The sequence below is a fragment of the Haliaeetus leucocephalus genome, unplaced genomic scaffold (assembly GCF_000737465.1).
Source record: "Haliaeetus leucocephalus isolate CR32 unplaced genomic scaffold, Haliaeetus_leucocephalus-4.0 Scaffold317, whole genome shotgun sequence".
In the NCBI taxonomy this organism is placed as follows: domain Eukaryota; kingdom Metazoa; phylum Chordata; class Aves; order Accipitriformes; family Accipitridae; genus Haliaeetus; species Haliaeetus leucocephalus.
In genome coordinates this window covers 1,931,742-1,984,233 of record NW_010972753.1, presented here as the reverse complement: position 1 = coordinate 1,984,233, position 52,492 = coordinate 1,931,742, and the positions used below count along the sequence as shown (strand labels likewise).

Sequence of the window (52,492 nt, the reverse complement as noted above, 5' to 3'; positions counted from 1 at the left end):
GAGCGCTTCACCGTGGCCCACGCAGCTTCCTTCCAGCTGTAGTCACTGAGCAGGCACTTACCTTTGTAATAAGATGTAACAGTATTCCTTCTGCACGTGGATTTAAAACCATGGTGCTGATTTTGCTTGTAGTGAAAATAAAATGAAGTAATAGGTCTTGCATTTCTTTTTAAAGAACATAGCAAACAAGATCAACAGCCAGGAAGTTCCCATCACATGAAATGGGTGCTGTCCATGTACTATTTAAAACAAACCGCTCGTGAGAGAACATATCTAAAACTTGAGTAGCATTCTCATCATTTTTAACAATTTCTGAAAACAGAACAAAATCAGTCCATTTACCTGAAATGAACTGGGAGAGTTAAATTACTATCATAAATAAAATTTTGTTTAAAAGTTTTGAAGGTATGAATGGCAACATGTAATTGAAAACACCCCCCAGCCCCCAAAAGCTACATGCAGGGTATCAACACAGATAAAGCTCTTCATTTCCATTAGACCAAAGTGGCATGTCGTTTCTTCCGGATCACCTTTTAGCTGCTCCCCAAAATTCAAACTATTTGAAACTTCTGGATGACTGAAATCATAATGTTGTAGAACATCTCAAGTTGGAAGGGACCCATAATGATTCAGTAGATGGGATTAGAGAAAAAAAACAAGAAAAAAAACCACCAAAGGGTAACTACCTTAACAGTTCTTCCCCTGTATTTCTAAAGCAGGGATAAACTATGATGCTACGGCCTTCACTTGGAACGTTTCCCTTATCCCACACCTTCCTCTGACCTGCGTCCCCCACTGCCAGTTCCCATGCCCACACACCACTCGGGTCTGCCAGCATGTCTGGCAACACGATGAACCACACAGGTCCCTTTTAAACATAGACTGCTTTTTTTATCCATTCATTGCAGCAGTGCAGCTGAAGCGAGAGCAGTTCCCCATCTCTCTTTAATGTCTCTCCTTGCTCGTTTTTAACCTAATCGGTTTGCCCCATGGCCGCAGGAGAGCTAGCTGCAACTCTCACAGCAGAGGAGCTAATGCAGGGTGAGAACGAAGAAGTGGGAGTGTAGAGGAGATGGCTGGGACCATTTACATGGCACAGCTACCAGAAGAAATGCCTTCACAGCAACCCCTTCACACAAGCTGTAGTGTTGAGGGAACTGGGTTGAATAGATTTTTGAAAACACTCCATTCAATCAAGAAAGTCTGAAATATTTTTGATCTTTGAGAAGTTATGGCTAATTACATTTTCATACGTCTCTGCATGTTCATGTGCATTTGCAGCACATCTAGAAATAGAAGTTGAGGAGAGAGACAGGGACAAGGGGGACTATACCTTCTAGTCTCAGCAAACCCAGTAGTTAGGTCCGTCTTAGAGCAAGCTCTTAAAATAGTTCTAGCATGACCCACAGACTAAAGATACATGCTACATAAGAAAGGCTTTGGCAGCCGTTCAACTCTTTAGATTTAGCCCAAGAGAACCACCAATCTCATTACTAGGCATAAAACTTCCAAAAGTTGTCAATGTTTTCATGCATCCAGGCTAAGCAGTCGGCAACTTCAAAAAGGCTGGGACTTTTCAGTTTTAATGAGGCCGTCTCTTTCTCCACTTCACTGGAAGAGCACTAAATTCCTCTCCTACCTTGTTTATTGTCTTCCCAGTCACTCACATTTAAAGTATCACCATTTATTTTTACTTCTTTTTTAGGCTGAAGGTGTTCCAGGAAGGCATTCCTGCAGCTTGCACATGGTCCTCCAGAAGAATCCAGGTGACCAGTGTCCCCTGTCTCACCCATCCCCTACCAGCAGGGAAGCCACAGACAGGCTGTGGGCTGCGGAATTCCCTTGGGACTTTGGTCTACCCACAGCCGCCGATCTCATTTTTGTCCTTCTCCCTGTCCCGCAGCTTTGTCTCCCGTGTCTGTGCGATTCACCTGGCACTCCTAGAAGGAGGGCTCCTGGGTGAGCGCTGCACCTCACATCCATGTCTGCCCAGTATATCCAGTGCTTCCAGTCTGCTCTGGCCTTACTGCCCGGCTACAAAGAGCTCCCACAGCAAGCCTGCCACACAACGCAGCAAAAGGGCCGAAGGGACGCCCGTAAGTTCGGACAGACGGGCACAGCAACTTCCCATTCTACACCCTGATGGCTTTAGATTGTACTCAGAAGGAAGCTCTCCACATCTCACATACGGTCTGGGCTCTACACCAGCTGTAAGGCACCTCTACGTTAAGGGAAGCGAATTTTTCTCAGATCATCAAGGGGGAGGTGCTGGGATGTCACACTACCATCTGGTGATGGTTTGCGCTATTAGGCATGCAAGTGACAGCCTGGAGAGTTTGATCCAAAAGTCAGTGTATGTGACAGGACGAGCAAGCGGTTTGGTATCTCTAAGTCTGCTGCATCCAGGACCTGCCAGCCCCATCTCCCACGCACTGTAAGGTTTTGGGCTAGCTTGGGTCAGCTTTCTGCTTTGAGGTACCTCCAGCAGTTCCTAGCTCACACCCCATAGTGTCTGGGACAACAAAAAATGTGTGTAATGAAAACACAGCATGCCACCTATCTCATCATGCTTCCAGTTATGACAAGCATTTCACCCTCTTCTCTCCTTCCTCTCTACTTTCTCCATTTCTACCTCTGAAGCTCTACTTTACCTCTATAAACTTCTTCACATCCTTCCACCATTCCCACTCCACATGTCTAACCCCTTGCTTCCTAAAACAGCCCACATTTTAAAAAGGCACTTCTATGTTACTCAACGCCATTATTGATTACTCCTGCACTCCTTCGCTACTTCTCTCACTTTTTCCTTCAGCATCTCCTTTAATGATTCCAACTACTCCTCTTTTCTCTGTGGGCAAGCTTTGTCAACTTCCTCTTACTACCCTCAGGCAACATCATCCGCAGGCTCCTATTCCTAAATTAACATATGAAATTGAATACTCTACTTCTCACTTGTCCCCTTGCCTTGGTCCCTCCAGCAAGCTGTCAACACCTCAAACTCTGAACAGAAAAAATAAAGCAGCAAGAGATACTTATCTTCCCTGTCATGTATGTAGGCAACTCTAAAATTGCTCTTTATCCTATCCTCAAAGTCTGTGAGACTTCCCCCCCCCTCAAAAAGTTAAGCCTTCCCCCTTCTTCCCAACTCCCAAGTCCATTGCTACCACTGTACTAATTAGGACAGATGTAAATACTTCTTTCCAGTTAGCTGGAATTTATGTAAATCTCTCTACAATCTCTTTTCAGAAGTCACATCCTTCTTTCATTGTCTGATGTTATTAATCTTTCTGAATCACACCCCAGAGTAACTTCTTCAATGTACCTGTCCTGTTCATGCCCTTCTCCCTCTTCCTTAAACTTCCATGCCAAAGCTTGCATCATTCTTAATGTCTCACTTATTTCTCCGAAGCCTGTCTTCTCTATGCCACGCAATGAGTCACATTGCCACCCAAAGCCAACTTGCCACTTCAGCACAAAAACTAAAACTTACACTTACAGACCTCCAAAGAATTCACATCATACTCTACAGAAAATTAACTCTTTTGAAGCAAAGATCACTGAAGCTTCAAGTGATCCTCCCCATCACAAACAACAGTGTGCTGTTCCATACTACAGAGTATCTTATCTGAGCATGTGTTATATGGAAATTAACTGAATTTATTAATCTGAGATAGAAAATATTCTCACTAAAAGGACCATTAAGTACCATTATGTTTGTTAGATGACAAGAAAAAAAAAAGGTACAATGGTAAGCATCATACCCATCAATTCTGTCATTTTAACACTGAATCCACAATGTATTTAACAATTCAGAGACACAAGTTATAATAGTGTACCTTTATTTTAACACGTGCACTGCACTGATGCAGTAGATACAACACCAGCAGTCTTCTCTTTGCACAAACTACTATCAATCAAGTTTTTAGATACTTAGATCACATTTCTAGGTGGAAGCAGCATTTAGTGCAAAGAATAATTAAGAAAACCCTAATGTTAACCATATCTTGGGAACTGTTTGCATACTTGGTGCAGCAATCATAGGTTATTTCCCAACTGGCTTTAAACACAGAAAACTGATCAGCTATAGAATTTTCAAATGCAACAGCTAACAGAAACAAACTTGTTTTCCTTTTAAAAAAAATCTACACTACAGCAACAAATAAATAAAGACTGACAGTATGTATATATTTGCTCAGAATCAATTCAGCAACTTAAAAAAATATAATGTTCAGTGTTTGCTGAATTGTTTTATACTGCATCTATCACTTTAAAAAAACTACATTAAAAAAAAGTTTAAAGAAAAAATAATTCCTCCAACTCTCTTTATACTTTATCAGTTGAAAAAGGAAAGATTTGCAAGCACCGCTGCCTCTCACCTATCAGTATGTAATTCAGGTCCCCTGGTTATTCCAGGAACTGATTACAGAGAATCCCTGCACACCAACATCTCTGTACTCAGGCAGCCTTGTGCAGCGATGCTAAAGAAAAGTGCTAGCCATGGTACAGCAAGCCAGCAAGCATATTAAGTCATCTTCCAGTTCAAAAGTTTCTTTGCTAAAAAAAACAACCACCCCCACTTGTTGTGACTGATTTCTACATCTATCAAGCTCATTCGGGAACATATATGCTGTAAGCCCCGTCCCAGTGAATGCCTGTGTGCTTAATTTCACCTATATGAGTAATCACACTAAGAATCAATGGGAATATTCATGCTTGCAAAGTTAAGAATACACATAACTGTTTACAGGACGTCTGCATTCATTTGCAGCTATACAATATACTGATTGCAGTCCTGTATCATAAATGAAGGGTCACTACCAGGTTATAGGCAATAATATCAAGGTCTTTTCTGGGTTGTATACAACAGAGCTAAAACACTCAGGGAAATGCAAGACACTTTTTTCTCCTACTGTTTAGAGGGAGGCTCTGCTCTTTGGGAATATTTAGGGATGCACAAGCTGCAGGCCATGGAAGAACTGTGCCCCATGTATATTAAAGAATTAACATGTAACTGCAATAATTTAAAGTAAGACTGAAGAATACTTCTATTGGCTCTCCAAACTGAAAGCATTTTAACAGCACAACTGTACAATACAAAAATAATTATACACCAAATCAAGAGCAAATTTTTTGCAAGTTCTCCAGTATCACTCTGGAATTCTACACAGGCTACTCAGATTTCATGAACAGTTTATGTATGTGGGACACAGCAAAATTCTTCTTTATGTACGATTTAAGAATACAGTTCTTAGGAGTGCTTTTTTGTTTTGTTTTCATTAACAGTATCTTGGCAGGGGGGACCAACTCCCTCCAATAAAACTAAGAAAGTGTTGATACTAGGTATTGAAGGAAAAAAACATCATTATGGTTCAGGATTAGAGCGTTTAGGGAAATAGTGCACTTTTTATTCTATCTTGGAAATGTACAGAAATGCACAGAATGGTTATAATCCTTCCTACCTCCTTTCAAGTGGGATCTTTTAAACACTGAAAGCAAAGTTTTAGTCAATACATAGCACATTCTTACAAAAATATAACTTTTCAGACATGAGAAACAGTTAAAGAAAAATGCTTTATCTTTCAGAACAAAACTACAATGCAACCTAGCTTCCACTGATTTTTACACTTCAAGTCAATCTAATTCAGCAAGAGCCCCACACAACATGGTCTATCCACAGCAATGCAACCAGGACTTACCCTACTGAAATATACATACTTGCCTCAAAACATTCCATACTGGTGCACATGAATCTAGATACAGCCACATTTCTTCGCCCTCTAAAGTGACCTTTCCTTCTTTAAGAACCTAGTGCTTCCCATAAGGTTGAGGAGTGTATGCCCACAAGAACCTCATTACATGCAGTTTCTTACACTGTGGTGGGATGGAAAACCAGCTTTAATTTTCATGCTGATAGAGTTCAAAGTGCCTCTATAACCCACTGCTAAATCTGTATCAAAATCCAAATAATCAATGGGGCAGCAGCTAAAGAATCCCATTAGGTGAAAGGTCAAAGATTCTTCTCTTGCAGAGAAGATTACAGCAATGATGAATGAAACTACAGTAAATAAAATTTAAGACTAGTTTTCTTCCCTTCGCAATGAAGGATTTGGGGTATCCTTTCAGAAGATTTTTTTTTTCTTTCTTAACTTATGCTTTTTTCTATATGGAAGCACTGTGGTGTTCATCAAAAAAAAAATCAAACAAGAACCCTCCATCCTTAAAAAGCACCATAGATAAAAACTGGTGGAAAACCAAAAAAAAAAAAGAACCCAAACAAACTCCATGGACCACCCTTTAGGGATGAAATGCTAAAGATGTCTTTTTTAATCAATCAGTTTGTGAAGATCTACAAAAAAATAAAAAGGATCACATTCTAAAGGTTCAGTGCATTCAGCAGCTATACAGTTTTGCTGCTTATTCATTTTAAGTTGACTTTCAAAAATAACACCCTAGCTCATCAAAATATACATTTTCCATTTGCTTTTAAATTAAAATAATAATAAAAAACATTTAAAGAATTCACAATCAATAGCATGACTAAGCTTCAGGATCATCTACAGCATATAATTTAAAGGTTCAAGATGCCAATATGCAGCATGTGGCAGGCCTCTATGCTCCATGCAGCATGTACATGTAGGATAATCTCATATAATCTTGATGTTCAGATGTCATTTTGTTTCTTCCAAATAGTGTAGAATACCCATCTGGAGAAAATAAGCAGTTAAGGAAAAAAAACAGATTGCAAAGTTTGTAGTACCTCATTAAAATGGAAGTAGTTCTTTTCACTTATATTTCAATTCTGAAAACTTCTGATAGCTCATAAAGATGGGGTAGGTAAAAAACTCAAAAGTGAAATCTCCCTGAATCCTCTTTTTGACTCAGCACTTTAAAAGAGAATCCCATTTCCACTAAAACTGAAATCCTTTGCAAACCCATGTTTTCTAATTCCTGCTGCAGACTTTCAGGTGGTGCATTTATTTGCACTGCAACCACTGAACAAACTACAGAAGTACTTTGGGCAGAGTGACCAAAACTTCAATCATGAGTTCACCAGGTTGGGACCCCTCTTGCTCATCTTCTCAATTGTAAAGTAGCAAGTTTGAATAGGAAAGAGACATCCAGCTACCTAATTTGTGAATCCCTAACACAGATACAATCAGACACAGAATTAATACTGAGACATTCAGTAGCTGAACGCTAGGTGTCCAGGTATCTTACTAGGCAAAGATTTAAATGCCTACTGCCTCTTAGCTGCCTCAGCAGGGGTTCTGTTGAACACTCACTTAACAGATGCATCTAAATTTTGCCTGGGTTTTCTCTAATAGCTTCTGCAGTGTTTGCCTTAGGAATCCAGTCACTTTTCAGAAAGCAGACCTTTATGTCGCCCAGACTGAACTAGAAACAAAACACAGAACAACTGGCAGCTCTATCAGTGCTCTTTTTGCTGTTCCTCTGGGGGAGATGGACCCAGCTTCAGCAGAGTCACACAGAAGCTATGCTCAAACCACAGCTCTCCGAGGTACTCCTGGCAGGACAGACAACTGATCCTCAAGAGCCCTCTTGCCATGCAGGGCACATGAGAGAGGTCAGAGCTATGTAATTCCACCTGCTTCCAGAGAAGCAGATGGGAGGATGAGACATGAACATCACCTGTAGAGCTACAGCAACAGCTGCAGAGTAAGGCATAGACTTCTGGGATTTATAACTTAGAAAAACCACATAAAGATATATGCTCTTCTGTTTATACAGCAAGGTCACACATGCTCCAGATGGGAGCCTCTGTGTTCACCATAAGGTCCTGGTGGAGACCTCAGAGATACATATGCTTTCCTTAAAGCAGAGAGCTGGCTTTTATGTCAACAGCTACTTGAATTTCAGATGGCCCCCACAGCAACACTGGTAAACACCACAATTTCAAGTAACAATTACACACAGTAACAATTCTTGAAGTAGGCAAAACAAGTAACAAGTGATAAGCCAGCTTAGTACTTTGGCTGCATTCAGGTACCCACATGGGTAACTTTTGGTCAGACTACAAAAACGAACATTTGCGTAAGTGAAGATTTGTTCAATGGCTCGAGATTTCAGGCACTTAAACGAGTATCAAAGTGTGTCACATTCTTCAGAAAGAAATAAAATCCTAATTTTTGATTACTTGTCACAATTCTACTGTAAACTAATCACCTCGCTCAGTCATCTGTGAAACAGCATTTAGGTATAGCCTTCCATTCCGATACATACTCCTACTTGGAAATCTTTTAAGTTTCAAGAAAGGCAATAACCTGTACCTTGAATGCAAGTAGAGGGCTATCAGAAGTCCAAGGCCAAATTAAAAGTTAGAGTCATCAAGATGACTTCTCCACTAACATTTCTGTATCTGTACCACTATATCATTGTTAATTCATTCAGAAAAAGCAAACTAATAAAGCCTGCCCCATTTCTCTAAGAATTGTTCTCTTTCAAGCGTTACCTGTATTTAATGGCCAGTTTTAATAAATTTATTGCTGAATATATTTCACATATGTTAGCTTACCAGAAACATTTAAATGTATTTTTTAAAGGAATAAAGTAGCATTTGCTACTCATGTCCTGGTTTCAGCTGGGATGTAGTTAACTGTCTTCCTAGTAGCTGGTACAGTGCTATGTTTTGAGTTCAGTATGTGAAGAATGTTGATAACACTGAAGTTTTCAGCTGTTGCTCAGTAGTGTTTAGACTATAGTCAAGGATTTTTCAGCTTCTCATGCCCAGCCAGGGCACCTGACCCAAACTGGCCAACAGTGTATTCCATACCATGGGACGTCCCATCTAGTTTAGGAACTGGGAAGTGGGGGGCAGGGATTCGCCGCTCGGGGACTGGCTGGGTGTCAGTCGGCGGGTGATGAGCAATTGCCCTGCGCATCATTTGTACATTTCAATCTTTTTATTACTACTCTTGTCATTTTATTAGTGTTATCATTATCATTATTAGTTTCTTCTTTTCTGTTCTATTAAATCGTTCTTATCTCAACCCAGGAGTTTTACTTCTTTTCCTGATTTTCTCCCCCATCCCACTGGATGGGGGGGAAGTGAGTGAGCGGCTGCGTGGTGCTTAGTTGCTGGCTGGGGTTAAACCACGACAACTCAATTCATTTAGAAAAATTTCGGACACTTCCAAATAAATAATGCAGTAGGTATTCAGAAGACTTTCTGAGGATGCATACTTCAAATCACATACATGTTGCATTAAGGCCTGGCAGTTGTAAAGTCAAAAATAACCAGTTTCTCTGAAATTGTAAGCTACAAGGGCAAATATCTTCATATCCTCTTTCTCTCTTTTTTGTCTTGAAAATGTTAAGATCAAATCTGAGTTTCACTGGAGAGCTGACAACAATGAGAAACAGGAGGAGCTTGTTACAGTCAGTATGGAGTCCAGAACTGCAGACTACAGCACTAAACAATATCAGGATTAGAGACACAGAAGGGAGGCAAAATGAACACACAGAACAGAAGAAAGGCTGTGGCAGAGTTTCACATGCTTAACACACTATGAATAAGCAGATCCTGGAAAGATCTCTCCTGTCAAGAGGGACACAGCCACAGCAAATATTACCCTACAGAAACATTTCCTGGGAGATGACACAAAAGTGGTAAACACTCAAGGCACACGCAGCCAGGAGAACCACCCTATAGCAGATCAAAATGCCCCTCTAGAGCTAATGGCTTGAAGCTGAAACTTCAAGCTCCTTGTATAAGTTGCTTGCCACCCTCAAAATGAAGATATTCTGAAGGATTATTTTTAGGAATGGGATGTTGCTGAGAAACGTGTATACCCCTCCACTTGGAATATTTTTTCAGTAACACTAACATGTAACGATTGTTAGGAATCACTTTTTTTCCATTAAAAATCCAGTCTGAGCTATATGTTCAAGAATAGATCTGTGAGAGAATATTTAAAGATCTAGATCATGCTAATTTGTATGAAGTCAGTTTGGGACTTTTTGTGAAAGAAAAAAAAAAAAGAAAAAAGATACAGCCTTGCCAGAACTCCCAGGCAGCATTACCCTCATCATACAGTTTATCCTACATCACAAACAATAGTTGGAAACACTCAAAAACTAACAAAAACATAGCCTGATCTTGAAAGGTGCTGAGCATTTCACCAGCTGTTAATTTATGGCGCTTTTAAAAAATAATTCCTGCAATTATCCTCAAAATAAAACTGCAGTAGTTCATTTACTATGTAAAAACATTAACAGTGTTTAAATTAGAACTGCCTTCTTGCACTTGAGTTCACTACCTCCAAGCAATCTAGGCTTGCCTGATTTATTAATACACACTCCCCACTCTTTCTCAGTCTTTAAGGATACAATTCCATGTAGGAGGGAACGCACACAGTTTCTTTTGAAAACTCCACAGGACAATAAAGCCTGCTAAGCTGTTCTTCATACAGAGTCAAGGCGTCGGTCAGATTGATACAGTTTCCCTGAAGGAAAAAAGAAAAGTTCCAGTTACAATCAAACAAATAAGCAAAACTGCAGATGAATATACACATTTTGACATTAATGCAAGGCTCCCACATACTTCAGAACCAGATACATGGTTTCTTAATATTTAATATTTACAAGGCAAATACTGAACAGCTTGTCTTCATTCTGCCTACAGCAAACAATTTGTACCTTTTCAAGAAAGGGTAAGTATGGGGGGATTATCTATCTTCTCATTAGCAGAAGCAACCATTACATTAGGGCTTCCAGTTAAAACAGACCACCATGTGTTGTTTACCTATAACATCTACTCAATAACCATTTTCTTTATGATTGCTTAAATATATTAGTAAACAGTATTACAACATCCAGATTTTCTCAATTATTTAACATTGCCTAGGTCTTCCAACATTTAAATGCACTATAAAAAATCCTATAACATTCATTTTAAACAGATTCTTCCACAGAGCAATATGATAAAATAAATCAGATTATACAGAAGTTCTGTGGCTGCAGGCTACATTGTCTTGAGTTTGTGTATAATGCTTCTGAAAAAGTGATTCCTACGATACTTTTTCTTGGACTTGTGTCTTATCTAAGAATATTAGTAGTATCCTTTTCTGAACAAAATAAAAATCAGTGCTTAGATTATTTTTCTCTAACAGTGCAACTAGGAAATATCAGACATTGAATTCACAGCATTCCTTCCCAAACAAGTATTACCCAAACAAATCATTCTTGGAATACAAACACATCTCAAGGATTATAAATGGTGAGGAATTAAAAAAAAAAAACCAAACAAAACACGACAACTCCTAATTACAAGCACAACCTTGTCCACAGCTAAGTATTAACAAGCAGAAGTTACTGCAACATATATCTGGGATGCCCATATAGAGAAAGCTCTAATTAGAAAAGTGACTATCCATATTTGTAATGGGTTTGAAGATTTAGTGATAACAGTTGAGCGCCCAGAACACCAGACTGAACAACACAAACTACCCAAAACAATAAAAGTCAGTTGTCAAGTTTAATAAAAAAAACCTTCTTGACAAGTTTCTTGCCTTTCTTGCTTACCTGAGTAGGCTAGCTGATACTTTACAACCTTAAACATTAAATACAGTGATCTTAAGAGTAAGGCAAATACAAGTTATTTGGATGCTAATTTAAAATGGAGCGAAGTTGAATATAATCACCACTGCATGGTCTACAAATTACTCAGCTTTTGTTTGCCAGGTATGAAACACTGAATAAAGACCCACCAAATATGAATGTACTGTTGCTGTGGCACAGCACAGAGACAGGACATTCTGCGATTCTGGTCAAGGGGGAGATGATGTTAATGGTCCTTGGCATGCTGACAGCCAGATGAGTTCATTTGTGACCTTCTACCTCTACTGCTTTCATGAGGAACCTTCAGCTCCACCTATAGAGGCCCCAGTCATGATGCCCAACCATACTGCACACTACACACGAACAGCAAGTTACACCATGACGATGAATCTACCCTGACCACACAGCATGTGTGATTCTGGTCATACGTGGGGCAGGACAAGACATCTTCAGGAGATGCGTGTCCCCATCCTTCCCTAATGGCTGGATTTACTAGCTTATAGTATAAATGCCTTTAATGTTGACCTAGCACAAAGCCTACTTTCTTTTTCTGATTTCTAATCAGTAGAAACAGAAGCATTAACTAGCATTTCTCCACAGTTACTTTCAACGTAAAAATCATCAGCTTTACCGCACATTTTACCACTTCTAGTGGAGGAACGTTCACCACAGAAGACAAAAGACAACAACAAAGGGAACTCTCATGTTAATGAATACACAGTTCCTAATAACCTAGCATACAAGCCAAAGCCCCACAAAATGATGGCAAAAGACCCGAGGCACAGAAGTTTGCTATTTATCTCTGGTCACAGGAACATCAGTCTCTATGACAGGAAGATATGCATTAGACAGAAAAAGCTCTAGTTAAATAAAAAAAGCCAACAGAAGAATCAGTCGTTTACTAATACAGCCAGCTTCTTGGTTTCTACATGACTTTCTGTTCACAACTGGACAGGCCAAAAGCCTTCCAGCATAAGCACTTCCGAGCAGAGTACTGCTTTTCATCTTTAAAGGCCCTGAAATTTGCAAGAAAGAGACAAGAACAAGAGAGCCTAAAGCAAGGGACTCCACCTATGGAATGGCAGTATCTTCCCTCTGTTCTAAATGACTTCTGGAAATGTTTGTGCACACACACACACACATAATTTGGGCTTTTGTTGTTGTTAGTTTGGGTTTTTTGTTGGGTTTTTTTTTTCCAATTACTGAATGAGTTATCTTGCCCCTTCCTGCCCTTAGATAATGTGTGTAACATCTGACTGTGAAAGAATGCAGATGGTTCAACTAAGAAAAAAGAGCTAGATCTAATTAAAAACTATAGCTCTTTTACAGTCACAGCTTATTCAATATTGTAAGACCTCTAACTTGAAACAAAGGTCAAGTTCTATCAGAGCCCAGGAACAAAGGATTTATTCAGCACTTCCAAAATGTCTGCACTACCTATGTTTCACACATGTGCGTTGCTCTGCAAGCATTGTGAAGCTTTGCACTCCAACAGAACGGTCTTTAAGAAAGCTGAGTTTTACTGTTTAACTTCTGCTTTCCAGTGCTCCCAGATTTTTTAAAAAAGCATTAAAATAATTAAGTGCACACAGATGCAACTGAAAGTTAATTTTCACAAAGCAAGGAACTAAGATGAGTTTGACCAACAAATAATACCTGTGCTCTTAAAACCAATGTACAACAGGCAGAGGCTGAAACAAGCAGAGATCTTATTTGAAATCAGTATGTCTAAACAGCTCCATCTACATTACTTTTTCCATGTAACAACATCAGATGACAACTAGAAACAAAGTCTATAATGCACATTCTGACTTTGGGATTTAAACTTTTTTTTCTACCTTTTATTGGTAGGGTTTTTTTCCACAACGTATTTAAAACTTTTTATTTCCAGAGGAAGTGAAGAGATACTTCATCCTACTGTTCTTCCTCTGAATTTTTTGAGGCATGCTCAATGATTTTTTTCCATTGTGCTCAAGTTATCACAAGTGGAAAAGAAAACCTCAACTTAAAAAAATCTATACACAGCATCTTTTAGAAAAAATCATATACTTGAAAGCTCTTTCAAAAGAACTTGCTTAAAACATGTGTTTGATTATCATTTTGATCATATTCCATCATATCATTTTGATCTTATACTTGTTTATTTGGTAAAGGAAGATGGCATGCTTTATATTGAATGTATCATATTTGATTTGAGGTATTGGAAAACAAAAGAGGCTTGTAAAAAGGTAAGTGACAAACACTAACTGAGCACAACTGCACAAAGCACAACAATGAACAGACTACTGTAGTACTTGTTTAGTAACCTGTTATTATCCAGGGGACTGTAGCAGTTATTTGGTTCAGCCACCCTTTACCAAACATTTAATTTTGTTTCAACATCAGACTGAATCCAAAAGAAAACTAAAAAACAACCTATGTGTAATTTGAGTCATAAATAGAAAACACTGCTAGGTAATTTATGGAGCACACCACTATTACAGAGGAAGTTTAATAGGATACACAATGAGATGAAAGTATCCAGTTTCCCAGCCTGTCACTTCAGTATTTCATCCTTTCTCCAGCAACAGACAAATCACTGCAGACAGTGTGGAAAACAAATTACAGGAACAACGAGACATGCCAATAACCAATTTTTACTTTTCAAACTCACAACTCCCCGATCTCCAAATCAAGACATTATCTAAAGGTTCACATCCCACCTGGCTGTTCTATTAACCTCTGCTTCTGGAGACCACCACAGGATTTTATTGTTCTGCACAGTTACAGGGGTTTTGTAATTATTTGGCTTTACTCAACAAAAAGCTAAGAATTCCAAAAAAATCTAATCTACAAAACTTAGATGAACTTACTTCAATAAAGAGAAAAGTTCTTGAAAAAATCACTAACACCCTTCTGTAAGTGACTAGCTTTATCAACCAGAGACAACAGTGTTGATAACAATGTCAATCACACTTAAGTGTTCTTGTATTGCTAAAATGTGACACAGGGAACCAAGCCCAGAATGCAATACAGTGATCAGCCTAATAACCTGTGTTCATCTAACTCCCCCCTGCCTAATGAAAATAGTTATGTGGTAGAGCAATGCATTTTTTGTTCTGAACAGCCACTATATACTCAAACAATAACCAATACGGAACAGTGTTTAATAATGTTTAAAGCTGATGACTCACCAATTATAATTTTTCAAAAGGGAAATAAGCAAAATCAGACTTTTTTCTCCCCCACTGTTCAGTCAACTTTCAACACATACAAAAACCCTACTAAACTCCTCTGCCCGCCCCCCCTTACTTAATCTTTGTTCCATGTCAAACAATTTGACAGATGAGAAATGGGGGAAATGCTAAAAATTTTTTTCTCTCCTTAACAAGCATCTCTCTGACACAAAAGTATTTGAGGTAGTTTTAAACTTTGAAATTAACAGATCTATATTTATAAGACCTTGTTTAAGAGTGACAACTCCTGAAATGTTTCACAGCCTTTGCATTCTGAGTCTGCTCAGTGCTTGCACACACTTTGACAGCTCATGCCCGTCTCCCAACACCAATTCTTCTGGGCTTTTGTAAGGCATACACTCTGTAGTACCACAGGGTTTGGTTTTCAGGTTTCTAGAGCACAATGCACAACAAATTTAAACAACAGATACAGTGCCAGGCAGACAAAAAACCCCATTCCTTAAATTAAGTAGCAAAAAAAGAATTTAAGTTAACCCTGTAAGTTCCAGTTAACTTTACCTACCTATAAAGGGGATGTGTCCATCAACTGGTTATAGGCTGAGTTTAGGCCACTATGCTTCCTCCAACCTTAGAAAGTGAACTAGTGACCTGAAAGCAGATGGAAGGGTCTCTTTCCATACTTGCCCATTTCTTACATGTCATTCTTGCATGTCTTACACTACATGTCATTGCTACTGGACATCCTTGTCTGACACAGTATACTAGAGAAGTTTAATTTTTATTTTAAATTTAACATGGTTTTCTATTTTTGTTTTGTAATAACAAGTACTGGAGTTGAACATAGCCAAGGTTGGGTTTTTTTTTTTCCTCCCTCACTTCAGAGTGACTAAGAAACAACGAGATACATAGAGCATGAAACACCTAGCATCAGAGCTAGGTTTGAGTTGTGGGTGACAGGGATGGCTTTTGAGGAGATAATGGAGGCAAACCTGACTGAAGGTATCTCCACTGACCAAACCATCAATTAATTTAAAACTGAATTCAGTAACACAAGAAAATGAAATGTCTGCCCTTAAAGACTCACAGACTGCCAAGAAATCACACAGGCTCACATAGGGACATGCATCCATTCTTCCAGACTCCCTTCACATTCACAGTCAAGGAGAACCCTGCTCTGTCTTTGGAAGTGCTAATTAGAAAACCCACACAGCAGCCAAAAAAAGGAGGGTAACTATGGAGCAACATCACGGTGGTCTGGACATTTAGACGGCAGGACCACAAGCGTGTGTGGGAGACATCTGATCCCTTCCACCAGTGGTTACTGCTGTTTACTGGAACCCAAACCTGTGAGTGGTCCGAGACTGTTTCTATCCTGCCTGCGTTGGATGATCCAGACTAGGAAGGAGTAAATTCCTGTTCAGAGGTATTTTTAAAGGTTCCACTTCACAAACAGGCTGAAAATGATAGCCTGCTCAACCTCAAAGGATTAGATCAGCAGAGCAAAAATTTAGCACAGAAAAAAGGCATTTTCATAGCTACATATAATCCACTGACACAGAGACAACCTTACAATCAGTCTCTGCATCTTACAGAGCACAGTTTCACAGCTATTGCGACAATCCTCACGTGCTACTTGGAAGGCACAGGATAGTGATGGTTCAGACAAACAACCACAAACGTATCACAGTAGTATCTACAAGTACACGAACTCCAATAAAGTTGAAAAAAGTCACTTGGGCAATCTAAAAATCATACTGGCTATTAGAAGGTCCAATAGCATAAAAACAGTTAACATGTTCAGAAACAAGTCACTGGGAAGGTCCCTTAGAGATGAAACCAGACCTTGGGTTTGCCAAGTTCTCGCGTCCTCACTGACTCCCACTTCTCTCCCCTGTGGTGGCTGGGAACCTGCCCCTGTAACTGGCTACCCCTGGAGAAGGCAACACCAAGCACCTCACAGACCTGGACCCATATTGCATCACTAAACTCTTCAAAGCACCAGCTTCAGGAGAAGGAAGAACAGAAATATAGCAAGCCATATGACCCTTAAGCCTCAGAATAGTGGGATACATTCAACAGTAAGTTTTCACAAACAAGCTTCAAGTCTTAAGCTTACAGACAGGGCTGCAAGTTCGGTAGGCTAAGGGCCCTAAAGCTCACCTCTCTGTCCAGGTCCTACGTAGCCTGCAAGATTCTCCATATGGATGATGCAGCTGAAAAAGCAAGGACATGAAAAGCAAGGCTACTACTCATGCAAGTAAGCTTTTATTCTGATTGCAGTTACTATTTGTAGAGGCATAGAGCAAATATGGAGGCATTTTTCCCCCCCAATACACTCAAGCACAGACTTACAGCAGCAGAGAATGAGATCCATAAACTGCCCTTTCTATCTTTCCAGAGTTGAAATAAGCAAAAAGTCCCTCCTTCATCCTAAAATTGGCCACATCATTTCTTGCATTCCCTGGGAATACAAATAAGTAGTCTGAAAAACCTTTTAGAGGCAGAATCTCTCTAGAAATGTTAATAAACTGCTAGACAATATTAGTTACCAGTCTCCACCAAGTGGTGAAAGGATATTCTGCATTAGCATTTGGAGACTACTTTGAGGATCACCACTGCATCCTGAGGGAACAGCCAGGTGTGTTAGGGTAGCATGCAAAAAAAATTCTTTTGATAGTCTCAGATAAATTACATCTATCTAGAGTTAGACAGCTCTAGACCCTGCCTGCTGACAATTCATATGCTGAAAAGAACATTTTCCAGAACTTGTGCAGAGCTCAGTGAAGAGGTGATGGGCATTTCCATTTATTTTTCCCAGCAGTGGCATTTAGAGAGTCAGGCAGCAATACAGTATGTGAAAGACTGGCATTCTGTGAACAGAACTCCACTTTTGGGTAAAGCATTTCTTGAGCATTGAAATAAATGACATTCTAACAAGACGCACAAGGTAACCCCTGCAAGCAGGACTATCAGGGGACAGGCTACAAATGACAGAGGACAGAAGTTTCAAACATTAGTACAACATAATGCCAAGGCAGAAGCAGCAACTATAGCTACTGGCCAGTAGCCAACAGGACAATGACCTTTTTGCACCATCTTTCCTATGAGACATTTCCTCATCATAGCAAAGGTCAGGCTCTAACAAATAGGTGGACAATCCCTCAGTCACTCTTCTTGATGATATTTAACATATTTTATGGTTTTGAGAACCAAAGAACTTCAAGAAAGCCAGGGGGAAGTGGAGGGCACACAAAAATCCTGGATTTTAAAAACAAAACCGCCTTAAAAGGTATGTGATTCCTTCAGCAGGTAAAGCACAGCCTGCTACCTAAGGTAAGCATCCTGGAAGTAGACAGCTGGAACAAAAGTAACTTAAATTTCCAACATTAATACACAGAGCTAAAAAGCCCTGGCATTTAACAGCTAGCACATCAGAGCATTCAAAACCATTTATGAGTTCCCAGCATGTGACTAAGCTCAGCTACCAAAGTTTGTAGTGGTCACATTTGAACTTCTGTCCGTAGTCTAACTCAATCCTTTGGATATCCAGCTTCAATTAGTTTAATTCAAAACCTAATTTAAAAGAAAGTTATAGGCAGCTGATTTTATTTAAAGAACCCCTAAAAGTCTGTTCTTCCTGTGATCAGACTGCTGAGTTTTCTGAGGGGTTTTTTTTGTTTGTTTGCTTTAAATCAGGCCCAACTGAGAAGAGGCAACGAGGACCATCAAATGGGTCAGGTAGTGTATCAGTAGATATATCAAAAGCTCTGATAGGAAAGTTAATATTGGGGCAAACAGCTTTTTTCCAACATGCTCAGGAAGACGAAGTTGCCAGAGTACATTGCTCCTCTACTCCAGCCCTTTCACTGGCTACCAGTTAACGACAAGGCCAAATTCAAGCCACTTCAATTTTAATTTTGTTTCTGCCCCATCGTGCCATGTCCCACCTTGTTGCTTGTGAACTGTGAAACTGATATTGCAGTTTCACAACGGCTTAAACCCACCAGGGCCAGTTCAGTCCTGCTGTCCTTCCTTCCTGTGCAAGCAGAGATGCTGGAGAGCCAAGTTCTCTCCTCGTCCCATGAGGACAGGGCAGGCAGCAGGGCTGTACCAGGCTCAACCTCTATCGGTTTCAGCTGACACAAAACCACCTCCCTGTACCCTGGCCGCAGCACAGCCATCACTCCAGCTTTCAGCACAAGCTTCTTCCCAGAGACTTTCTGCAAAGTCTGACAGATACTTGTCGACAGACATATTTACATACATTCCAATAAAGTAACATACACAGGGAGACTAGCTGACAAGAATGACAACTGCAACACAAATGCTTGCTCTGTCCAAAAGATGTAGTGTCCTTTCAATATCAGTCATAAGTATTTCTACTATTAACAAAATAGAAAAGCCATTGAGATTGTGTGATGCAGCCATATCAGTCATATCTTACATTTCAACCACAAGATAATTTATCTTACCCGCACAACCACAGCATTTTAAAATGAAGCAGCACATTAAAGTTGCCAAAAACCTCATTCTGTGAGTTTTGCATTTCTTTATAAACCTGTCCAATTTTACAGTAAACCAGTTCCTTTACACACGTCCAAAACCCTGTGCTGATAGGAACAGAGTTCAAACGCATAATTTTAGCTAGGTTATTTCAGAGCTTAACAAGGTTATTCCAAAATGCTGTACTTAAATGCCCCACACATCAGAAGACTAGTTAAAAGTATGGGCATGACAAAAGAAACACAACTTCAGAGACTTATACTTCACTAAACCATCTGCTGGGTCTTGTCATGTTTTTGTACAATTGCATGCAGCTTTGTGGCATTCCGAATTCAGGATGAAAGCTATAACACAATTATATTATCCACAAGGTGGCTATACTGTAGCATGTATACAAATCTTAAATTATTTATTTTTAAATAGAGTTCCAGTAAAAACTTCATACACAAGGACAAAATCTTATTTATGACTGTATAAAATACTTCACAAAATACCAAGCATTGTAACAAACATTCAAGTGTTAAAAACCCGTTTTGAAAAAGCCAAACCAGTGACTTGCACTAGGAGTGGATAGCAAGCAAAAGAGAGTATTTACTCCCAAATGACTAATTTTCTCATCCCATTGCACCCATGTAAAATTCTTACACCTTTATGGATGATAAATTTTTATGTCTTACACTCTACAACTGGAGACACTAGCTTAAAAAACCATGTATGTGCTTATGAAGTACATCTGTTCTGCTTTTCCAAGAATTGCTTACACCTAAAATATTCTGTAGTACACCTAGCTGATTCTTGAAATTATGCTTTTAATTCCAAAGACACAATCGCTACAAATTCAGCTGAAATAATGAAAAAACACAAGTCAGTTAGCAAAGCCCAAATTCCATGCAAAAATCCCTAAGTGAGTCATTAAAAGGAGAAAACCAGCTTGTTAGTAGATTTTTAGTTGGTTGGTTTAGTTTAGTCCCCTTTTTTACCTGAAAAATGCAGATCGCAATACATATACAGCAATACTGTTTTACATCCAGATATCATACCTGTGTGAAGTATTTTCCATCTTGTTTCAGGACTTTCATTGAGAGGTCAAGAATCAATCGCAGAAATTCCCATGTGGAATCTGCATGTAGAGTATGATTTAAAAACAGAACAGTACATTACTGGCTTGTTCACTGTTACATATTCAAGACTTGCAACATATCTACTGTTTAAGAAGTAGCTATCCTACACCTTTAAAAAAACCCCACAACAACAAACCAACAAGCTAAAAACCACACAACCCATACACAATGGCAATGATGGTGGAAGTATCTGTTTTTCTTCACAGTAATTTTCCAGACTTTTCCAAGACATTATAGAGTGGGGAAAAATTTACTGGCATGTGAACTCCCCAAATACTTTCTCATAAATTATGTGAGTTGATATTATTCTGGAATAAGAGCACAGTTTAAAAAGAGCCCTAGGCACTGACTAATTTTTTCTAACATATAAGAAAAATTCTAAAAGAACAGATGTGTTACTATCATTCTTTGCCTCTCAGATTTGCTATTAAAAAGGCAAGAATCAAAAAGTATTTTTGTTGCAAATTGCCAACTACCATGCAGCAGAGGGGCAGAAGTTTAGGATCAATCCTCAGAAGTTTAGGAAAATAAATTTTAAGATTAACCTTCTTCTGGAGATGTGGAGATTGGAACAGCCGTCAGATCATTAATTACATAATCAAACATCCTTCCTTCTTTGGCATACCTCTTCAGTACAGGAATACAGTCTTCAATCAGAACCTGTAAGAATGAAATAGTCCTCTAAATACGCTAAAACTGACCAGGTAAGAGGAACAAAAGCAGATTCACAGCAATTAAGAGAAGGCAAAAAGTACAAAATTAAATATACACTTAATTTTAGGCTCCTTTTTCAACTTTTTACATCTTGTAAGAAGGAGGAACAGTTGTGGGAATTGTAACAAATGAAGGGACTACAGGACTGAATTTCCTAGCTGTCACTGATTGCTGCGTAACCACTGTTCTACCTACCAAGTGGTAACAACAGTTAGCAGTCCACCAACATATGAGTAAAGTAATGTATGAGTAAAGTATGAAGGGCCACTGACTCATGCAACATAGCATGTGACTTCTGTTAATTTTTTTGCATGCTTTTTTTAGCTCACACCTGTAAAATAGTATCTGTGAGAGCCTTAAGGAGCAGTAATGAAAACAAAGAAAAGGTTTCCAGTGAAGATGTCAGATTACACCTGGGCTAGTCTGCAAGCTCTGTCAGATGCAGCACAAAGACCTTAACTGTAGGGACGCATGAATTTATTTTAATATTTTTTTTAATTTTTAATATCCTAGCAGTGTAAGAGTTTTTGCCTGCAAATTAAAAAGAATTTTAAAATGTGTATTACAAATTCAGATATTCTCAACAGTACAGGACAACTGAAATACACATTTCTTCTATCTTTTCATCAATTTAAGGAATGATGTTTAACACTGCATCCTTACTGCTATTTCCTCTTTATTTGTAGGCTACAGCAATAAACATTCTCCTATTTCACATTCCTTAAAAGCTATATAATTATTTTTAGAAGAGCTTGAAGAGGGAGAGTTAAAATATTTTGACACCAATATATACTTCCAACACAAATCCCACTGCCAGCTATTAAAATTTAGAAGTGTCATAAAAAAGGAAAGATCCTTCCCAAAATTAAGAAAAATCAGAAGACTTTTCCCCAAACCTTTGCTATTGCAGTCTACCAGGCTGGGTATACTTGTATTTGAAATATTACTTCTAATCAAAGAAAAACAAAAAAAGTTACCTGATAGCACTCTCCTTTCAGATTGTCTAAGACATCTCCGCAGGTTTTACGCATGTATTTTTTACACCCGTCGATCACCATTTGGTCAATGTTTGAAGCTGGTTAAGGCATTCTACATTCCAGAAATAATACAGGTAACAGTTTCTATTTCTTCAGAAAGAAATTCTCAAAAAGGTGACATTCACAAAAGAATAGTAAGACATGTATCTCTGCATACATATTGCAATAGCCATTTGCCTTCAGATTCAGTTAGAGCTTTAGGAAGTGTTTATTTTTGGTTTAAACCAGTATTTCTGGTACCTTAGGTTACCGTTACTACGAAAGCTTGAAATGCGAACAATAGGAAGGTGTATTTTAAAACCCCATAAAGCTAAACTAGGTTAAGACTTCAACCTACATTTTTAAAACAACTGTTTTTAGTTTTTAACAAGGGGATCCCAAAACCTAGGATGATCAATATTTCATATGGCTAACAGTGGTTTACATTACAAACTATCCGAACTACAGAATGTTGAAAACTTGATTTGAATCAGTATTTTTAAAACAGGCCAAGAGTTGGTCATTCTGCCACCAATGCAATTCACTAAGTCCCGACATTCTTATTGATTAAACATTTTTGCTTCTAGGGATTTTTTGTTTTATTAAAGCAAGCTAAAAAAAAAAAGAACCCAAGACAGCAGAACTCAGCCCAAACTACAGACTTGACAGACCTGTCTTCTGTTATCAGAGAAGGTATCAGTTTGATGACAGAAGTGTTCCTTTCCAGTTCTATGTAAATTGCTACTCAAGAGTTATAGTATGGATTGGGAACTCAAAAGTATGTGCTACATAGTGATGCACAAATATGTAGTCACTGGGTCTCTTTAAGAGGACTAAAAGAAATTTCATTTCAGACCCTATCTCCTCATGCAAGTCAGAATCTGACAGTTAATTACGCTCAATGCTAAGACATCAGCAGAAAACACAGGCTGAAAAATGTTGAAATGAATGATCAGTCATTTGTCAAAGGATATCTCTACCATAGTAACCATCTTTGGCTTCAGTTTGACTATTTCATATAGTATACCTCCATCACCACCTCCCAGGATTAGCACTTCTTTCCCAGTGTAGTCTTCCTTTCCACTGCCCATTATGGCTTGAGTATATGCCAGGTCACTCTCTGCCAGATCTGAATGTAAGGAAGAGAAAGAGTTGGACAGAAACATTACATCTTTAATTCTTCTTATTAATTGGTATTAATTTGGCATTTATCCAAAGGTGATATAATACAGACCAAAGCAAGAGCATCTACAGAAACAACCTAGCTCTCAGACAGTCCAGGTAACAGGAGGCTAGTGATTTACCAAAGCTAATGAGATCCTCCTCAGAACCCCACACAGGATTTGTCTAGTTCTCAATGCAAACCCAGCAATTGCTACCTCAGCATTAGGAAGCACTGCGTGCCAAGAGAAGCGAAGTTGTAGAGCAAAACTGTCAGTACTTAGGACTTGATGTGTACTCTCGATACTTCAGTGGATTTTTACCTCAGACTAGTGCTGCAAGAGACAAGTCAGGAGATTTTTGCTAACACACTCTGGATCCCAACTAAGAGGAGCAACCTAGATGCACCCCAGTGGATCCCTGCACAGAACTATAAGTATGACTGTTAACACCCGACTGCTGAAGGACCCTGAAGCATGCCTTCTGCTGAATTGCTCACCATTAGCTTCAAAGCAGGAAAGAACATTCCTAAGCTGTAATAACAGATCTGAGCTACAAGGGCACAGCTTTGTGCAGCAGCACATCATGGCATATCCTATCATTCTACCTAGCAATCAGCACTTCGCTTATAAGTGCACAATAACAAAATGACACAAAGCAGTATTTTAAAGTCTCATGGAAGGTAAATAAGTAATGGCATACTTCCCTTTCTATGAGGCACATTGTGACAATGTTCAAACAAAACCTCACCTCCATATGAAACTGATGAAGATTTCTGGTTAGAAGTATGGAATACCCTAATTTAGTGATTTCAAATACAATTCTAACTGAATTAGAGAAGACCTTGCTAATGAATTAAATAGCAACGCTTTTCAGCTGCCATCTGCACAGAAGTCCCCCTGACAGTTGCAGAAAGCTAACTGAATGGTTAGAGGTATTTCTGGTGATTTCAAAAAGCTATAGTCAAATTTCTTAATTACTCTGCCATTAGACTGAAATTAGGTATTCTATCCCCAGACAGCAATATCCCTTGTTTACCTCAGCCAGTACTTTTCAACATAAGTACTGAGAGATTTTACAAAGCATACTCCCCGATGCCTAGATTTTCTAGCAAACAGCATTCTCATCCCACTTCGAAGAACAGTGATCATCTTCTCTCAAGTTCACTTTGAAAAATACAAAGATCAGCAGGCACAGAGTGCCACATATAAAGACCCTCCCATAAAGGTTGGGTCACTCTTCTGATGAACTTAGAGTTCAACTGAGCATTTTGAAGAAGACAAAAGTCAAAAGATGTTCACCAACAAAGCAGCTAAATGGTTTAAGATACAGCTGTGCTGTATCTCACCAGGCAGGCAACTCCCTTAGAGAATCAAGGGAGCAGCAGGATTATCCCCACACACACCCACCAGCTCCTACTTCCTTCATATGTCTCTAGACTTCTACTGCATTTTGAAGACTGACAGAGTAGCTTGTTTTACTATCAAAGAGAAGCCCTCAAGACATTGGGCTTGCAACAAACAGGTAAAAGTTCACATGAAAGAAAGGAGTAGAGTAAGCTCTGCTAGACAACACTCTTGACTTCTATTCTCCTTTCTATGCTCCTTTCCACAGCAAAGATGACAACTTTGGGAAAAGAAGAAATCTTTTTTTGTACTCTAGATTTTACACTGGTCAGCCTTTCTGATTAAAATACTTTATATACAGTAACAGATATATGTGTACATGCATATATGTAGCTTCCAGCATCAGAACCATGACCCTTAGTAATCTATTAAAACTGTGCCATAGCAAGATAGAAAACAATACTTCCTACAATTTCACACAAAAGATCTTCAAATGAGATACTTACTAACATCCCCACTGAGAATAAGAATATTCCCAAACTGTTTTGAATGCAGAATTTTAATATTCTGAAAAGGTGAGTCTTCATCATAAACAACTTCATCTATGTCATACTCCACCAGGCGTCCATCAGCTGTGGGCCAGTATCTATCAATGACACCTCCTCTCAAAATGGCTGGCAATCTAGAAAGAAATAATAAGAAAAAAAGATTACAAAACATTTGAGAAGTATTTTTTTTTAAAATCCCCTCTAAACATCCTGTGGACCCACCATAATAAATATTTACAAGAGGGATCTAAGAAAAACTTGCAAGATTTAACATTCAGACGTAAGAAACTTATCAGCCATATGTTAAATACACATAACTTGCTAAGGCACAGATGAAATATAAATGATGGTTCTTTATGTTTAACTTCTACAATGTGCTTGTGAATCTCTCTACCTTAAGAGAGGGATTTACGTAACATACCAGCCTCTGCAGAATAGGCTCATGACTAGAAACGGATAAAATACAAAAGCAGAAAGCAGACAAAAAACATAACAAAATCTCTTCCCACCTTCAGCTCAGCTAAGAATGCTATTTCTTTGAGATTAGTGTATCTTACCCTTCTAAAGCTGTACCAAGACATTTTTAAATACATACATAAACACAAAAAGTGAACTATTATAGTGTTTCAAACTGAGCCACATCACCCTGCAGTGTACAAGCACAATCCTTGATATCAGCTGACAGCTTGCATTACTTTTTAAAAGTGGTTCAAGCATCTGCATAGGTTGTTTTGGTTCTGTTGTTGTTTTGGTTTTTTTTAATTCCATAGAAAAGTATCTTGGTTCAAATCTGTATTTCATCTGTAAAGACAAACTATATTTGAAATGGCAGTGAATGATCAAAATGATTGCATACCATTTTAAGCAAAGTGTGCAGGCACAGAGTTCATCAGATTTCCCACACACTTCGAAGAGTTAAGTTTTTTCCAGGAGAGCGTAGCAGTAGACTAGACACAGAGAAGCTGCTTCTAAATTCACTAGCAATTCTCAATAAACATTTCAGAAATATTTTCTACCCTCAGTGAGCCACAAGATGGCAGCAACCGGTGAGAGCAAGAGCATCTGCTCAATACATCAAGACAACAAAAAGGCAAGAACAGCTTTTCCAGCAGCATTAATTCTAGTGGAGCTGCATGTGTGAAGCTAATATCAGAAGGATGCAAAGCAAATTAAAAAAAGAAAAAATAAAAAAAAGTTGAGGGGTGTGTGACGAGATTCATGCCAGATCCACTGTTCCAAGAAGCTTATCTTCCTATACCAACATAACCAAATTAATCTAGATCACTTCAGGCACACTTTTCCCTGACCCATTTTTAACAAGTTCCTATCACAGAGATTCCACAAACTCCCAATATAATATTTCAATATTAAAATATCTTCAAAGAGTGAGCTTCTCCCTATATACATAGGCACAAGATTATCTACATTTGCACACTGTGCACCACATGAGGCTTTACCAGGACAAAGTAAAGCAAGATAACTGCTCTGTTTTACATACAGCTGTTAAGCAAAAACAATATTCAAGGTATAACATCACTTTTCAAATCACTACCACTTTACTTGTGGTCTCGTATAGCCTTCAGATTACTTCCTGCTACAGTACTGCTTAGCTGTTTTCCCATTTTGTAGTTTGCTCCTTGGCCTTACTGAATCTTGTTGATTTTACGCTGCTTTTTACTTTTCTTAAACCATTTCCTCTTCTGACTATGTCCTTTAAAGCACTCGCTGCACCCTCCAGCAAGTGCATGCCTGCAGCAAGTGCTCCCTGGCTTTGAGATGCCAGGCACTGCCACAGAGTCACCAGGAAGACACTAACATGAGCTGTGTCCTTCCAGATGCCTGGGGAACTCCTGCATGAATGCTGTTTCAGCAGCATGCAACAAGCCAATTAGCATCCCTACAATTTAAAATATGACCTTGTATTTAAGTAAATCAAAGCGACAGAAGGTTTGCAAAGCCTCCCTCCTTCACTCATCAGTTATGTTAAAAAAGTTTGCTAAAAAATATTTCTATCTTCTTGCCAGGGCCCTAAGCGCACAGGTTCCCCCAGGGGTTTTTGCCACATATGCCCAAGGCCAGCACCGTAAAATGCAGCAGGGGCAGAGCTGTGAGAGAAAGAGCTGCAGGAAACCTTGTTGGGGCAGGGCCTCCTCCATAGGCTTCATTTCAGCTCCAGCCCTCACCCCTTGTCCCTGCCCAAGCTACCCTGCAGCTCTGCCCAATTCTTTCACCAATCCTTGACACCCAGCTTGGTCTCGGAGCTGCCTCAGTACTACAGCCCAGCCCGGCAGTCACAGGGCTGGGGCTGACCCTGGTCACCTTCACCAGCCCTGCTCGCCTTGTCCGCAAGCTGTGGGATGTGGTCCAGAGGGTACGGTTCACACCCTGGGCTGCCCTACCCACCACCACCCTGGGTTCCGCAGCCCTTCCAGAGCAGTCTGCTCTTGCTTCCTGCTTGCATTTTCTCCCACCATTTCATGCAACCATAGCAGCAAATTAAATAAATAATCCTTGCCCAAAGTAACAATACTGAAGATGAAGCTTAACAAAAGGACAAACCTCACAGCATCTTCAATTCTGCAATAAAACCATTTTAAAACATTGGAGGAAAACACACACACAAATTCATACTCCAGGCTATTCATTGCAGTACAGCAAAACATTATTTCCTCATTATCTTTAGCAAATATACAGACAAGCCACATACAGAAGTAGATGTACGAACTTACCGCTTCACCCTTTTTATATTACCATGAAACAATTCTTTCATTCTTTCTTCTACTTTGTTTAGAAGCTGGAAAAAAAGCAAGAGGTGGAATTTATAGGTGATCGCTTAATGTAAAATCTGTTAAATTAGGCTACTTGGAAGGCAATAAAGACTAGCACCTGCACTGAAAGGCTTTGAAATGTAACATTAGAAGCTTATGAATAACTAACTAGCTGGTTGCCTCAAGCCTCATTACTAGCAAGAACATACATATTGTAGCAGCTGTCACCACTGCATTTAGCTGTCCTCCAGGATAACACAGTGAGACCCTCCAGGCACAGCCAAGGAGAGAAGACAAGAACCCTGTAAGGTTTCATTCCTGCCAAAGCAGTGGCCTATTCCCCTGCAATATCCAATTTCTAGAGCCTTCACATCAGGGAAGATGAAATTATTTTTCTTCCTGGGGAAGAAGTTTGAGTATAGAGGCTCCCCATCTCTCAGATTAGAGAAGGAAAAAAAGTCACAGACTAATACACCAGGTTGCAGGTTGAGCATCACTTCTCACTCACTGCCCTGGGTACCTGAAGAGACCTGAGCCCTACCAAGGCTGCTATGTCTTTACAACTTCTAAAGCAAAGAACACGAGGCCCAAGACATGCAAAAAAGAGTGCGTGCGCATGCACTCACATGTGTATGCAACCACAATATGTGTTACTATTCCTCATCTGTAAGCATTCAGGTTTGAAATAACTTTAATATTTAAAAATCTTTTACCAAGATATACTTTGATAGACCTGAAGAAAAGGGGCTCCTGATGCAGTTTGATAAGTCTAGTAAGGCAAGCACTCGTACCTGATCGGCTTCCTCTCTTCCTTTTGTATGATCATTGTAATTCTGCAGATCCACCAACACTAATCCATGAGGGTGAATTCTCAAATTGGCAAAACTACAAAAATAGAGACAGTGATGATGATTTTATTATCAAAAATCAGAGCGAGCGAGGAAAGAAAGTCTGAAACTACTTATATTAAATTCAGAATGCATGTTTCTTTTTCCAGCCATCTGTAACTGTTGGCAGTGGCAGCTCCAGTCTTCCTCTGCAAGTCACTAAACAGCAAACAGAAAGTTGCAAGAGTATGCCATTCACTACATAACTAATAAAATCAGCAGGGAGCAAGGCAATGAAAGAGCATTTAAACCAGAACAAGTATGGTACAAGGGGAAAATATACTACCTAGCCTCAGTTCTTTAAATAAGGCCTACTTGAACAGGTATATTGTGTCAGTTTTGTTTTTTAATTGAAATCAAGCCTCAAGAAAACAACTGCACGCTTTTCTTCCCCTGTATCTTCCTTCTCACTTCTTGGGTTTTTTTGGTTGTGGTGGTTTCTTGTTTTGTTGGGTTTTTTTTAACTTTATAGCACCTATTCAGAGAGACAGTGTTCACATTCAAAAGGTGAATAAAAATTTTTAAGGGAGAAGCATTAAGTGTGCTGGACCATGATTTTGACTAGCAAAGTTACAGCAGCAAACTCTCATTGCTGAATACAGACGAGAAACAGACAAAACTCCTACTGTATGTTGTATTTATTACAGGAGCATTTAAAGACCAACGAGCAAGGCTTCACCATGCTAGGTGTTGGGTGGACAAACAGAAGACCTTCAAGAACTTGCAACAAACAAAACAGATAAAGACTATGGGGAAAGTCACAAGAAAATAAAAACAGTAGCAGGGGTGATATCCTTTCCATACTGGGGAGGGGAGAAGACAAAAAGAAACAGAAAGGCTACAAGAAGATTATGTAAAGGAAGGGAGGGAAAGCATAAACTGAAAGAAGAGGGCAGAGGAGGGGATGGGAACAGGAACAGCAAAGCAAAGAACGAACGGTATTCAGGGGTGGAGTTCATTAGTACACCACAGAGAAACCCCAGGTAAACCTGTATACAGTTCTCTGAATGCCCCTTTTTTTGCTTGTCTGCTCTTATCACCCCACTCAGCCTCAAAGGCAAACAAAACTAACTCTTGAGACAAAAAGTTTAGGTGACCTATCTCCCCACCACTCCCACCTTTTTTGTCCCTTCCAGAACTCCTTTCATAAATTGTCAGCCTTGATACAAACACCACCTCTCCCGTGGTGGTGGGAACTTTGGCCAGCAAATACCCTTAGCTGCAGTCAGAGAGAAAATCCTGAATATTTTGTGTTACCTGACAATTATAATTTTTGGTAACTGAAGTGATTAAATGATGAAACTGAAGTGATTCAAGAACAAAAACACTCTTGCTGGCTTTGGACAGCAGTGATCTGTAGCTGTGATGTGTTTACAATTGACAGAGAAACCAGTGTCACTCACGTCTCTTCAAAATATGAGCCTGGGAAGTCTCAGGCTTTCCTGAAGACTTTACGTGCAGGTCTTCCCTTCAGGAGCAAAGACATTTCTCTACAATACCCATGCCCACCGTGTTTCCCCCTCCCAAGTACCTGCAGACTGTCACCCCTACACCTCAGCAATTGCCCACCAGGTCTCCTCCCGAGCAGCATTCCTCATCAGGGACCAGAAAATGGCTGCGCTCCCAATGGCCATTAAACAAAGCCACAGAATAGCCTTAAAAAATCGAGGCCCCCCCCCCCCCCCCCCAGGAAATTAGTCCTGCATATTCTAGCCTGATGAAAAGTTAAACAGAAAATAGAAAAAGGCATCTTTGTTTACTCTTTGACTTTTCTTTTTAACTACCAGATAGTGCTACCACTTAAGAGACCAGGTTTATGAGCTAATTAGAAGAATGAGAGCGTTTTCAGCATTACACAGCTTAAGTTGGTGTTCCCATCAGTACCACTAAGACACAAGTAGGACGATTAAACAATTAAAAAAAAAAAAGAGGGCAGGACACACACACTCCCCAGCCCCAAGTCTCTATGGGGCTTCAGAGTTTTTAACCACTTCTCTCTGTGACCTTACAACCCCTTGAACCAAAGGAATTCAAATCAGTTGCATGCTTCTCCTAGAGTCTCTCTGTGCTCAGCACAGAGGGAATGGCTACTGCGAAGGACAGCTCTGGAGAAAACCCCACTAGGATTCTGTTTATATGATTTTTCACATCAGCAGGGGTTTATTTTGTAATGTGCCTAACATGGGAGGAAAAAAAATAATCAGGCATAAGCGTAAGAACAAACAGCTTTATCACAAGACTCCAGGAGATTTTTTTTTTTTTTTTTTAAAGGAGAGAAAGACAAAAGAGCAGAGCTTGCTAGATGGAAGCACTGTTCACTCCAGCAGCTTTTGGATGCATTCACAGTGAAAAGGGACATTTCTGGTGAAGTCCATGGACTACTCCAGGCCCTCAGAGCTGCAGCACTACAGACAGAAATGACTATTTGCAGTTATTACTGTTATTAGGGTCCCTGAGATCAGGCACAGGGCCAGAAATATTTGGACTGTTAGAAAAACTTTCTGTCAGTTTACTACTGTATTATAGGGGTTGCTGTTGACACAAATAAGCAACAGATTGATTGTCCCATGACTGAGTTCTCTTTTAAATTCCTTTCCTACAAGAATAGCATAGCTGTCATAAGATTTGACAGCTGACATTGTGTTCACTTCCCCTGTGACTGCATGAGATACTTCCTCAGTAGGGGATGTTACTGCCATTGCTTTGGGGTCTTTTGGGTGGGAGGCAAGGAGAGGCAGAGGAGGGTTGCTCTGAAAAGCACAGCCACACAACTTAAGTGATATGATAGCATTAGAATACAGAGACAGTAACACTGCAGAACCATCATTTGTCAAACTGTTACCTCTACTGGAATAGCAAAGCTTTTACCTGCTGACAGACTAACTATGAGTCACTATAGAATAGACAGAATAGTTCAAGTATTTGAAAAATAGCCTGCCAATAAAAGCATCACCTGTCTAATTACTCATAATGAGGGAAGAAATGAAAACCTGCATATACTAGGAAATCCCAAAATAAGAAAAATTTGTCACGACATTGTTTCAATAAAGCATACTGTCTCTTTGTTTAAAACGCTCTTCATCTTAATTACAGAGTACTTAAGGGACCTTAAGATATTAAGCAACCACAGTTTTTCACTGCACTATTATTCCTGTTCTCTTTTTACAAAATAAAGAAATCAAGACAATGAAAGCTACTACAGTTCTAAATTGTTGCTGATTCCTAGCAACAGCTTCCAATTCTTCAGCCCATTTTTGCACTCTAGGTAACTCCATGAATAAACCACATTTTAGCCTGAAACAAGGAGCTGAGGAATGTTCATCCTGCTCCTTTAAAATATGCTGACTAGCATATAGAGCAGTTGGGAAAAGACTAACACAGAGAAGTAAAAACTCTCACCCCTCCCCTCATGGTGTAAATATATTCACCATCATCTCAGTAACATACAAACCAACTTCAGCTGGGTAAATCTTGCACTGTTGCAGTGAAGTCAAATGCCAGTAGGATTACACTCTAAACAAGAATTCAGACACAGAACAGAAGCTAAAAAAGGATGTGTGGATAGGGGGGATAAAACTTTTCTAAAAAAGAGTCTTCTACTGTAGAAACAGTGACTAAGTTTCAGGTTTTGTGGGTTTTTAAAGAACTCTCAGGTGAAACATGACAAAAGAAGGTGCATAGATGCACGAAGGACAAAAAAACCCTGGTAGCTGTACAGAGTATGTAACAGAAGAGTACTTGCTCACAAGCAGCGATGCTATTAAAATATAGTATTAGTTGAGAAGATACTCAACAGCTTCCAAAGATTAGCTTTAATGATTTTTCTCCTTACCCTAGATTTATTTAATAACTTTTTTAACCTGTTAAGATATACTAGACCCTATGACTTTGTATGAAGTACCATATACATTAAATGAGATTAAAAAAAGTTAGGAATATCAAGTCTTTACCTGTCCAGTCTAAGCTACAGTAAATGACACTTCAGTAAAAGCATGCTGCTTCAGGTGAGCCTGAAAACATTCTGGAAGTTGTTGCAAATACTCTGATAGAGAAATCAAAATTTGATCACATAGAAGAGTTAGGTTTGATTAAGAAGTAGAATTGTGAAGCATAATGTATAGGATTGTTAAGTTTGAAATGAAGCCATAGAAGCTTTAGGAACTGTTATGTATGACCACAGGAACCTTAATACTGTTAAGTTTGAAATAGCTAACCATAGAAACCTCACCAGGAAGTTACTGGTTTTCCTATGTTTTGTTTTAAGAAATTAAGGAAACAGTCATGGGACACCAGTTTGCTGCTTGGAAACGCCCTTACCCTTCCCATCTCGATTTGAGTATCGAGGATTCCAATCAGTAGAGCCAAATAAAAACAATCATTGGTCAATTCTAAGTAAGAATATTGATAAGTTTATATAATCAAAGGACCAATCATTACAAAGGTTAAATTTAAGAGCAAGCATAGTATGCATTTTTATGTAATAAGCTTCTTTAACAATGATTTGACAGAAAAAGTCTATAAAAAAACCAATGGATTTTGACACTAAGTTGGACACGCCTTTGGAGGCGCAATCCCCCATGTCCCCAGCACTGCAATAAACAAAGTGCCTGCTTCTTAACTTCACATTGGTGTTAAGGAGTTTTATTCCAGATTTTGGTTACAAAGTGATCTGAAAACACATGGCTCCAGCAAACAAGACTGCTGGGGCCCCGAGCCCCAGACACAGAGCTCCTCTCCTGCATGTGCTACTATTCCCCTACCAGTGTCTGGGCAAGGGGGCTGGCAAAGCAGAGAAGTATATCCATCCCCACCACTGGGACAGGGACTTGAGCAGCTCAAGTGAGCCATTTCCTGCGTGACTCCAGAGCCTTGCGTTGACAACCCCATTAGTAAATGTTTTCAGCTGAACTCCCCTCAATTAGGTCCTTTGTCAGAGTAAGTCACAAAGTAAATGGACCAGGTAGAGTTGCCACATGTGACTTTTGCTTGCTTAGCTTCAGACAAAGGAGAACAGGGATCTGTTGCTTTGGTAATGACAACAGGAAAGCATGGCTTAATCCCCAAATCGGCTCCAATTCGTTTAACAACCACAGCCCTCCGCGGGGCTGTTCACAGGGTATCTTTGTCAGAGACAAAGTGTTGAATTGCGGGCACTGCTGTTGACAAAAATCTGTAGCACGGGGCACCGTGCAACCTATGGGGGTTATCTCTGCAGACTTTGGAGTGTACACTGTTTAGCAACATACTACTATCTCAACACAAATATTTTTTTCCTGGGATTAGTACCCAGCTTGTTACATCAGCTGCACATCTTTGTCTTGCAATGGCTCAGTCACCTTTGGCTGGTTAATAACGTGTTTGTATGTGCATACTCAAACCCCCTACTCACATACAGCACCAACTCACACATCTTTCATCCTGGGGATCGTCTGTGCCCAGTAAACACCCAGCCATCCTCACAGGAAACTGCTCATGACATATCTACCCTCCACCACAATTTTTTTTTTTCCTGCTTTTTACTACAAGCTACTTCTAAAAGTACACTGTTTTATAGGGAAGAAAGAGGAAAAGTCTGCATGCCCTGGCCAATTTCTTCCTAGTTGTCAGACACTTCTTTTAATTAGCATAAAGATCTTATGATTTTACATCCCAAATAAAATCCAGACAAAATTGCTAGTATTAAAATAAAGCCTATTTAGTTTGTATCAAATCCTCTGTATGTTCACCAGTTCATTCATACCACTCATTAAATGCTCCTGTTGTGCAGGGTTTTAACTGTCCAGTCTATTGGGTTTTTTTAGTGTTCACACCCTTTTTCCTACATCAACTGACATTAACAAAAACACACTGCTTAAGGCTGCCTTAAGAAAGTATATGCAGTTTCTTTAAGTGATCTGAAAACTCAAGGAAACAGATCTACTGAGGTCCCAAAACTTACAGAAAGTTCTCCTGCACATGCTAGTGTTCCCCAATTCACTGTTTAACAGGGCTGGCAAAGCACTGAAGCATACTTTAACTCACCTCACTACAGACAGTAAGTTGAATAGCAAAGTAAGTAATTTCCAGGGAAAATTAATCCCATATGCATTGGAGTTCAGCCAGCAATGAATATACTAAGAAAAAGCAATAACCATTCTTTATTAATTTACATTTAACACTGCACCAGAAAAACAGTCACTTGCAAGTAAATGGTATCATCTTAATATTCAGCTCTTCTGTGCACTCTTGTCCTTCATTCTTCAGTTTTGAGGCTGCGTCACAACTCTGCAATTCTTTGTTATGTTTAGGATGCTCTCCTGAATAGCTTCTTAGAAGCTCAACTATTTCCAGACCTGTATTATATCAGAACTTTGAGAACTTACTTCATAAGGGGTGAAGAGCCTTCACTAGCAAATGTAATTTTGAATTGACAACACTTGTACACAATTTAACATTAAGCTGACAACAGTAATTTGATATTAAAACCAAGCTCAACTACAACTTTTTGACAGTTAACCACATTCGTCAGGAAGCCCATTCATGGTTGCATTAGCAATGCAGACAGTGAAGGCAAGGTTGTGGCACCTGCATATTTACAGGGAGGAGAGACTTCTACATCTGACTGCTAAAAAACATGCCAAATGGAGACTGACAGAGCAAGTCAATCAGCCTGTGCAAATCAGGAAAGGCAAAAAACCCCACAGTGCTGCAGTAGCAGAAAGCCCATTCATGTCCTACATGGACACCCCAGTATTTAGAGCATTTTTTCCTGAAACTCAGTATTCTCCATCATATTTATCACTTAGTTGAAGAGATAAACAGCACTAGCCTAAGATGTCTAGCATATGGTGCTATTAAACAGATGAGAAGCAATACTTGACTAAACTGGTTGAACCCAGCCTGGAGGGCTCAAGGAGCTGAGCTCCCCTGAGAACAGACAGGCCACATCCATGCTTACACCACTTAGCCCCAGCTCTCCCTGTGGCCCACATGGTATTCCTATGGCCCCAAGACAGTGAGGTTTCTCCCTCAACCCACCAACTGCCACATCAAAGCATCTGAAGTGACACTAGGGCTCTGCTGCAGTCACCAGGGAAGTATTTTACATCAAGCTGACATCAAGTATGCATTGCATGCCCTAGAGCATGGCATGAGGGTTGTATGTGAGAAGTAAGGCTACTTGATTACTTGATAAAACTGCATGACAGCAGAAGCAGCCCAAACTGTGCAGCCTCACCGACACTGCCTTTTGGGAAAGGACTCTGGAACAAACCAACCCAGGACCCTGCCAACTGACAAACTGTTGGTGTAGCCCTAAAGACAAAATCCAGGAAGCAAGTGGGCAGTCTGCAGCAGTAGAGGTGCCAGAGTGATTGCCCTTGCTCCCCAGCTCTTCTACTTAGCACAAGAAGCAGTGGCAAGAAGTATGTAGAACAAAGACCCAACGTATCAGACCTTCCCCTCTTTCCCTGCAGGAAGGCCACTGGGGCAGGCCACCTCCCCAACTTCATCTTCCCACAGCAGTAAGAATACTGTGAACTATTCTCTGGTACAAGAGCTTAAGTTGTTTAGCAGCATAGTGAAAAACTACTAACTGGGGATCTTTTGCCTTCTAACTGTTCAGAGTTTGTATATCCTTGACATTACCTTTCTAGGGCAACTAAAGAGAAGCTTAACCCAATGCAGAGGAAAGACAGCACCAGAGTAGTGAATTACCAAGTTCGCTATCTTTCCACTGACCTCAGAAACGAAAGGTTATCCAGAACTGGAATCTTTATCAAATTATTCAGGAAGAACACAGAAGCACAAGTAACTAAAACCAAAACAAATATACAAAAACAAAGAGACAAGTAAACAGGTTTTTCTAGGCCCATCGAGTATAAAAACCAACTAACTTTCATCAGAAAAAGCCACTGTCACATTTGAAAAGCTGACTGAAATATACTAGGAACTCCATAGAGCATGATTGGGAGAGATAAACATAGGACTAGACTCATGCCAACTTACTTGTTACCTTAAGTCAGGCCCCAAGTTTACCAATGTAGTTAGCCTACACTACTTTTTTTTAATATAAAATGCATAGCTATGGAGCTGTACATACTTATATGTTCATAGATAGTAAACAGAGACACAAATTCCAGCAAGCAACACATTCACCTAGGATCTGATTTTCCTACTAAATATATCAATTCTCTCACTCTGTAATAAGAGAGAACCAATACAAGTTAAAAATCCTTAGGCAATTCTCATATATGAGGAGTGTGGTCAACTGAGCTGCTTAAGAGGACTCCCAAGAGAAGAGAACCAACAAATTAAAGCTTATTTAGCTTAACTCCAATCCTGAAGAACACCGAAGTAAGTAGAGATTTCAAAAAGAACAAAAGCAGCAACTGCCACAATAAATGTCAAGAACAAACAACTGAATAACTGCAAACAAATGAAGTGCAATAAAATCATAGCAGTTACTAATAAATAGGCCAGAGATGTATACAGTAATTAACTAACCCTGACACTGTAAAGCAGCTTCAGGAAATAAAGTAAATGTGGTTTTGCTTACCAGTTTATCCCAGTAGATTCTGCTTATGTGAGTGTCACTAATGACACTAACCACCTTTGTCATACTGTTAGGTACTTCAGTAGCTGCTTGAGAATTTGAAATGTATAATAAAGTGTTTAAAAGCACATACAAGACAGAGACAGAAAGTTTTCATCATTCACATGCTAAGGTTAGACTCAAATATATTTAGACGTATTCAATTGTCAGAAGAATTACAAATACATTTAACTGACTTGAGCTGTCCTGCATCAGGAAGGACTGGCCCCCCAGACCAAGACACCATACATTGTTACCGCATCAATACAGCCCAGACTGACCAATTGAACTGTTCTGACAGTCAAACTGCAAGATGACATAGACAAGATTATCAACAATATTCTGCTTTATTTTAGTCACTTAATACACAAAGCTAGCAAAGGAACAGTTTGCCCTGCCTGCACCCCACAAGGAGATCCAATAAAGGGAGAAATAAATATTTGTAAGGAGCACAGAGGGGACATAATATATAGGAAGGAAAAGAAAATCCACTCACCTGCCATTTTTTTTAATGTAGGTTGCTAAATAACCATGGTCTTCCCAGTTATGAACTGTTTCTGTCATTCCCTGCTCCTGAAAAATGGGCTGTAGAGCTTTAAGAATGGCATTGCAATCAGCTGTGGGATTAAAAAAGAAAAAAAATAATCAGTAAGGATTTGCCACTTTTTTTAAAGGTTGAACAGTTCTCGCTGTCAGCCTGAAGTACTTTCTTCTTCGAGTTCCATCTGAACAACAGCTTTCATGTACCTTCTCCCCTCCCCCTTCCATTCCCGGAGATATTCCTCAGTGCATGGGGATCCAAACAATTTTCTTTTAAATCAGTCTTTAACCCTGACCAAAAGTGTTTATCTACAATAATGTAGATCTACAATGGATATAATAAAAATTACTTTTATTATGGCTACTATTGGTCACCCACTGTATCACAATCCAGGCAAGTCCTTACTCATGTAATTATTTTTAGATCACTTGAAAACACACAAAACTACAATCCCAGAAAGAAACCACAGCATTGACAAGGAACTTCATAGTTCCAACTCAACATTTCCCCCCCCCCCCAAAGGCATTGAAAACTAGGCATAGCAAACCACCCTATCGACTCTGCCCTATAAAAACATCCTTTTTCTAACACCCAGGACAGAGGAGACCCCAACTGATATCTTCACAAGGCTATGGCAAAGATCTCTCACTCAGAGCACACAAAAACTCACTTGAAAATAACTGAAGAAGTTACTCTGGTAATTATCTTCAAAAGCAAGCTGATGATTTATCCATAAAGGTATGTATTTATTCAGTCCAAGTGTACTGATTTCAGAAGCCTCAGGTTTGCTGTACACATCAGTTTTGTGGGGTTTCGTTTGGTTTTTTTAAAGTAATCTTTATTACAACAATTTTAGATGCTCCATTCAAACAAGTGTCTCAAAAACACGTTGCAAGTTTTGTCAGTTGATTTTGGAATTGACAAGCTATGTTAGTGGAGGATGCTGGTAAAGCTTCACCTACTAGAACAGGAACAAAACTGTAAAGACAGTCATACCAGCATCAGTGAGGAGACCTAACAAAATACTAATCTACAGGCTCTCCCAGTGAGGCAAGTATCATAATTTTTGTTTCACAAGCACAAAACTAAGCCACTACAGTCATGCAACATGTCAATAATATAACCAGGATTTAGAATGTCTCTATCAGAAAAACCACCTGGCACAGTCACATTATGGAGGCATAGTTTATAACCAAATGCTTCAACACTGACACACTGTTCCCCCTGCCCCAACCTACTGAAGACTTATCACCAAGGTAATTATTTGGTTTTACTTCCTCCACCCAAATGCATATACCTTGGAAACCAGTAAGCATAGCCTGCGGATGTGATCAGCAATAGTTTCCAGGATGTTAGTGATTTGTACAAGCAAGTGAACAAAAAATCTATACCAAGTAAATCTCAGTTCAGCTCATCTATCATCTCTACATAAGTCCACAGTAGACTAACTGAAAACCTGATTACCTGAAACCTATGTTTGGCCATCTGTAAAGCTTGGGCTCCATTATCCCTGTATGTTTTAACCAGACACACTGAAATAACAGATAAGGCATTTACTTGAATTTTCCTCTACATAAAGTCAAGAGCAAGCCAATTCCCCAATGTCTTGCCAAGGATATTTAATTGAAGTGGAAAGGCCTCGCTTCTTACTGCTCATACTATCTGATCTTTGATGCATGTTGCGAGATAAATATTTATTTTTCACCTTCTACATCTCACTCATTAACTCCTTATGTTGCAAATTACCAGGAAATAGAACCAACAAAAAAATAAGTACTGTAGGACAACAGCAAGTGATTTGACTGCTGGCCCTTTCTCAGTCAGTAACACCATTGATGATTTTTACCCTTATTGATGAAACGCCCCACCCCCACAGTCCACTATCACTATGAAGCTTTTTTCCTTCCCTACCCTCCTGCCAAAATCCCCATCATTTGTACCAGTAAGTTCTTATAGTACCTATCTAACATCAATCAGGTACCACCATGACCCAGGCAATAATTAATGCTCAGAGTACACAGTTTATCTGCCTAGTAACTGTGGCTACAGTAGTAAGTGGGCCAACAATCAATCCAACACGTTTTTGGAACTTCAAAAGCATAAAAGAAATGGGGCCATAGTTAGAGCCACAATTCTTAAACTGGTTCCAGTCTCTGCAGCTTTGCACTGGGAAGGGAACTTTGCACTGCTTACTTTAAACTTGCAGCTTCTGGCACGCATCAGCACTCTTTTGGGGGAGGACAGGGGTAGCTGCTCCAAAGCCAGTACATTCACAACAATTTGTCACTTCAGACATGTGGTCCCCACTTCTTGCTTGGCATTTGCTTCCTTGCCCCACTTCTTTACCTTCTGCCTCATCTTTTACAAAGCCCATGCTCATTGCCCTCCCTTACTTATTTCTTATGTCACCACCACAACAACATTAAAGAACTCAGTTTAATAATGCATGCCATACCCTTCCAAGAGCAAATTAGCATGAAACCAAAACAGAACTAGTATGCAACTAACCCCCAGACCACTTCACTTTTGCAGCTCTTGCAAGATATTGAAGTAGAAAGACAGAGAACAGACTCTGGAATAACTGAAATACTCATACCACATGTAGCTATCTGCTTTCAACAGCTTCAAGGATTCCTGCTAGGTATGTCTTGGCAGAGACTGCAGGACAAATCATCACTGATATTGTTCTGCTCCACGAACCTACTAATCCCTCACAAGCTGCTCAGCATTCAGCAACAGATCTCTTCGCTAGGCAGCCAGGCACAAGCTTGACCGAGTTCTTCCTATTATGTGATTAGCTTTAGGAAATTAAAACAACAACAAGCTCTTTCATCAGGTCTCCTTTTGGTTATACCACACAAGATTTGCCTTGGAGGGCTAATTAATTCTCCAAAGTTGGGAGACTACTTTTTAAAATATTTGAGGCATCAGTGGTTGCTTGAAGGCATAAGGAATTTTCAGGAATCTCAGGATCTCTCACCCAAATCCACTTGCCACCACCCCACTCCAAGCTCAGATAAGCTATACCAAGCATTGATAAGGAAAAAGGACAATGGTGATTACAACAGTAGGAACACCTTTGAATATACATCAAAATGTTAATTCAAGTACTCACAATTTTTTTTTTGCGCTATTCAGGAACAAAGGAAGCTCCAGTTACCAAGCATGAAATACTGTTGTAACTATTTGATAATTACTTGCCAGAAGGAATGAAAAGGCCCAGAGTTTCAACTCCACAGAACAGAAACAAAACCACTGTGTAGAAGATTTGAGAGATACTCATTTCTCAAGAGGGTTAATGCCCAGTTAAACCAGACAGTTTTGGAATCCCAGCACACTTGAAGACATGATTTGCAGCAGCTGCAGACCTTCCTCTGCAGTTTTAGGACCAAGCAGCCATTATTTGACAGTGATCTGTAAACATGAGCATAGCTCAAAAGTCCAGAGTTACTATAAGCATCCAGTCTGGCCTCATGCATAACACTGGCTAATTTCACCCAGATACTCCAACACTGGGCTCAGTAATCTGCTATTGAGCCAGACCATCTCTAAAAATATTCTGGTTCAAGACCTCCTCATACTAGAGGATTAACAAGATCTTAGTAAACTATGGGAAAAGATTAGCTCTCACTTGAAAATATTCACCCCATTTCTGACTTCAGATTTTTCTTACCCTGATGTTGAACCATCTCCCCTAGCAAGCGAGAATGTAACACAACTGAAACAATAGGGCACAAAGCACTTATATATGCTTCCACATCTCTGATGTATTCTTCCCTTGGTAGCTGCACTTTCCATAGACAATGCTGAAGGAAAAAAAAAAAATCAAGTGAACTGCTTCATTAAGAACACATTAAAGAGTGTACATTAGTAGCCAATATGCAGAATATGCTAATAGTAAACAGCAACCTGAATGACTGGCTTATTGTTTCAGTTCAGAGCTGTGTAAATTAATCATTTCAAAATATAAGTAATTATGTTGTGAAAGTCTGAAACTCACACATGAATACTCTACCCATCAATTCCAGTTCTTCAGAAACCTCACAGGAAATGTGCAGAGACAAGGCAGGAGGGTGTCAGATACAAGTGATGAAGGGAACACACCTGAGAAGAGAGATTCATCTCCAGCCAGGTGGGGTCCCAGGGGCAGTTCAAGAAGAGGGCAGCAGGAGGCTGGGCCTTCAACCTGCTGCAGCAGCATACCTGACTGCTCTGGCCCCAAGCCCACCAGAGACAAGTCAGGCCACTCACTGGAAATACAGTAACCAGGCTTATAGGTGTACAGGGGCTCCTCTCACCCATAGACTCATCTGAGGCGTTTTTCCAATGCCAATGTTGTACCTCAATCTTATTCATGAAAAAAGTCCAGAATTAGGGGCATGCTGCAGAAATGCTTAGTGAGCCAAGATGTTCATAAATTTTAAAATCCAGCACCGAGGAGAAACTTTAGGCTCCACTGCCTGTATTTCACATGTCCTAGACTTCCTTTAGGCACTAAAACAAATGGAGAAATAAAAAAGAGACAAAAAGGCACCACAGTTTATGGAAATCCAACAGCCTCATCCTACTAGCTCACACTGTCCCCCACGCAAGAGGTAAAGCAGTACATCATTTTCAGATAACTGGTTATCATTTAGTCACCAACTCCTACATAGCAATCTTTTTCTTAAAACTTGAAAACTTAACTGTATTCCTTTTGTCCTGGTTAAAACCATCTGCCTGCATGGAAAATGAGTGTGCAGAGCACACTAGTGTTTGAAACAGACTATCCAGAGAAGTTTCTACAGAAATATCACAGGCTTAACTAAGAGTTCAGAATGACAACAGTTGCCTAAACTGGCCCTTTTCCTTCAACAACGACCACAAAATAAACCCACACCTCCAAAGAATGAAAGGACAGCCCCCCCAGCCCCTGCTTTCATTACTGCCCAGGACAAAAGAAACTAGCTTTTGCCTGTTAACAGATGCAAGTGAAAAACAACTGGCTTTAGCAACATGAACCTCCTCAGTACTAAATTTTTAAGTCTCCTATCAGACACACACTCCCCCCCCCGGAAGAATCCTTTTGTTTCCTCCTTGCCAGCTCTGTGGAAGCAGAAAACAGCAGGAAGCAGAAATCTATACTAAAATTATTCCTTTCATTCAATTTTCACCTGTGAGAATCAACCTCATCATGTTGACTTATACACAGGAGTCAACAAATCATGCATGGCAGGAGGCTTAAAAAAGGGGCAGCAGGTGGAAATAGTCATCTATTCACCCATCCATGAGAAAACAGATCATCAAGCTTCCCTGTGCTTTTACTCCATTTCATTATTCTGTATTACACAAGATTAAGGGTAGAAGGCTGCTTTTTCCTAAACAGTTCCCACAGAACATACCCCACACTCCTACTCTGAGGACTTGCAGCTACATAGCAAATACAGGCAAATCAAGCTATACTGCGCCACACCAGCAAGTTGTGAACTTCCTGGCACATCCATGTAATCACCACAGTCAGTTTAAGTCACCCAGTGCATCCAAGCATCCTTTTGGAAGTTATGGGTAAAACAATCATGAATCAGAATGAGCTCTCAAAGTATTAAAGATACCCAGCTACCAACAAATTCAACCCTCTTTCTTCCCCTCTACTACCTTTACACCAGTTCAGATTGCCAAGAGGAATACACACAAAACGCACCCACGAAATAACAAATCTGCCAGACACTAGAAGTCTTTAATGCAGTATTTGTAGCATTTCTGAGAGCACAACAGTTTCTCCTCTTATACCCAGCTAAATACTATACATTCCTCTTGAAATGACTTAGCTAGTCACTAAGCCAATATAATGTTACCTAAACAAATCATTTTCTTGCTTTAATAAAGTAAGCACATTGCACATATGAAACTAGGTAGACTAGCAAGTCTCTTCAAGCACAAATGAAGACTCATCACTGCAACATACATATTGAAAGAACCAGAAGAAAGCATTTACTACCAATTTAGAGCTCATTTGCACTTGAAGACTAAATTAGGATTAGCTGTGAACATGAAAGTGCTTATTAATAAATTTTATAACCAGCAGCCACATTTTTTTTCCCTATCAGCCCACAGACTGACTTCTCAATTAATATATTCTTTACTTCTGGGAGAAATCAGAGCCTTACTGAAGCCATTTTGCATTTAAAGAGTGCTCAAGAAGGATAAATCCTACTGACCAGTTGAGGACACAAGTCTGTCTGTGGGACTGTTACACACACCACCACACACTTGTGTACAAATTATTTTATTAAGTCATGCAGACTGACTCAAAGAAGGCTTAAAACAGACCACTTAAGTGAAGCAGCTCAGCTCTGTTATTAAACTTTTACTACATGTAGTAAAAGCTTATTTACTGGTCTCCAAAATTTTGCTACCCAGAATCTCTACCCACTCATTAGACAAGGAACACCAGCCAGACTTCAAGAGGACAGCAGGTATACATGGCCTCTGCCATTATGCCACGGTCCTGCAGGGATACCTGTAGGAGCCAGGATAAATTGTCCACAGAAGTCTCTCTGAAAATCTGTACCAGTGCAAAGAGATAAGCAATCAGAGGCACTGGCCTACAGGAGAGCTCAATTATTATGAGCATCATTAATAAAATACCCAGAGACAAAAATAAACCTTTCACTGCAACAGTGGCTGACTACAGCAGAGCCAGCAAAGTCAAGGTTAAAATACTTGCAGCACATCTGGATCAGAAACTACTTGAAGGGAAAGACTGAAGACTTTCAGATCTACCTTGATTTTAGTTGCACAAGTATTTGATTATCATCTGACATGACCAAGGAGTTACTTGAAATCAAGCACTGCAAGCACACTTTTCCTTGTTTGTTTACTGCACAAATAACAAGGTTCCTGCTTGTGCATTCATCAACATTGGAAGGCTCACTCCTGATGACTCCTGCATCACAACACACTAGCAAAGTTTAAAAGAACCCACCACAGGGACCTACAGAAGGGGTTTTTTCCTTCTTAGCTTTTGGCAAAACTTTTAGAAGCCTGTCATTGCTGCTGGAAGCACTTGAGGGACCAATTTCAGCTGGCTATTAGAGGAATGTTTTTCAGTTAAGTAGGGTAAGTACTGCAAGGACATTCCACAAGAAAAAAAAAGCTTAAGACACCAAGCATGCCAAATTCTGATAGCCAGGACAACTCCAAAGGAGAAACTATTTAAGTATTGCCCCTTCAAAAACAAAGTCACAAAGAGGATAAAAGCAAAGAACTGCCAGGTTATGATACCTTTCACATAATCACATGCAGAGTTAAAGAACATTCAAAAAGTCTCTCCCATTCACTTTGACATTTACAAGTTATTTCTTTCTGTATTTTTGATAAAATAGGTGCTTTAAAAGTAGTTTTCCTATACCTGGCATCTAATTGCAGCTAGTTATGATGTGATATCCTATTATGGTTAACAACAGCTTTTTCAATACAGATCTTCTGCAATGGTGCACAAGAGCTCACCAGAAGTCCTGCCACTCTCTGGTAACTCTGGGAGAAAAACTATTTATAGGCCTCCACAAGTAACAGCCGGTGGCATTCTGTAAGTCACATTGCTGTTTAATAATCACACAAAAAGTTTAGTTAAGGACAATGCTTTTAAACTTTTTTCTTTTTCAACTTCATACAAATTCACTGTTCTTTAATACAGAAGCAACATTTGCTTATCTAGAGACAGACATGAAATATTTGTCACACTGTTCTGGACAACCCACAGACAGTTCCTCTCACCTTTTAAATGTTTAAGTCTCACAACACTCTTTCCAGACTTGCTGCTTGGTCAAGTTTAATTTTGCTACGGAGAGACAGCATTTCATTAAACTTCTTTTAACACTATCCCAACAAATTAATTGGAGCTGAGCAGTAGGCAGAGAGGTAAGCCAAAGGTACTCTCCAAGTTTGGCATACCACCTTTACACAGAGTATTTATGCACTCAGGAAACATACTTCATATGATGTGTAGCTTGAGCCTTAACATCAACAAATGTGGTTTCAATGCCTCAGCTCCACTGACTTCGTCTCTCCCAGTAATGCATAAACTAAAGTATATCAACTGGCATATAAAGACTGTTCACATTTTAAACATTATCACCTGTTGAACTATCTGTAGCCCTTCCATCCAAAAAAGCAGTAAAAGAGAAAGTGTACTTGGTAACAGATCTTCAGCCTGCCCAAATAATGCCAGCTCTCCTGTCCACTTACATCTCTCAAGCCACTTTCATCACCTGGTACCTGACCATCTTCTAGAAATGTGTCAAGCAAAATGATTAGTACTTGTCATTTGTACTTTTCTCTCCTTCCAAGGATCTTGCTATTAAAAAGGCATGGTCAGAGAAGTATACCTGAAATGGGAAATACTGGTAGATCAAAAGTAGCCTTTATTTCCTGCAGGAATTTGTTCCACAGCCTCAAACCAGGCCCTCATGGAAAACATCTCGCATGCTGTTAACCTTCACCTTTGCAGGCAACAGTTCCTTCATGTCTGAGCAAGCAGCCATTGAGTACTTGACATCATGCTGGAGAATCAGATAATTGTATTTTCAGAGTTCCATTCATAAAGCATTTTAATCTTCAAAACTGGAAACCAACAAAAGCAGGGAATGAGTTCACAGCAGTCCTTACTGCTAAAAATGGAAAGCTATTAATTCCTGTATTAACGCCTCCTGACAAGCCCCATTTGCGCTCTGACACACAGCAGGCCAGCTCTTGGTCCAGGCCTGTCAGAACTAGACTGTGGAGACCTGCAGGGCTCAGCTCAAAACAGCCCAGCCAAGAGCACAGGCTGAGCCCACACCACTCAGAGGCTGCTAAGGGAGCACAACTAAAACAGACCCACGCCTGAACTGCAGCTGCAAGATAGCTGCAAACACACCTTTAGCCAGGGCTGATAACAGAGTTGCAAGATCCAGAGGCATTTACTTGAGTCTTACTTAATCTTTATTTACATGGTCTTCACATACAGATCATAGTCAAGGAGTCAGCAAATTTTGATAACATACCATAAATCAATACAGTAAAGAGATAAGCCTATCTTCAGCACCTTATCACTGTAATCAGATGTTTCAGCACTTCAGACAACCCAATACTTGACAGAACCAGTCAAACTGAGCTACAAGGCTCAGAGATACTGTTCCCCCCACAATATGTTCAAATGTACTTAAGATGTTTTTACTGCTAACTGCAGCCAGCTCCAGTCATAGAAGCAGAATCTGCCTTGTAAGACAAACAAAGCCCTTGCATCTCCAGTACATTAGGCAACAAAAAAAGCCCGTTACAGAGAATATTAATTTAAAAATAACTCTATATACAGCCAAGTGCTCAAAGGCTTTTTCATTTATAATCTTAGAAAATGCCAAGTATTTAGCATTAGTTTAAGCTTTTCTCCTTCATACACAAGATTGACTTACATGTGGAAAAACTCTAGAAGAGACACCAAGTTTTCAATGCCAGTCACCTCTTCCTGGTTTCTCTGTTATTTCCACACTTAGTGCAGGATAAGCCATGACTCAACAGCTAGAACTGCCAATTATCTGCTTATTAAACCAAACCAGCACCAATTCCAAAGTACCTTTACTACAGTGTGTGGAGTTTTCCTAGGTAGAAATTCAGGCAGAGGTTTCAGAGACAGAGATGAAGAGCCAATACAGCATGCCTACTCATCATTTAGTCAGAGACAGAGATGAAGAGCCAATACAGCATGCCTACTCATCATTTAGTTCTCTTCAACACTCCTGTTTCTGGAAGACTGTCCCCTCAGAAAGGCATTTCTGTAATTAGTCCTTACAGTAAGGAAACTCAACTACAAGGCTCCAAAGGGATGTAGAACTAAACAAAGCCTTGTCAACTCTTTCCCCCCTCCAAAAGTTTAGATCAACACAGCCAAGAACAAGCACATGAAATTGTGGTCCTGCTCTATGAAGAGCATTAAGACTTCCAATCAAAACAAAGACAAGAATGAAAATATTAGCTTAACTGAAAGCAATTCAAGTACTTAACACTTTGATAGCTTAAGTAAAAACTTCAGTACTGAAGGAACATTTAGTAGAGTAACTCAGAACATTTTGTAATCAAGATTCTTTTAGAACACAGCACGTATGACCAGCTAGTGATTACACTTTAAAGGATGTCAAACACTGGAGTATATCATGCAGTATCATTAAACTGCTGTAAACAAAAAAAAAAGGATGTGAGGGTTATTTAAATCTTTACACCCCTGGCTGCATAATAAAGCTTCACCTGACAGCATTCACATCTGCTTAAAAATAGGCCGAAAGTCGAAGATATAGGATTGCCAGTAGAGTTAATGGCACTTTCTTAATCATAGTGGATGCTTCAGCTGAGACATTTTATGCATTTTAATTAACTTGCGTAAAGCAGTTAGTACCTCCCCTTGAAAAAAAACCTCCAAAAGAAAAATTTTGTATATCCAGTAAGTGCAGTTACGCAGTAAAACACTAACCAAAGTATAAAATAGTTTTTACAAGTCAAATCCAATACACATGACTCCAGTTAAGACTTTTCTTTCACACAATTTATTAGTAAAGAATCTCTCTTAATACGTTGTCTACATCCAGCAACATTTAGGCATAAGTACTGTAGCCATTAGCCATTTTTTACTTACATGTATTCCTATCGATGACAGGCTTGATTTTCTCACCAAGTTTTCCCCCCCAACCCAGTGTCAGAACAGAGCTGTGGACCCTGCGGACAGGAACAAAGCCACTGACAGAGGGCCTAAAGAGGAGGCTCAGCCCACAAAAGGTCATTCCCTCTTCTTCCTATCTCCATGAAAACATTAATTTGAAGAAAAACAGGCCATGTGCACACACACATCCACTTATCCTTTTTCCTAAGTAGCCAAGCATTGCCCTACCTGCACTACAGCCCTGGCATTCCCGCTGTGTGCTAATTCACACAAGAGTTTCATAAGAATTTATTTCAGTAACTATGTCAGCTCACGTAATCGCCACTCTCCTCCACCAGCTCTCTCATCTGCACCCTTGCCCTGAACACTGTTGGCACAACTGTTTGTGCAGCTGTACTACGAACTGTGTAATCCCCCCCAGCAATAATCCCAAACAGTAAACTTTAAGACAGTTAAAATTAATTTTCCAACAAGTTCTTACCCTTTCAAAGCAACTTTCTGAAGCAAATAAAAACCACAAATCTCAAGAGAGTCTCCATATTATCCCCCCTGCCCCTCATTAAAGAACCCTGAAGAACATTAATCATTTCAATACTCAACAAGCAAGAAAACTAAGCTTATATGACACATTCACGCGTGGATGGAAACACTCCCATGTATGAGAAGATTTACAACATGCAGTAACCTAAAAACAATTCTGTAAAGGTATAAGGCATCAAACCTCTACATACTTTCTTAAAGTCCTTTAACTAACTTGGGAGTCTCAAATCCCTCATTTCTGATTGACTAACAAAAATGTCATTAGCCCAGAAGTGAAAGGCATGACTAAAGCCTGCTGTGCCCCAATTAAGGCAGGTGAGTGATCAGTGTCCATTTTCATAGATGTTAAAGCACTCTTCTTGCATTTTAGGATAGGGAACACTATGCTGTTTGCCTGCTGAAGTTGTCTGCTTATCTCACAGATAAGCAAGATACTTCTGCTCAAAGGACTGAGCTCTACAGTTGCTACTTTAATCAGCTCTTGATGAGACCATCAGAGAAGGTCAGGTTGTGTTAACCAGCTATCAAAGCTTCAGCCCTGCTAATATCTAATTGCCTATTATTTTTAAAAACTGATGGTATGCATAATTAGAGGAGGTATAAAGACTGACGAAATGGTCTTTTCTTTTGACTATTTTGTAGTTTTTGTAGTACACGAAGAAATTTATTGAAAAGTTTTCTTCAAACTGACAGCTTTTAGTAGAGGTACATAGCTTCATTCATCTTGTGCAGCCCCACTCCCAAGACGGTGTTGTGTCCACCCCATCTCAAACCAACACAAGAGGACTTGGTTCCTCCTCTAACTCCCTTACAGCCATGTTTTCATTGACATTGCTGGCCTCTCACAATACCTCCAACAACCATCAACCTTACAGAAGGGATGATGGCAAACAGTAAGAAAGGCCTACTATTCCAGTTATCATTCTCAACATCCTTGCTGAGTACACATATGAATCCTGAAGAATGTACGTGACATGCACCACAGTCTAATATCAAGGGAGTTGGACTGCCTAAAGAAAACAGGGCTGCTATTGAAGGGTTTTGGCACATGCCAAGTCAGCCAGCCAGCAGGAATGACCCACCGGAACCTACACCATCCTGCAGCACAAGCAGCTGATAGCTGCACCAGTATTAACACACAACAAAATCCCCTCTTTCTAACACAGAGCTGTGTCCTCCAGATCCTTTCGCTGACATCCAAAGACAGGCTCCCTCTCCTTCACTCCCTGAGGACCTCAGAAGACTGAGGATGAAGACATGCCACACACATCCGAGCACACAGAGAAACAAACAGATCCTGGAAAATTGTTAATATCTCAGAGACACCATCCCATCCTTTACAGTCATGTTCAATCTTGATGTTGGACAGTAAAAGTAAAGCCTTCTTTCCCTTCAGGATTAGGAGAAGGCTGGATAGCTACCACGTTAAATGTGAACACTGAGAACCATATATATGGTTGATGAAATCATCTGAATGAGCAGATCCTTAAAGAAAGGCACCGTGTACAGTTATTGCAAGATGCACTGCAGTGAAACACAAACTGTTGAACAAACTTGCTTTCATAGACTAAAGTCTTGCCTTCCTACAAGCTGGCAAATTTAACTGCTATATTAATACCTATCAAAAATAGGTATTTGTCAAAAACTGAGGTCACGGCTAATGTTTTGAGGAATCAGGAGTGTGCATTTACCAAGAAGTTAACAGTTTCTGCATTTTCCAGAACACAAACATAAAGATGCAAAACCTTCAGCTGAGACACAGGGATCACATTATCCTTTTAAGATCAGAAGGTCCAAAACCACACATCTCATTTTACTAAATGCCATTTAATGAGATTTCAGACCATTCAGAAGTTTCATTGTCCATGTAACTTAGAGTAAAAGCTTCAACTAGTTGATGATCCATGATTCAGCACTAAACTTTAACTCCTTTAACACAAACCACAAATGTACATTCACCAATTTTTCCTCTATAGATAACTCTTGATGCTTTGGGCCACAAGCACTAGATGAGAGAAAAAAGTCCACATCAAAAGTACAGGCCAACTTCAGAGCTGTCACGGGTAGAAGAAAGTCCTTCACATCTCACTCAAGACGTCTATTGTGCTGAAATAGAACATAAGAAGGGAAAAAGGCTTCTTCCCTCTTTTGATCTACACAGCAACACTTCTACAGCTGGTCCATCCCCCCACCCCCGTTTACACACATCCATCTTGACTGGAGACAGGTCCAAACATTGTCTTCAGAAGTAAAAGAAAACATAATAGAAAACCTACCTGAAAGCAAGACAATACTTAAGATCATCACCACACTCTAACAGCATAGTTTTTATATCATAGAGCAGCTACTATAACTGCAGCATATTTTCAATACACCTAGTCCTGCTCTTTTCCCTGGCAATTCTGAGTCTTCTGCAGAAGACCAGTTACTGATGTAACCCTTGAACCCGTGATAGTTCAGGGAACTAAATAAGCAAAGAGGTCATTGCAGGGGCTGGAAGGTATCCAAGAAAATTGCCTTTAGACTGGCTTAGCTTCCCAATTCTGCTCAGGCTAGATCAGTCAAGCACAACGTACAAGGAAAACGGCAGGACTATCTCGTTTGCCATCAGGTCACCATTAGAGTGGCTAAGCCGCACTATAAAAATCTCACTGTAAAATGGAAACTGGAAGACTTTCACCACGGAACACAGTAGGCTATCCTAAGGCGCACTGTTTGGGAACAACTCCCCTAACACCTTCCCCCGCTCTGCTCCTGGCTCTCCGAAATGCAAACGCAGCAGTGCCAGGAAGGGCACAGCAGGCAGCAAAGCCCCCGGGGTCAGGGACCAGTCTCTCAAATCAAGCTACTGATCAGATTTTTACCTGTAGATGCGGAGGAAACCGCCTTCACACCTCCCCCCCCTCCCTCCCTCCGAAAAGGGAAATAAAAAGAAAAGGGGACGACACAGAAGGTCGGAGGCCCGGAGGCAGGCCGGCCCCTGCCTGCCGGCCCTGCTCGGCCGCCACCAAGCCGAGCCCCACGGCGGCCCGCCCCAACTAAACCTTTTCGCCCATCTTGGCTGTCGAGAAACGTGGTGGTTTCCCTCGGTCTCTGGCTCGAACGTGCCCCCTACAGATAACTCGGGAGCAAAGCTCCGAAATCGCCGGCGGCTCCGCCGCAGCCGAGCTCCATCGCCGATCGCTTCCTCCACGCTTCTGCGACGAGGCGGGAGAAACGCCGAAGTGACACGAGACCCTCGTACGCCCTCACCCCGCACCTTCCTCGGCGGTGGCGGCGGCCACCGGCCTCCGAAGCGCCGTAACCGGGGCGGGCTTCGCGGGGAAGCCGCTCGGTCCCAGCCAGGCCCTCCC

The 52,492-nt window shown here is 40.0% G+C and overlaps 1 protein-coding gene across 1 annotated transcript; it reads right to left on the bottom strand.

Moving 5' to 3' along the window:
* Positions 1–5,392: 5,392 nt before the first annotated feature.
* SMS (spermine synthase) lies at positions 5,393–42,359 on the bottom strand. The gene is made up of 11 exons (XM_010571274.1): positions 42,272–42,359; positions 37,886–38,006; positions 28,722–28,815; positions 27,892–27,956; positions 25,121–25,296; positions 23,082–23,236; positions 22,069–22,158; positions 20,923–21,037; positions 20,297–20,376; positions 10,348–10,463; positions 5,393–6,704 (listed from the first exon to the last, which is right to left on the bottom strand). The coding sequence occupies exons 2-11, from the start codon at positions 37,951–37,953 to the stop codon at positions 6,662–6,664; spliced, it is 1,002 nt and encodes a 333-aa protein (XP_010569576.1). The 5' UTR covers positions 37,954–38,006; positions 42,272–42,359; the 3' UTR covers positions 5,393–6,661.
* Positions 42,360–52,492: the final 10,133 nt, after the last annotated feature.

Bases quoted from the DNA above. Each gene is read 5' to 3' on its own strand.
- SMS (XM_010571274.1), bottom strand. From the start codon at position 37,953: ATGACAGAAACAGTTCATAACTGGGAAGACCATGGTTATTTAGCAACC. The intron at 28,816-37,885 runs GTGAGTGGATTT...CTATTTTTGTAG, and splicing joins TACATTAAAAAAAATGGCAG to TTTTGCCAATTTGAGAATTC. The intron at 10,464-20,296 runs GTATGATATCTG...TTTTTCCTTCAG, and splicing joins ATGGAAAATACTTCACACAG to GGAAACTGTATCAATCTGAC.